The sequence below is a fragment of the Daphnia pulicaria genome, chromosome 6 (assembly GCF_021234035.1).
Source record: "Daphnia pulicaria isolate SC F1-1A chromosome 6, SC_F0-13Bv2, whole genome shotgun sequence".
Lineage (NCBI taxonomy): Eukaryota > Metazoa > Arthropoda > Branchiopoda > Diplostraca > Daphniidae > Daphnia > Daphnia pulicaria.
This window is the reverse complement of record NC_060918.1, coordinates 23,771,742-23,839,486: the sequence shown is the minus strand read 5'-3', so window position 1 is coordinate 23,839,486 and position 67,745 is coordinate 23,771,742. Positions and strand designations below refer to the sequence as shown.

General features: G+C 39.3%; 10 protein-coding genes and 1 long non-coding RNA gene across 13 annotated transcripts; 1 reads left to right on the top strand and 10 right to left on the bottom strand.

The window, feature by feature from the left end:
- Positions 1-14,225: 14,225 nt before the first annotated feature.
- Positions 14,226-28,240, bottom strand: LOC124342575 (mucin-2-like). Of its 2 annotated transcripts, none has more exons than XM_046795577.1 (11): positions 28,140-28,240; positions 27,040-27,416; positions 26,748-26,976; positions 26,197-26,677; positions 26,044-26,130; positions 23,249-23,403; positions 17,522-17,648; positions 17,284-17,448; positions 17,031-17,209; positions 14,570-16,968; positions 14,226-14,473 (listed from the first exon to the last, which is right to left on the bottom strand). In XM_046795577.1, exons 5-11 carry the CDS (start codon positions 26,095-26,097, stop codon positions 14,400-14,402), a joined length of 3,153 nt encoding a protein of 1,050 aa, XP_046651533.1. In that variant the 5' UTR covers positions 26,098-26,130; positions 26,197-26,677; positions 26,748-26,976; positions 27,040-27,416; positions 28,140-28,240; the 3' UTR covers positions 14,226-14,399. The 2 variants fall into 2 exon arrangements, with proteins under 2 accessions (XP_046651533.1, XP_046651532.1); XM_046795576.1 differs by having other exon boundaries at positions 26,201-26,677.
- Positions 28,241-33,018: 4,778 nt separating this feature from the next.
- LOC124342735 (lipase lipl-1-like) lies at positions 33,019-34,812 on the bottom strand. The gene is made up of 7 exons (XM_046795871.1): positions 34,606-34,812; positions 34,339-34,537; positions 34,143-34,260; positions 33,830-34,073; positions 33,593-33,751; positions 33,444-33,528; positions 33,019-33,348 (listed from the first exon to the last, which is right to left on the bottom strand). The coding sequence occupies exons 1-7, from the start codon at positions 34,714-34,716 to the stop codon at positions 33,053-33,055; spliced, it is 1,212 nt and encodes a 403-aa protein (XP_046651827.1). The 5' UTR covers positions 34,717-34,812; the 3' UTR covers positions 33,019-33,052.
- Positions 34,813-35,121: 309 nt separating this feature from the next.
- On the bottom strand, positions 35,122-37,717 carry LOC124342701 (lipase 3-like). The gene is made up of 8 exons (XM_046795819.1): positions 37,192-37,717; positions 36,577-36,781; positions 36,349-36,463; positions 36,000-36,255; positions 35,736-35,894; positions 35,586-35,670; positions 35,379-35,524; positions 35,122-35,280 (listed from the first exon to the last, which is right to left on the bottom strand). Exons 1-8 carry the CDS (start codon positions 37,471-37,473, stop codon positions 35,122-35,124), a joined length of 1,407 nt encoding a protein of 468 aa, XP_046651775.1. The 5' UTR covers positions 37,474-37,717.
- A 1,082-nt stretch (positions 37,718-38,799) lies between these two features.
- LOC124342221 (gastric triacylglycerol lipase-like) lies at positions 38,800-40,200 on the bottom strand. Its single transcript, XM_046795185.1, has 6 exons — positions 40,125-40,200; positions 39,887-40,044; positions 39,649-39,807; positions 39,482-39,566; positions 39,249-39,394; positions 38,800-39,122 (listed from the first exon to the last, which is right to left on the bottom strand). Exons 1-6 carry the CDS (start codon positions 40,198-40,200, stop codon positions 38,970-38,972), a joined length of 777 nt encoding a protein of 258 aa, XP_046651141.1. The 3' UTR covers positions 38,800-38,969.
- Positions 40,201-40,229: 29 nt separating this feature from the next.
- LOC124342845 (lipase lipl-3-like) lies at positions 40,230-41,392 on the bottom strand. Its single transcript, XM_046796032.1, has 4 exons — positions 40,951-41,392; positions 40,635-40,836; positions 40,472-40,498; positions 40,230-40,383 (listed from the first exon to the last, which is right to left on the bottom strand). Exons 1-4 carry the CDS (start codon positions 41,233-41,235, stop codon positions 40,265-40,267), a joined length of 633 nt encoding a protein of 210 aa, XP_046651988.1. The 5' UTR covers positions 41,236-41,392; the 3' UTR covers positions 40,230-40,264.
- Positions 41,393-42,301: 909 nt separating this feature from the next.
- On the bottom strand, positions 42,302-46,382 carry LOC124342713 (lipase 3-like). Its single transcript, XM_046795839.1, has 11 exons — positions 46,035-46,382; positions 44,358-44,565; positions 44,228-44,266; positions 44,083-44,158; positions 43,922-44,008; positions 43,681-43,837; positions 43,393-43,554; positions 43,195-43,279; positions 42,986-43,106; positions 42,863-42,890; positions 42,302-42,771 (listed from the first exon to the last, which is right to left on the bottom strand). The coding sequence occupies exons 1-11, from the start codon at positions 46,248-46,250 to the stop codon at positions 42,619-42,621; spliced, it is 1,332 nt and encodes a 443-aa protein (XP_046651795.1). The 5' UTR covers positions 46,251-46,382; the 3' UTR covers positions 42,302-42,618.
- Positions 46,383-46,825: 443 nt separating this feature from the next.
- Positions 46,826-49,970, bottom strand: LOC124342904 (gastric triacylglycerol lipase-like). Its single transcript, XM_046796119.1, has 11 exons — positions 49,382-49,970; positions 49,032-49,281; positions 48,668-48,872; positions 48,446-48,563; positions 48,274-48,359; positions 48,006-48,163; positions 47,758-47,919; positions 47,496-47,580; positions 47,278-47,408; positions 47,185-47,199; positions 46,826-47,117 (listed from the first exon to the last, which is right to left on the bottom strand). Exons 2-11 carry the CDS (start codon positions 49,269-49,271, stop codon positions 46,968-46,970), a joined length of 1,350 nt encoding a protein of 449 aa, XP_046652075.1. The 5' UTR covers positions 49,272-49,281; positions 49,382-49,970; the 3' UTR covers positions 46,826-46,967.
- A 102-nt stretch (positions 49,971-50,072) lies between these two features.
- Positions 50,073-53,113, bottom strand: LOC124342724 (lipase member K-like). Its single transcript, XM_046795853.1, has 10 exons — positions 52,600-53,113; positions 52,022-52,352; positions 51,640-51,844; positions 51,451-51,568; positions 51,290-51,375; positions 51,066-51,223; positions 50,820-50,981; positions 50,574-50,658; positions 50,373-50,503; positions 50,073-50,267 (listed from the first exon to the last, which is right to left on the bottom strand). Exons 2-10 carry the CDS (start codon positions 52,295-52,297, stop codon positions 50,211-50,213), a joined length of 1,278 nt encoding a protein of 425 aa, XP_046651809.1. The 5' UTR covers positions 52,298-52,352; positions 52,600-53,113; the 3' UTR covers positions 50,073-50,210.
- A 671-nt stretch (positions 53,114-53,784) lies between these two features.
- LOC124342737 (arrestin domain-containing protein 17-like) lies at positions 53,785-55,877 on the bottom strand. The gene is made up of 8 exons (XM_046795873.1): positions 55,729-55,877; positions 55,455-55,625; positions 55,223-55,352; positions 55,044-55,125; positions 54,790-54,972; positions 54,513-54,689; positions 54,236-54,446; positions 53,785-54,157 (listed from the first exon to the last, which is right to left on the bottom strand). Exons 1-8 carry the CDS (start codon positions 55,841-55,843, stop codon positions 54,039-54,041), a joined length of 1,188 nt encoding a protein of 395 aa, XP_046651829.1. The 5' UTR covers positions 55,844-55,877; the 3' UTR covers positions 53,785-54,038.
- A 2,481-nt stretch (positions 55,878-58,358) lies between these two features.
- Positions 58,359-59,353, bottom strand: LOC124342840. 2 transcript variants are annotated; one of them, XM_046796025.1, is made up of 4 exons: positions 59,157-59,353; positions 58,973-59,088; positions 58,654-58,895; positions 58,359-58,578 (listed from the first exon to the last, which is right to left on the bottom strand). In XM_046796025.1, the coding sequence occupies exons 1-4, from the start codon at positions 59,333-59,335 to the stop codon at positions 58,444-58,446; spliced, it is 672 nt and encodes a 223-aa protein (XP_046651981.1). In that variant the 5' UTR covers positions 59,336-59,353; the 3' UTR covers positions 58,359-58,443. The 2 variants fall into 2 exon arrangements, with proteins under 2 accessions (XP_046651981.1, XP_046651982.1); XM_046796026.1 differs by having other exon boundaries at positions 58,813-58,895.
- Positions 59,354-63,803: 4,450 nt separating this feature from the next.
- On the top strand, positions 63,804-64,190 carry LOC124343021. Its single transcript, XR_006919105.1, has 2 exons — positions 63,804-63,907; positions 64,087-64,190. It is a non-coding gene; the product is annotated as an uncharacterized LOC124343021 (long non-coding RNA).
- The last annotated feature ends 3,555 nt before the right edge of the window (positions 64,191-67,745 follow it).

Here is a 67,745-nt window from a genome sequence, read left to right as displayed (position 1 = left end):
GTTGTAGTTGTAGTTGTAGTCGGCTTCGGCGTCGTTGTCGTTGTAGTTGTAGTCGGCTTCGGCGTCGTTGTCGTTGTAGTTGTAGTCGGCTTCGGCGTCGTTGTAGTTGTGTCTGGTTCGTCTATTGGCGTCTCGATGGTGTTCGCACGCTGGATGATTGGAGGCAACGGTGGGAATGGGATCTCATAGGCCGAAAAATTTCTATGCCATTCCAGAATGACAGATGGTGTAAGACGGGGAGAAGCCGTTGAATTCACTAACATTGGGCTATGATACTCAAACTTCCACTTTTGACTTCGTGGCTTTTGGTCGTCGTTGCAAAGTCCTAATTGTAGTCGTCCTTTGTTATTCTCGATACATCGAAGTGAGTGTAATTCCATAAACTGTCCTGTCAATTCATTGATTCCCCATCTCATACTATTGTTGTTGCAGTCTATCAATGTTGCTACAGTTGTTACAGGTGTTGGTGTTGTTACATAGCTATGTTGCCGAGTAGCTATGTTGAGGCACATATTAGAGGTGAATTTTCTTATAGTATAGTCTGTGGCATACTCGAACATTTGGTTCTGCTTGGAAAATTCTGTTTCCTGTTTTGTACATTGTTCTAAGGTTACAATTCTCATATTTTCCGAATGAGTTAAGCAAGTTGAATTCTCTTTATTTTCCTTCCTTCTTGTCTTCTGTATGAAACTTCCCCAATTAAACAAGTCCTCTACTTCCGTATCACTTTCTGCTGGTCTACTCTGAAGTTCTTCTTGGACGAATTCCCATTCTTCTATTGTGATGTTTGGATATGCTCGTCGAAATGTTTCGTCCGTGTTTTTAAAATCGAATTTCCACATTTGTCTGATTGAGTGTGGTTCCATTTCACAAGGTAGAAGCTCTACTTTATCTTTTACTGCTGTGAGACAGCCTTTCGTCTCAGCTTCCATGAAATACATACGATATGCATCATAGATCCAAACCGAACTGGATGTCGAGCAGTCTTTGAAGAGTAAGTAGTCTGGTTTATTTACAGTAAGACAATAACGGGTTTTGTTGGAGACGAAACTGATGGACTGATCCGGTGAATGTTCGAATTGTTGTTGCGTGTTTGGCCAGATGCCTAATTCGTGCCATTTCGACGCGTTAAATGGTGGCACGCGTGGCATTAAGAATAGTGGATTGTTAACTGCTGACGTTGTCACCACATACCCTAGTAGAACAGGATAACTTCTAGATATCTTTAAGATATCTTCCTATCTTATTACTGTCTCGTTAAATAAAGAAATCTTAAAGATATCTAGAAGATATATGTAATTAGATATCTTCTCGAGATAGATGGTAACTATCTGTAAGATATCTCATAAAAGATATCTTTCTTCAGTTTGTGTGAACAGAAAAACAACTTGTAAAAGCAAATTTGTTTAAGTGAAACCAACGTAAGTTAGGCTTATTATCAAATGTAATTTCTTCAATTTTAAGTTATAAATATGCGAAAAACATGCATTGCGACTTGATTTTAAATACTAACAAAGGATGTGTTACATTCAGGCCAGTGACGTTCAGGCCAGCGACATTCAGGCCAGTCCCCGGCCACTGGCCTGAACGGGAGACATTCAGGCCAGTACCAGGGGACTTTCAGGCCAGTAAAGTATAGCCACCCTACTACCCTAATAACTCTAGTCTTAAATGAACAGGGTAGGCCTATGTAGAGACTCAAGACCGCTCAAGACTTTGAAAATGAAAATTTACCTACTGCCGCCACTGGCCTGAAAGGATTTGGACATTCAGGCCAGTGGCCGGGGACTTTCAGGCCACTGGCGTGAACGTCGCTGGCCTGAACGTCACTGGCCTGAATGTCCGGGACCCCACAAAATTATGTTTCAATAGATTCATTACATTTAGCAACTGGGAAAAATTGCTCGGAAAAATCCTTAGTCAGACTAATATTAGAAAACACGCTAAATATGTACGTAAATAAAAATTTTGCACTATAACTGTTAATGTGCATGACATTTTAAGAATGTATTTTAAAAAAGGTACCCTAATATCGTACATAACAACCCCACTTAAAAAGATTAAAAGTTAGATCACACCACAAACCGGAAGAAAAATTTGTATGCGTACGTTAAGAGATAATTACCTTACTTATGTGTGATATAAAAGCGCTTTCTCATCAATCAATAAAGTAACAAACTATTCTCTCAAAACTGAGAAAAAATATACATAATTAATGTGGCGTGCTGGTATCGCATTCGACTGCCACGCAGTTGATCCGGGTTCAAATCCCGGTAAAGACAAAGCTTCTATAAGTGAAATATCAGTATAAAAGTGTCTGAAATCAGTAAAAACTGCAAAAGAATGAAAGAAATACTGAGAAGGGAATATTAGGAAGGCATAAGTAAATAGTAAATACTTTATTAATTTGCTGTCTCGTACATGTCTTAAAGAAGATATCTTCAAGAGATGACATTTAACTACTGCAAAGATATCTATAAGATAGCTATCTAATAGATGTATTCCTGTCTGAAAGATATCTAAAAGATATCTTGTTCTACTAGGGTATTCTTTATTCTCGAATTTTTCATCGAATTCAGTCGGTGGAAAAATTGAAAGTGGGTTGATATGTCCCCAGGCGAGTGACAGTGAGTGATCGCCTGTTTCAGGTTCTGCTGTCTGTCGCTTAAATCGTGCTCGTTTTAGAAGCATTGGGGGAAAGTATTTCTCCACGTTATCTCCAAAAACCACATAGGTATCTGGAATGCCTGTGACTTTATAGGCGTTGTTAATATTTGTACAGATAAATGTTGGCTTTGGGTCGAACAAAATTTCTATCTGCTTTTCGGAATCCAATAATCTGCCTGTCCTTGTTAGGTTTAACGTCTTCTTGTCGGTTTCCACGGTGATAAGTGATAGTCGGCCCATACTGATGAATTGTGTTTTCGGCTTACAGTTGTTGGCGCTGTAGCCTTGGTTTGGCTTATGCCATACTAATGTGTTGTGATTGATGAATAGTTTCTCGGCTTCGAGAGACACATTATGCGCTCCAAATGGGGATAGTATGGGTCCATTTTTATTTTCCTGTCGTAATTCTATATCCTGAGCTAAACAATTCACTACGGAGTATTCCGTTATTGACATCCATTTTCCTTGTCCGTTGGGCTTCTGAATGTAACTATACGTTTTACCATTTACTACGTTTCTATTTCCTGCGCAGTTCAATTGTAGCTTCATGTCCCAACACTCTTTGGGATCTACTGATTTGGTGGTGTGGAAATGTTCTGTATCGTAAGATCCAATCCAAAAAGAACCTGTGATTCTTTTGGTTTCTATCCATTGTGAACATACTAGTCCTTGTAACTTTAAGACTGTGTCCATTGTAGTCACTATTTTATAGCTAACTGGTTTGCTCATAGATTTATAACCGTCCTCTTTAGCGTTATGAAGTTTAAAACAATATTCAGGGTCAGTTAGGTCAAGAAGTCCGCGAGTGACTGGTTTTGTGCAATCGCATATCGAAATTTTAATAGGGGTGCTCGGTGCGAAGATAATCAACAAGTAGTATATAGACAACATGATGTTTGATTCCATCTATATGGGAAAACACATACTTATTACTAACGTTATGTTTAATTTCTACGTCTTAAATTGTATCTATGATTTACTACAATAGGAGTCTGCACATTAGTGGTAGAGTTTGATGTGTTTGGAATTGTATCCGATTGGTGTTGCTGCTTTTTAGGTTTTCGGCCTCTATGTTTAGGAATATTTACTGCATTTTGTTTAAATAGACGCGGACGTCCTATTTTACGTTTAGGAATCACGTCTACATTGGTTCCTTTTCGGGGTCTGCCTCTGCGTTTAATGACCTTTGCTTTAGTCTCTGCGAAAACTATTTCATTAGGCCGTTCAGATACTAATTTTAATCGATTTACATGTACTATGAACTTAGTTACGGCTTCAGCCTCGTCTGTTATTTTAGTTATCTCGTAATTTAGATCCGAGACCTTTCTGGAGATTATAAACGGTCCTATCCATCTATTACTAAATTTTCCTGTGGTTGCGTGTGCTTTTAACAATACGTGGTCGTTTATTTTATACACGATTAATTTACTTCCTTGATCGTATAGTTGCTTTTGTTTTCCTTGTACCTTTCGAAGATTTTCCCTAGATAGCTCTAAAGCTGTATGCCATTGTCTTTCGTAATCGTCGTCGTCGTCGTCAAAAACTGGTATGTCTTGGTTTACTGAGATGTCATTAGGTATCACTGGATCGCGTTTAAAGAATAGATAAAAAGGACAGCTATTAATGGTTGTCTGTTGCGAAGTGTTATAAGCAAAAGTTACAAAATCGAGATATTGATCCCAAGATTCTGGTTTTTCGTTTACATAACAAGCAAGCATGTCACATAATGTCCTATTAAATCTTTCTACCAGACCATCGGTCTGTGGATGATAACTTGTTGTCTTTATTTGTTGGATTTTAAATAATAAACAGATGCTCGAAATTAGTTTCGAAAGAAAATTTGTTCCTCTATCCGTCAGTACTCTTTGCGGGGGACCGAATTTGGTATAAACCTTTTTCACTAGGTTTTCAGCTATAGTATGCGCTTTCTGATTTTTCATTGGAATCGTCATTACGTATCTACTCGCGTAATCGGACAGAACTAAAATGTACTTGTTTCCATTGCTACTTTCCGTGACCGGTCCTACTATGTCCATTGCTATTTGTTCCCAAACTCTTTCGACTGGGGGCAATGGCTTAAGTGGGGCTTTATTTGACCCGTAGGCTTTACGTTTTGCACATGTGATGCAATTGCCCACATATGACTTTACGTCGTTGCCTAGTCCGGGCCAATGGTATTGGCGTTTTATTCTTGCTAGGCTTTTTGCTATCCCTAAATGCCCTGCTAGCATGTGATCATGGTTCATTTTTTAAATATCTGGTATCTTCTCTTTGGGTACTACTATTTTCCCATCGAATGTTACTAACAGTCCTGAATTATCGAAATGGAAATCTTGTGTTGCTTTATTATTGCGCTGATTTAGTTCTAAAATTATTCCCTTGCAATAGTTATCATTATTTTGTGCTACTATCCAACTATTCTGCGTCACTTCTGGTTTCATTAATATTGCACCTAATGTGGGAAGTGGTTGTCTACTAAGCGCGTCTGCGTTTTGGTTCTCCTGGCCAGGTCGGTAAATAATATTCATATCGTATTCATTCATCTCGTACCTCCATCGGGCTAATCTTCCGTGGGGATCTTTTTTCTTCTTTAGTGCTTCTAACGGCTGATGATCTGTAAAAACTTTGAATGTTCTTCCATATAAGTATGGTCTAAAATGCTCAAGTGCGTGTACGATTGCTAAACATTCTTTCTCTGAAATGGGATAGTCTTGTTCTCTTTTGTCCAAATGTCTTGAGGTATATGCTATAACAACCTCATGTTCTCCATGTAATTCTGTCGGATCCGATTCGTTTGGGGGTATATTTTGTACCTGCGCTAACACTGCACCTATCCCATATCCTGAGGCATCCGCGTAGACTAGAAATTCCCGGGTAAAATCGGGATACCTTAGAAGGGGGTTACTGGTTAGGCATTCTTTGATACATTGAAAGGCGTCCCTCTCTTTCTCTCCCCATTCCCACTTTGAAGTTTTCTTCGTTAGTTCTGTCAAATTGTGTGCTTTTTCTGCGAATTTACGCACGAATTTCCTATAATAATTTACCAATCCCAAGAATGACATCAATTGTTTTACGTTGTTCGGTTCAGGGTAGTTCAGAATGGAAACGATTTTACCTACATCGGGGTGGAATCCCTTAGCTGTAATAATGTGTCCTAAATACTTAATTGTTGTTTTAAAGAAGTCACATTTACTTAGTTTCAACTTGAGTCCTTCTTTTGCTAGCAGGTCAAATACGGTCCTTAAGTGTCTGATGTGGTCATCTTCCGTTTTACTAAAAACGATGATGTCGTCCAGATAAACTAGTACAAACTCGTAAAGGGCATCCTGAAGAACGTTATTCATTTCACGCTGGAAAGTACCAGGTGCATTGCATAAGCCGAAAGGCATGCGATTGAACTCGTAGAGTCCATATTCGCATATAAATGCGGTTTTATATTTATGTTTTTCCTCAATTTCAATTTGCCAATAGCCACTTAGCAAATCCAGCGTTGAAAAGAATTTCGAGCCATGAAGGCTATCGATAATTAGTTGAATGTTCGGTATAGGATATCTGTCCTTGACGGTTACACTGTTTAATGGACGGTAATCAACACAAAATCTCATCTGACCTTCCTCTTTTTTCGCTACTAATAAAATAGGTGAAGCATAAGGGCTAGTACTGGGTCTGATTATCTTATTTCGCAACATATCTTCGATCTGTTTTTTAACTACCAGTCTCAATCGTTCAGGGGTACGACGCATTGGCATGACGTTAGGCAATTGTGTTGTCCGTATTGCATGTTTTACTGATTTTGCAGTTCCTAATTCATCGATGTTTTCGGTGAATAGGAAAAAATTGGTCATTAATAGGTTCTTCAAATTTTCGCGGCTACCTTCTGGTACATGTTCTAATTCGAATTGTGGAGGCCTAACCATACTGATAGAACATATAGGTAAAGGTGGTATTACTAAAGTTCGGAGTTCGTTTTCGTGTTTATAACTGATACTCCGATCGCTAGGACTAATAACAATTTCATGTGCTGCTAAAAAATCGTATCCTAGTATACATCCTTCGTCTAAGTCTGCAATGACAAAAAATTGATGAGTAAAAGGGTGTCGTCGTGCTAGTCTAACATTTAACTCGTATCGCCCTATTGGTTTAACTATTTCACCGGATACTGTTCTAAATAATTGCATGTGCGGATCAGAGACCTGTATCTCCTTTATATCGTTATATGGAATACGTATTAATAAGCGGTGTGCTAAGAAGCTAGCTGCGGCACCAGTGTCGATTAGTGCCTGTGTCTTTAAAGTATTAAACTGTACGGGAATTCTCATTAACTGAGCTATGCTAGAGATTATAGGTAAAGTATATACAGGGGTTGTGGTCAACAAGCCTATTGTCGCTGTTGTTGCGTCTCCGGTGGGTTCGTGCGGCATTCTCTAGCGTAATGTCCACGTTTACCACATGCATAACACTCGATTTCTCGTCTGGTCCTATTGTCACGTTGAGAGTTGTAGCTTCCTGTTGTACGTGGTCTTGTGCCCGTATAAGGAGCTTGGCGGTAATTAGGGTTATTGGATGTTCTATCTTGAAATTGTCTAGGACGAGGGTATGGGGTATTTTCGGGAAAACGCCTGCGAAATGAATCGTTATTTGTACGGTGGTAATGGTTCCTATCTGTTTGGTTACTACTAAAATTTTGTCGTGGCTGTGTTTGATCGTGACGGGAACGGGAATCAATAGTTTGCTGATACCTATTTCCAACTGGACTACGTGAACGGTAATAAGTGTTGTCCCTACCTCGCTCTCGGGAGTAATTATTGTCCTGACTGGGTCGATGATGAAGGGGTTGTTGAAAACGTATACGGCTCTCTGAATTCGAACGTCTTCGATCACCGGAAGGTGACCGGTGTCTGTTATAGGCTTCGGTAATGGCCACTGTAGGCAGGACAACTGCTGGTGTTTCCTGTTGGGGGGTGGGATCGATATTTAGTTCTGCTAATTGCTTTTCAAGTTTCGAAAGTTTATTTTTTTGTCTCTGGAGCTCTATGTCTTGCTCGCCTTCGTGGGCCGAAATACCTGCAATTGTTGCTTTTAGACTTTTGTCCTCATTCTGCTCCATTCTATTTACTATAGTCTCTGCTGCATAAACTATTTCGCAAACATCTTCGTATGAGCTATTCACATCAATTCTGGTCCATACTACCTGCACTATTTTTGGTAACAAACCTTTCAGCAATATTTTTTGTTTTGCTTCTCCTCTAATTTTCCTAAGGGATCTAGCCAGAACTATGGCTTCAGGGGGTGCAATTGTCTCATCAAGAACGATTTCTTTTCCATGAATAATGTCATACAAATGATTAAGTCTCGAGACATATGTCTGGGTACTTTGATCAGTCGTTTGTTTCAGTTCATTTAGTTGTTTCTTAAGGTTCTCGATCTCTGTTTCTGTTAAAAATCTGTTAATGAGAGCTTTCTCCCACGCATCGTAATCTTCCTTATCTGCGGCGTGATCTATGTATTCGCTGTGCCAATCCGCGGCATCACCTCTTAATCTGTCTGAAAAATATTTAATTTTATCTTTGGCGCTCCAGCCTGCACTTTGCGCTACTCTTTCGGCGTCTTTCAACCAATTATTTATTAGTTGATCTCCTCTTTTCCCTTTGTATACGGGAATCGATTTTCTTTCATCTTGTGAGTACAGTTCACGGAGGTGACTCTTAGTCAACGGTACATTGTTTGGATCGGGGGAAGGTGCTCTCGGGCCCTGCTGTTGGTTTAAAGGGTTTTGTATAGGAGCGGTCGGCGGTGTTGGAGGAGTTGGAGGAGTCGGAGTCATGTTTGGGGGTTGAGTGATTTGTGCTGTCTGTAGCGCTAACTGTTGTTGTAACGTAGCTATATCTAAGTTTAGTCCTTTGTTTGTTTGCCTTAAAGAATCTACTGATAACTCTTTTGTGGCAACGTCTTGTTGTAATTTTGTTAATTGGCTAGTTAATTGTACGTTTTGGTCGCTTAGATCTGTCAAGTTAGTTAAGTTATCGTTGATAGTCTTTTTTAACTCCGCGTTCAATTGCAAATTCTTGTTTTTTTAGTTCTAATAGTTCGCTGTCAACTGTTTTATACGAGGTCTCTAGTGAGTCGTGTTTAATACTTAACGCGTTGTATCCGTCAACGAGTTGTTTTATTTTCTCTTTTGAATCGTTTTCTAGCTGGTTTAAAGTATCGTTAAGATTCTGAATATACTCGTCCCTCTTTGATAAACTGTCTTCCGCTTTTCCTAAATCCCTTTTTACTGCTTCGTACTCGTTAAAAAATGATTTATTTTCTCCACTTGCTTGATGGGCGTCTACCTTACTATTTAGTTCTGTTATCCGAGCTCCTTGTTTAAGATTGGAAAGTTGTAGATTTTCTACTTCTGCTGTTAACCTAGTATTATCGACAAGACAATCTGTTAACTTCTTAGAAAAATCTCGTCTTACGTTGTCGACTTCTTTCTCAGTCCTTTCTTTTTCGTTCGCTACCTGTAACTCAAGGCTCTTTGCATAGTTTTCCAGATATATTTGTTTAAACAATAACTCACGTTTAAATAACTTAAAAGCTTTGGTTCTAAAATCAACTTCTTTGCTGTGCGCAGTTTTAATTTCTTGTACTATTGGATCGAAAGTTAAAGGATCGGCTTTTAGCTGGGTAAGGTAAGTTGTAAGGTTGTCTACTACTCTATCTCTCGCATCTCCAGTAATATACTGAGAACCACCTAATTCTTTCTTATAAAGTTCGTACGTATATTGTTTTAGCGAATTATAGACTTTACTTGATATTTCTTTCTTCTTCGCGAGTGTATCGCTTCTTGTTACACGTCTGGTGGAAGAACTATCTGCGACGTCTTGAGAAAGTTTAATTAAGTTATTCCACTCTAACAAAAATTTCTCTCTAATCTGCAAAACATTGTGTGGAAGTGAATTGGTATACTGATCTTCGTTTAAATCGATCTCCCCTATCAGGGACTCGTTTAACACAGAAAAAGATGTATCGCTAGAAGGTACAGTGGGAGTCGTCATTCACTTACTCTTTCTGGTGTAATCTGCTTCTTCCCTCGGCGGTTGTGAAGTATGTGAAGTGTGTGAAGTATGTGAAGTTAAACTGAATGTTCGTAACCAAAAAAAACTGGCACGTTCACCAATTTGTGATGATACACAATAAAAGAAGAGAGACTTGTGGCTATGTTTATTGTTACCTGGGGCTTACAGCTGCCGGTACGACTCTGCCGGGAACAGGCAGAGGTCGGGCTTATATATTGGGGGAGACAATCGAAGAGAGAAAGCACAGGAAGGAAGGTGTCTTAGAAGGAAGTACTAGACAATCACAGGATGTCTAGTACTACTAGACAATCACAGGATGTCCGGGATATTGTACAGGTTGTCTTAGACCATAACATCCGGTAAAGGAGGATAAAGAGTGGGAGAGGTGAATCGTCACATCCAATACACTATTTCAAGTCTTTAAAATCAATGAATCTATTAAGACACTCATGAAGGAAAAGAAATAGAAATAAGAGTTGATAGAAAATCTTCCGGGAAGTGAAAACACAACTTCAATGAATTTGAAATGACGATTCTGATTGTTTTACAAGGTTAAACAAATTTCCTGTTACACGATATGTTAATTCGATGTCCATTACACTATTTAAAGTCTTTAAAATCAATGAATCTATTCAGACATGCATGAAGGAAAAGAAATAGAAATAAGGGTTGATAGAAAATCTTCCAGGAACTGAAAATCACTACTTCAATGAATTTGAAATGACGATATAAATTGTTTTACAAGTTTAAACAAATTTCTTGTTACATGATATGTTAATTCGATGTCCAATACACTATTTAAAGTCTTTAAAATCAATGAATCTATAAAGACACTCATGAAGGAAAAGAATTAGAAATAAGAAATGATAGAAAATCTTCCAGGAAGTGAAAGTACAACTTCAATGAATTTGAAATGACGATTCTGATTGTTTTACAAGTTTAAACAAATTTCCTGTTACACGATATGTTAATTCGATGTCCATTACACTATTTAAAGTCTTTAAAATCAATGAATCTATTCAGACATGCATGAAGAAAAAGAAATAGAAATAAGGGTTGATAGAAAATCTTCCAGGAACTGAAAATCACTACTTCAATGAATTTGAAATGACGATATAAATTGTTTTACAAGTTTAAACAAATTTCTTGTTACACGATATGTTAATTCGATGTCCATTACACTATTTAAAGTCTTTAAAATCAATGAATCTATTCAGACATGCATGAAGGAAAAGAAATAGAAATAAGGGTTGATAGAAAATCTTCCAGGAACTGAAAATCACTACTTCAATGAATTTGAAATGACGATTCTGATTGTTTTACAAATTTCAAGGGTTTCCCTGTTACAGGATATGTTAATCGATGTCCAATACACTATTTCAAGTCTTTAAAATCAATGAATCTATTAAGACACTCATGAAGGAAAAGAAATAGAAATAAGAGTTGATAGAAAATCTTCCGGGAAGTGAAAACACAACTTCAATGAATTTGAAATGACGATTCTGATTGTTTTACAAGGTTAAACAAATTACCTGTTACACGATATGTTAATTCGATGTCCATTACACTATTTAAAGTCTTTAAAAATTTGTACTTTTTTCAACAAACTTGCACTTTCGCCAGCAGAGGGCGCCCAATTTCGCCAAATTTTGAAGTGGAAAACTTTGAGGTATAGGGAAGGGTTCTCTGAGTAGGTTTGATTGTAAATTATTCTTTATATTCGCATAGAGTGAAAAATTCTGCATCTTTTGGCACAAAGAAAAAGATTTTAGCTTGATTTTTAGTATTTTTTGTAAATTTTGGAAAACGCCGTATTTAACACGGCGCATATGGGGGGAAAACGGGTGTACCTAATAAACTGAACGATACCGTAGCGCCGTGGGGGTTAATCCTACGACAACTTCATGTGTAGAAAAAATGTAGATCATCATTAGATCTACTCAGGGCCAAAAGGAAAAAAATCTAGCCCAAGCGGTTCAAGAGTTATTGCATTTTTCTAGGACACGTAGTGCCATAAGAATGCATTGAAAATAGGGGGGTGTACCTAATAGTTTGGTGGGTACTGTATATGATAGGAAAGGTCTCCACCTAGATTTGGAAATATATCAGGCTAGATGTTTGGGACGTTTTTTTGGTATTTCTTCAATACCAAGGCAACCTATCACATATAATGAATTTTCTCTTATAATTATAGTGAAATAGAGTATTCTACACTACCATTACATGTGATAGGAAAGGTCTCTACCACGATTTGGAAATATTTCAGGCTGGATGTTTGGGACGTTTTTTTTTTATTTCTTCAACACCAATGCAACCTGTCACATGTAATGAATTTTCTTTTTTAATTATTTAAAAACTGAGTATTCTACACTGATTCAACACGAAAAATACCATTACATGTAATAGGAAAGGTCTCCACCACGATTTGGAAATATATCAGGCTAGAACTTTGGGACTTTTTTTTGTTTTTTCTTCAACACCAATGCAACCTGTCTCATATAATGAGTTTTCTCTTATAATTATTTTATAATAGAGTATTCTACACTGATTCTACATGAAAAATACCATTACATGAGATAGGAAAGGTCTTTACCACGATTTTGAAATATTTCAGGCTAGCTGTTTTGTACGTTTTTTTTTTTTATTTCTTCATCACCAATGCAACCTGTCACATGTAATGAGTTTTCTCTTATTTTTAGAATATTATTACCTTTATAAATGATAGAAAAGGTATCCAGCATACTGTGCTGTGCTGTGCTGTGCCTGGAAGAATTTCTTCTTCTTTCTATTTCATAAACATTATACATGTTTTTATGAATTCATTGATTCAATTAACTTTAAATGGGGTATTGGACATTGATTTACATATCCTGTAAGAATAAATCGATTTGAATAAGCGAAACAATAAATATATCAAATTCAAATTTATTGAAGTGGTGTTCCCAGCTCGCCAAAGCAGTAATTTTGATTTTTCTTCGACGCAAATGCAAGATACAACTTATAAGGAGTTATCTTAGTTTTATTGTAGAATAGCATATTTCACCCTTATACAGTATGATAATTACCTTTATAAATGATAGAAAAGATATCCAGCATGCTGTGCTGTGCTGTGTATTTTCCTAAAACTGTTTCTTCATGAATTGCTCTATGAATTTATTGATTCAATAGACTTGAAATGGTGTATTAGACATCGATTAACATATCCTGTAAGAAAGAAATGTTTTGTTCGTGAAACCATCAATATAGCTCCTTCAAACTCATTTGAAGTAGTGTTTCACAGTTCCTTGAAGAGTTTCCATGATCCCTCTTTTCTAAAACTATTCCTTCATCATTTGTATTATGAATTCATTAATTCAATGAACTTGAAATGGTGTATTAGACATCGATTAAAATATTCTGTAAGAACGAAATGTTTTGTATTCGTGAAACAATCAATATAGCATCTTCAACTCATTGAAGTAGTGTTTCACAGTTCCTGGAAGAGTTACCATGAACCCTCTTTTCTAAAACTATGCCTTCATCATTTGTATTATGAATTCATTGATTCAATGGACTTGAAATGGTGTATTAGACATCGATTAACATATCCTATAAGAAAGAAATGTTTTCTATTCGTGAAACAATCAATATTGCATCTTCAACTCATTGAAGAAGTGTTTCACAGTTCCTGGAAGAGTAACCATGAACCCTCTTTTCTAAAACTATGCCTTCATCATTTGTATTATGAATTCATTGATTCAATGGACTTGAAATGGTGTATTAGACATCGATTAGCATATCCTGTAAGCATTTGAAATTTTTCTGCCATCATTTTTGTGATTTCAAGACTTTAAGGTCACACCAAAGTCAATACTCAATACCAAAATGAAAACTAAGTCTCAAAAGATTTAAGGGACTGGCCTCTATTACCTAGGTCTCAAATATTCAAAAACCAAAATAAATTTCAAAAGTTAAGAGCATTTGAAGTTTTTTCTGCCATCATTTTTGTGATATCAAGACTTTACGGTCACACCAAAGGCTAAGTACTCAACACTTAAATAAAAACTAAGTCTCAAAAGATTCAGGAGACTGTCCTCTATTACCTAGGTCTCAAGTATTCAAACACCAAAATAAATTTCAAAAGTTATGAGGATTTGAAGGCATTTTGATTGCATTTGATCGGTATTGATTCCGCTACCGATATATTAACAACCCTGGAGACAACTAAACTGATTTCTCCTGAGTTTTAACTGACACTTACTGAGAGACCCCTGACAAAAAATGCAGTCATTTTCGTCGGCATTGAGATGAGTCAAGCACGTGTGTCTCAGCCAGGGTTGGACAGAGCGCGCTCAATTTCCGCTCCGATCACCCGATCGATCAGCGATCACTGAGCGGTGATTTGATCGAATGAACAACCCAAAAAGGGGATCGTGATCGGATCGATGCGAATTATCATCCCGATCAAGCTTCTTTTTACACTGAGACTCTCAGTGTAAAAATCACGATTGTGGATTTATTTCCGAAAAATATCGCATCGTTTATTCAGAAATTCGCCTTATACACGAAAAAGTTTTTGGCTGACTGCCTTAGCCTATTAATGAACAATAAAAAATTTTGCAGATCCACAGAAAAACAGTGGTGGAAACGAATTTCAATCCAATTTTATCAAGAAAATTAAAACAAAAATCAAATGTTGCTTGCTGTCTTCAACGAAGTTTTTATCTTGTTGCCTCTTGGTCTTGGTGCTGGCTGGTACAACCCTAATATTGAAAAATAAGATCAGCGTCTTAAATTCACGGCATAAAGTAATTAGTGGTAATTAGTACTACAATTATATTTCAAACGCGTGAACTTACAGGAATGGAAGGCGTGATATCTAGGATCGGCTCCTTCCCAACCGGGCTTTCCAGGATCGTCGACGACGGAAGCGGCTGTTGATGGCTTCCGTGTAGTGGTACTGACAGGAGCGGATGTAACAGTCTGTGTAGTAGTTCTGACTGTGGTGGTGGTGACGGTAGTGGCAGGGCAGCGAGGATCGCTTGAACCTGGAACACATATGGGAGGAGAAGTAGGACATCTTGGATCTGAGGATTCTGGAGTACAAGTGAATGGTGGTTGTGTTGTTGTTGCTGTCGTTGGGCAGCGAGGATCGTTTGTTCCAGGAATACATCTCGCGGGTGGCTGAGTTGTTGCCGCTGTTGTTGGACAACGTGGATCATTCGATCCGGGAATGCAAACAAATGGACGCTGCGTTGTGGTTGTGGAAGTCGTGGATGGCGGTGGTGGGCAACGCTGATCCTTGGTTCCCGGTTTACATACCAGAGGCGGTTGCGTTGTTGCGACTGTTGTTGTTGGGCAGCGCGGATCCTTTAAATCGGGGGTACAAATAAAAGGACGCTGTGTTGTAGTAGTCGGGCAACGAGGATCAGTCGACCCGGGTATGCAAACTAATGGTGGTTGTGTGGTGGTGGTGGTGGTAGTAGTTGTTGCTACTGTTGATGGCGGTGTAGACGGTGTCAGTGGACACAGTGGAGATCCCGGTGTACAAGTTGGAGGTGGTTGAGGACAGCGAGGATCTTTGGATCCAGGCACGCAAATCTGAGGCGCTTGCGTTGTTGGGATTGTTGTTGGACAGCGGGGATCATTCGATTCAGGAGTACAAATCAAAGGTCGCTGAGTTGTGGATGTAGTTGTGATGGGTGTTGTTGGTGGAACTGGTGGGGCTGGTGTTGTCTTTGGGCAGCGTGGATCGGTCGAACCGGGAGTGCAAACTGGAGGTGGCTGTGTTGTTGTGGCAGTGGTTGTAGTTGGACATCTTGGGTCGGTTGATCCAACCACACAGATTGGAGGAGAAGGCGTTGTTGTTGTCCTTTCAGTCGGGCATCTGGGATCGTTTGACCCAGGAAGGCAGACAGGCGGTGATGGCGTTGTAATTTTGGGCGGAGCTGTAGGACACCTGGGGTCGGTAGAACCTGGGAAGCAAACTGGAGGAACCGGAGTTGTTGTAGTGCTGGTTGTTGGAGCAACTGTTGTTGTAGTTGGACACCTTGGATCATTTGATCCAGGATAACATACAGGGGGCGGCTGCGGTGTGGTGGGGCATCTAGGATCTTTGGATTCTGGTCGACAGACCAATGGTGCTGGTGTGGTGATTATAAGTGGACACCTAGGATCGTTCGTTCCAGGAGAGCAATCAGGCAGTGACGGCGTAGTAGTTATTGTTGCGGGGGTGATGCATTTGGGATTCTTTGATCCGGGATAACAGGGAGGAACCGTTGTCGCTTCCGTTGTAGTCGGTAGAACTGGAGTTGCTGTCGTCGGGCATCCCGGGAGATTCGATCCAGGAACACACGGTGGGCGTCCTGTCGTAGTTCTGAGTGGGATTTCAGGTGGGCATTGCGGATTATTAGAACCTGGGACGCAGACGGGAGGTGGACATTGCGGATTGTAAGAGCCTGGGACGCAGGTTGTTGGAGGCTCAGTGATGATTGGCGAACTAGTCGTCGTTGGACATCCAGGCTGATTAGATCCTGGAAAGCAAGTCGGTGGAGTTGGGACAGTTGGAGCTGTTGAGCATCCCGGTGAAGTCGATCCTGGGAAACAACCAGGTGTCGTGAAGGGTGGAGGTGGCAGAGAAGGCAGAGTCGTTACAACAATAGGCCGGCTGGTCGTTGTTGGACATCTGGGATCGTTGGAGCCTGGGAAACAAACAACTGGCGTGACAGGCGGAGCAAGCGTTGTTGATGGCGGAGGTGGAGGGGGACAACCAGGATAATCCGCACCAGGAAAGCAAGGTCTTTGGGTTAACTGTGGCGGACATCTGGGATCTTCGGGTCTCAAGTTGCAGTTGGGGATGCTGACAGGTGATCTGGTCGTTGTTGGGCACCTGTAATCAAACGGATTCGAAAGGCAATCCAGCGGAGTAGTCGCTTCAACCGAGGGCTCTGTTGGTCGCCTTGGCGTCGTCGTCTCTGCGATAGGGGCAATTGTCGTCGTTTGAACGGCCAGGGCGACCGTAGTAGTCGGGCGAGTCGTGACGACGGTGGGCGGTTTGGTCACGACGCTAATCTGCGACTCTTCTTCAACGCAGTTGCGCTGATTGCATGACCCCTCGCAGATGTCAAGGTTACAGGTAAAGTAAACTTCACTTTTCGTTGGGAAGCGGAAGGCCGTGATGTTGGAATAAGTAACAAGCGTTGCATTGCTGTCGCCCACTTGGTCCGTTCGCCGCCAGAAATGCATCAATTTGGGCTTCCTGAATCGATTTAGTTCACATTTAGTCAATTCTAACTGTTAGTTCATCTGATTTATACATACTTGGCGCATCCATCTGTCGATGTGAGTTGCAACTTTAAAGTGGATTCCACGTCAATGCTACTGTCGTCGTAAGCCCAGCAGTCACGAACGGCCATATCGTACAAGCCGTAAAGATCTCTCAGGTAAATGATGAGACTCAGTTCCTCTCCAATTTTCAAGTTACCGTCAATCGGTTTCGTCTGAAATTGCGCAATTTAAAAAAAAATGAAATTTTCGCAGTTCATTTTTTGTAGTTAAGTAATTTCACACTTACGGCGGGATAAACGCCTTTCATAACGTCCATCCAGCAATCCACTTCTCCACTCTTTCCGCTGCTTTGGACATCGAGCATTTCGACAGTCAACGGGCTCCAGGTAACGTATTTGGTGATCCTTTCCGACAGCCGACAACTGATCTTTCGTGATACGTCCCATATTTCCTGATAAATGTGATCTTGTATTAGCGCTAACCCATTTTAATGAAACATAAAATCAAATATTATGGATGTATACCTGAACGATGGGATCCGATTGAAAAATGAGGATGTTGGACTGAGTGCCGTCCACAGCAATTGTCCCGCAACCTTGGGCAGGAACGACGAACGAATACTTTGAGCGGTTGCTACCTAATGCCACGTACCTACGATCGATTGGAGTTGTAACAAAGAAAGAATGGAGATACTTGGTAGTTTTGAAGAAAATTCGAGCCGATTTTTCTCGAGTGCGAAGGAAATGGAAGACGAGGAATCCGTCGTGAAAAAAAAGGTAAATAAATATTTAAATATTTTCGTGTCGGAAATTTTTATGATGAGAGCCCAGGCTTTAGAATAACACGTCGAAAGGAGCGCCGTTGCTTTAAACACATGCATAGATTACCTTCGAAGGTCTGAAACTTCTCTTCTTTATTATTCGTCTATATTTTTTTAGATTTTTCTGAGGACATGATAGAGTCGGCCGAAAGTCTCATTGTCATCGTGATTTCTCAACAGAAGAAGCGTGACTGTGTCGTCTTCTTTTTTTTATTACTACGGCCAAAAAGAGAGAAAAGGATCCATCTACTCGATAAAATGAAAGCCCTTTCTAGCATACTACATGTCCTTGGACAAGGTGCATCCTTCTTTCCCTTTTAATGTAAACATTTTCAACTCTCAATCTATGCTATTTAAATTATTATTAATTTTTTTCAGAAGTTCTAACATCGCGTGATATCAATTCCAGGTTTCTACAGTGACTTTGTGTTGTTGTTATTACTGTTTAGACAAACTACGTACGGAAAATGACATGAAGACATGTCGTGTGAGAAAGTTTTGAAAATCAAAGTGAACAGAACTAGAGGTGGAAGCAGTTCGTGCTGGAGAAAAGCTCACCTATACCAACCTACCTGTTTCATTTCACATTCGAACACGCTTCATTTTCTTTTCCCTGTCGGATATGTTGGACATTATATGTCGCGCACCAAGAAAAGACAACACAACTTGTTTGGGACTCGAAAATTGACAACGATAAAAAAGAAAAAGTCTGAAATGTCGGCAAAAAGGATGTGAAAAGGACTTGGATTATATTAGTATTTTATCGGGGGATTATTCACTAGGTCAAATTTAAAAAAGTTTCCTTGACTTTCTTTTCTGGTCATTCTTTTGTTTGATTGAGAAAGGGTATAGAGTTAATGTGGGGGAAAGTAAGGGAATATTTTGAAAAGATTTGTTTTAAAAAAAAAAAGGTTTACACAGTTCAGGGTTTGGCCGGTGGAATAAAGTTCTTGCACTTTCACATAATATGTTAATGAATGAAAATTTCACGAGATAAGGAACTAGAGAAATGTTGTTGGATTTTTGTGTATACCCTTTGTTGCTCTCGGGGTATTTGAAGAAGCCAGGTGGTTAGATAGGTAGCAATCTTTTTAGTAAGCACAAGCTAAAGCTAAGCCCCAATAATGTCACAAACAAAAAATAGAACAAATAATTATTCTTTATTTCCGACGTGAATTTTTTTTTCCATTTAAGGATCATCATATTCCAGATTCATTTTGCACTGGTGGATTGAGTATCCTTCAAACGGATGACCGGATTACGGGCGTAGCCATTACTCAGGGATCGACTGTTGGACGGTAAGGCGGAAGAATCGAATGAATCGGAGGATCCGTTGGCGGAAGTGACGTTACAGTTGCGGGTGGTTTTGTTGTAATGAAAGGGTAAAATTCCGCGGTGTAATTTGTTGGATTGTTGCACATTTGGAGACAGAGTTCGACTTCGCAAGAAAGTGAAAGTTTCGCACTGTCGGCGATCCTAAACGCCGTCATTGATGCGTGCACGATATTGTCGGTGCGTCGGAAATTTTTCAGCAATTTCGGGCGGAGCGTCCATCCGTTGCTGTCCGTCAGTTGGACTCGATTGGTCAGCCCGTCGGATGCGAAACAGTTCTTGACAAACATGTCGGCGTAGTCTTGAGAGATGTAAAAGAGTAGCGTCACAGGATCTCCGATTTTAATCCGAGTGTCTTGACTGACGGGTGGACCGTCAATTCCAGTGCCAATGACAACTTGCGTTCGGATCTCTTCATTCTTGCCATCGACAACACTCAGCGGAGGCTGAAAAGCCACTGACTGAGTGTCTGACTTGAATAAGCACTGAATTTGTCGGCTGTTCTCCCAGGCTTCTTGATGGCTGTCTTCAATCTGGAATACCAGAACGTTGTGGAAACTGAAATTCAGCTTGCCCGCCACCGATTCAGTCCCGCAACCGTCACCCGGCACCATAAAGACGAACGTGCTTGAGCCGCTACCTTTATGGACGAATCTTTTTTTTTTGGGTAGCATCCATTGGGCCACGAAAGAAAATGCGGAAAGAAAAATGATCAAATCAAAAACCAAAAGCAATTAAGTTCACATTAAAAGGCACACAAAGTTTGGAGTGTGGAAAGCGAAGCGTTAAAAACACGCGATGAAAACGGTCACAATCGACAGCGAAATAAGACAAATAGTTTTTGCGTAGAAATTCCATATTCATTATATAGTCTGTTTTTCGGTTGATATATTGTAATAAATCTCTCACCTGCATTGACTACAGTTACACTTAAAAATATATGTTGTAAAGTCATTAACGTTGTATACGAGTATGTAACAAAAGCATATACACAACGCGAGGAATGCTTCATTTTGCAATAAAATTCTGGACTGCCCATTTTCCTCATCGATTTTTCGCTGAAATAAAATTTTCTTGGGAGTTTTTAAAAATATTGTCCGGCACGCTCTTCTTCTTTGCGAAATTTCTTTTTTTTTAACATTTTTTTTGTTTTTTTCCTTATTTGGGTTTGTTGTCGTTTGAATGAAATGGCTCGCATTTTCTTGGGTATCGCGTTTTTTTTTTTTTTTGAATAATCTTTCTTTTCTTTTGAGCACGTGACCTGACGTACTACCCGTCGTTATGCAATACTTGCCACATGAATACTTTCTAAAAAATTCGCGCCAGATTCCAAAGGAAGATGATAAAAAGGAGCCAGAGGTGGTAGTGATTCAGCTGTTTTTTTTTTTGGTTAGTTGAATGGGGTGGCTTGTTTGGTAATGTCATAATTAGGTGGTCAAAATTGTTGGAAAGAACTTGTTCACAGGCGCGACGCCAACTTGTTCAATCGCTTACTGGCAGTGCTGTATTTAACGGCGAGGAAAACGATGATTGTGATGAGGCCCAGTAATGACGTAATGATGAGTACGGCGCTGGCCGCCAGGGAGAAAGTCGTCACGCAAAAGGTTCTCGTATCTTCGGCGGGCGACAGGGTTCTGCCGCTGAACTCTTGATATTCATCGGGTTGCCGGAAGTATTCGAAGGAAGTTGAAACGGGTTCAACGGCCAAAGCTGCCGGCAAGACTCTGACTGAACGCGTGAGTCTGACTTGGGCAATTTCCATTCGACCGGCGGCCATTTCCGTGCTGCCGTCGACGGAGCGTTTGTTCTTGTTCTGAAGGACTTTACGATCACGTCGGCCATCTCCGCGCTGGAAATGGAACATGTGAAAGGCGTGAGTGGACGGGTCGCCCTTCCAGCTATCGGCGGAGCCTTTTCCTTTTTGGGATTCGCTCGTGGCCACTTTCTCTGTCGAAGCGCGGGACTTGGTTGGGGCGGGAGTCGGGCCAGTGGTCGGACGAGTCGTCTTGGCGGTAGCAGAAGTGACGGGCGAGTCGTTGGATCCTCCTGGAACGAAAATGCATTCCGGATCAAGAGATCCTGGCGGGCAGAGAGTAACTGGATACTGGGAATCCTTGGGAGGTCGATCCAGGCAATCGGGATTGTCAGATCCTTGATAGCAATTCACCGTCTTGGCGGCTGGAGTTGTGACCGGCGGAATCTTGGCTGGCGGAGCAGTGGCTGGCGGAGCAGTGGCTGGCGGAGCAGTGGCTGGCGGGGCAGTCGCTGGTGGAGCAGTTGCCGGCGGAATCCTGGCAGGCGGAAGTGGGGGAGATGTCGGGCAGCGGGCATCGTTCGATCCTGGTTGGCAAACGTAAGGCGTGACTGGTGGAGGAGGTGGCGGCTCCAGAGTCGTTGTAGGAGGCGTGATGTTTGGCGGCAATGTGACTTTCGGTTGAGCTGGAACAAAGCACCGCGGATCATTGCTGCCGAATTCGCATTCCGGTTCGCTAGCAGCTGGAACGGGATTGTAGACCTGCTTGTAAGGCGGCAGCGGAGGCAGGTAATCCAACGATGGCGGTAGATAGTCGAGCGTAGGTAGCAGGACTTCATTTTGGACAGGTGGTGGTGGCTGTGTCGGGGCCGGTGTAGTGACAGGCGCCAGTGTTCGGATGACTGTCGGAGAAGTTGGCGGAGGTGGTGGCGGGGGAGTAGTAGTGTAAGTCGGCGTCGTCGTGACACGAACGGTCGTGACTGGAGCTGTCACTGGAGCAAATGTCGGCGCTGGAGTCCGTGGGGGAGCAAGAGTCGGGAACAAAACGACAACCGGTTGAATGGTTGTGGGTTTGACGGTGGTCGTGTCCGCCTCTGGTAAGAGTACGCCATCAGAAGGATCATTTTCTTCCGGTTGGCAAGGATTGGGCTCGCAAGCTCCTTTGCAGATTTCCACGTTGCAGCTCGTGAAGACTTGCATATTGTCCGGGAAGGAAAAGGCCGAAACGGCCGACCATTTGACTAAGCTTCCGGCGTAGGGTCCAGTAGTGGCACGATCTTTGGCGAACGGGCCCAGCAGTTTGGCTTTCATCACGCAGCCTTGAGCGTCCGTCAGTTGGACGCGGAAGGCCGTCGGATCGACCAGCTCCGGGGTGGAGTGAGCGTAACAATCGCGAACTTGCAGGTCCATTTCAGCCGATGGATCGTTGATTCCGACGACCAGTGAAAGTTGTTCACCGATGCGAACGGCCGAATCAATCGATTTCGACGTCGGCCATTTCCCCTTCTGCAAATCCATCCAGACTTCAACGGCGTCGTCTTTGGCGTCGGTGAATTTGGCCTCGACGGCCTCCAACATGTCGATCGTCAGCGGGCGGACGCTGACCGTCTTGGTCACGCGATCAGTCCAGCGGCAGTTGAGTTTCTGGGCCGAGTCCCAAATCTCTTGGACGACGGCGTCGTTCTGAATGACGATGACGTTGGAAGCGATTTTCATGCCGCCGTCGGCGTCGTTGTTTGTGCCGCAGCCCTGCATCGGCACCACAAAGCTGAAGCGTGCCACATTGCTGTTGGCTCCCACGTACCTGATTTTTTGGTTGTGTTATTTTGAGGGGGGGGGGGGGGCGGACGGTGGGGGGGTGAATTCAAGGGGGCCCAGGTGTAAGAGAGAGACGGAAGAGAGAGGAAGGTGTGTGTGGGGAGAAGGAAAGAGGCGGAAAACGGGAAAAGGAAAGGAATGTTTGATTGAGATTTAAAAGCTCGAAGCTCAGTGGTTTTTAAATAGTATCAAACTAACAACGGATGGATTTATATTGCGATTATTTGATTTCTTTCTTTCTTTTTTTTGTTCTCGAAAACAGTCAATGGCGTCACGATAGAAAACAAAATAGATAGTGACAGGCAAGATAAGAAGGTCGAACACTACGGTTCACTGTTTCGTTGGTTTTTTAAGATCAAAAGCGTTTTTAAAAAAGACAATTTAAATCATTTTCCTTTGGCCGGTTTCAAAAAGTGAACGCAAAATGAACGGGCAAGCGCCTCTATAGGCTTTAAAAACTAATGAAATCAACCGACAAAGGAAACACACAAATGTGCTAATGAAAAAAACAAAATAATCATTTCCTACCTGCAAGCCGGATCGGAGAAATGTCCTTTGCTGAAAATGATGCCATCAAAGGGTAGATCAAACTCGACTTCGACGCTCATGCCACTTTTGGCGCACTGCACCTCCATTTTGCTGATTTGGGGCATGTTCATCATCAGGGGAACGCTCCGCACTCCCTGAAATAATTGGTTAAGCAATCTCAAATATAGTTTTATACATTTACTAGTTTTATGACATTGGCAACGGTTAAGTGGCATCGACAATAAGGTTCAGTGACCCACAAAATTAAACAAACACACGAGACTTTCACGCAAACGAGTGCCAAAATTGCGCGCACCTTCCTGTGCTTCTGCGAGTCCAAACCAACAAAAATGGCGATAGGGAAAACCCGACGGGAGCAGACGCTTAACAACAATTTCATAAAGAAAAAAAGAGAAAGGTTTTCTTTTCTCTTTTTCACTATGTATACACATATATATTTGGTTGCCAAAAAAAAGAGCGAACTATACTGCCGGGGAAAAAGTGGCGATCTGTCGAGGTGAAATTATACGCGTCTGCCTTCTCCTCCTCCTATTATAATCGGCCGTATCAATTGAGCCCAAATGGCTCGACGCCAACTCGGTGTCACCGTCCTACATTGAATTGGCGCAACCCTCCGCATTCACGCAGCGTGACGTCCGAAAAATCTTCCGCCGATTTCGCAAATGTACCGCCGGGTTCACTGGCAGCAGCAGCTGTGCAGATGACCCACATAGGGAACCATTAAAAAAATAAAATAAAGAGGATGCGTGGGTGCATCATCTCTTCTATGCCGAGCGTTGAAATCACCCAACAAAGAGTCAACCATTTACGGTCGAGACTGTGCATGTGGATGTTCGCCCCAATGTCTATAGTGTATATACGAGGGAAAGTTGTTCTGCCGACCATCCAACAAGTTGCCGAGATCTTCGTTTTTTATTCTTTGGTTGCAGGTGTGCCAAGAATCGTGACTTGTCACTTGTTAGCATTCATTTCTTTCTTTCTCTCTTCCAAGTCGGTCTCGTTAGACACTAAGCTAAAAAAAAAATACCACCGGGAAAGATAGTTGACTTATTCAACCTCCATTTTCTGCAATGCCAATCAATTGTAGACAACTCGTTTTTCTTCCTGTCTGACTGGCTAGCCGAGAGAAGAGAAAGAAAAAGGAACCCCAAACTGTATATTATATGCAACAGACTGAAGAAACTTGAAAGATAAGAAAGCATTTTTTCATAGGTAACGTAACCACTTTCACTGTGCGTGCTTAATATTCTCCCTTTCTCTACTTTTCTTTTGGGCCTTTTTCTTCCTGTGTGAGCGAGAAGAATGAGGAGGAGAAAGACCAACACGACGGCCTCGAGCTTGGTGGAAAGGGAAATGAAGGGACCTGCTATTATTATAAGGCCGTGTATAATCGGCCAAACAGGTGGTGGTGTGTGTTTCTTTATCCCAAAACGAATCATCCAACACAAAGTGAGAATGGGCTCTAATCGGCTCGTTTTCGGTTTTAATAATGGCTGGGATATGAAATTGGGTTCTGACTTCTCTACATACATACGACGTGTGTGTGTGTTTGATTAGTACCGTCTTTTGTTTTCTGATTTCCCAGGCTCGGCTCTTTTATAAACGAGTTTTTTGTTTCTTTCGAGAATCAAAATAACAAACACGATAGAAACAAAAATCTTTTTGCCAAACAGGAAGATGAAAATTCAAGAAAGTGAACCCATTCGTGTAAAAAACTCTCTTTTCTCTTTCTCTCCTTGCGTGAAAACTGAACGCAAGCAAATAATCAACGGACAAAGATCTTACAACCATTTGATGAGTTTCTTGTTTTTCCCGTTTTTTAACCAAATGACGAACGTGGCATGCGCCAAAGTGTTGGCGCGTTCGCCGACCATTATATACAGAAGACGAGATGAAGCAAGCGCAAGTTAGTTACTAGGTCAACAAGAGAAATTACCAAGCAACAAACAACTCTGGATGCAGCTGCACTTCTCTGCTGTGCGTCGAGATAGACCTCCGTAACGTTGAATCACGCCGTGACCCCGCCACTTTCACGCCCTGAACTCTCTCTTTCTTTTTTATTTCTTTCTTTTTTTATCACAACTTTATCTCTGCACAGTCCCCAGCGTAGCGTCCCGTTTTCTTCTTCGGATGCTCCATTCACTTCTACTCCTTCCGCGCCCATATCTATTTTTATAAATTTACCCAATGGCTTGCTGGCGGTCCAAGTGTCACGGGGAAAAAAAGAAGTTGAACACAAAACGAACGCAATCTCTACATACAATAGGTTACAACATTTCCTAGCGCTTCGCGGCTTCTCTCTACCACCTGCGCGTTTTCTCCCATCATTATTTATTACGTACCGTTTCTATCCAGCGTTTCTGTAATTCCTATTCTTTCTTTCCTTCTTGGCATCGCGACAAGAAAAATAAGAAAAAATCTCTTCTCGTGTCTGTTTGTAATAGCGCCGCGCTTAGAGATTCACGCGCCGTCCTATTTGCAAAGCAGAAGAAAGCGTTTCCCGCAACAACTTTAGCGGGCCGGCCGCTTTGATGTCTTTTATCTTTTTGGCCAATCGCGAAACTCTTTTAACATGCCTTCCCATTTCACCAAAATCGAGTGATAGCATCGGGAGAAAGTTGCGTCTGTTTGATCTTGCCGGATAACGAGACTTTTGACAACGAAATTTTCATTTATAACTCTACGCTTTTTTAACGACATGGAATCAATCAGTCCTAAAAACGAGAGAGAGGAGAAACTAAATATAATTCAAAGTAAATACGTGCTGGACTTACCCCGGCGATAAAGACGATTGCACAGCATAGGGTCACTAGAAAGTGGTTCGACATCTTCAATCTCTGTGGAGATCCTTGCGTGATCCCCTGGGCGAATGTAAACATTAAATTAGAGCAAATGAATCGTTTTTTGAAGTAAAAGAAAAAAGCAACCTACGTTTTGAGGTGTGATGAACCACGGGAGCGTTTAAAGCCAGAAAAATTAAAAACCCAAGCTCAGTGGCAGTGTGTTGTTGCAGAGTTGCTGGTATAGGACTGGGGGTAGGGCAAGACGAGAAGCACAAGCTCAATCGAGAGTCAAGGTTTGATAGTGACCACGGCTGAAGACCCAAAGCCGACTCGGTTATATAGTCGGAGACCCCAAGGTGGGTGACGGGGTGGGGAGAAGCAGCAGCTTCTCAGACGGGGAACACAACAGACGCACGTTGCCCAAGGAGTTTGGTGTGTGTTATTCTACAAGAGAAGAGGGCGGAGTTTTCTTCGCAGCAGCAGCATCGAACCAGGAGCTCTAGCCAAAAAAAAAGTCGTCCCACTCTCGATGGGGGTCGAAAGAAGGGAAAGCCCGTTCTCTACTCGGCAGAGCCATGTAACTATAATCCAGACGGGGTACCTATACTACTCCGTCTCTCCCCACCTATATAGGATATTATATTACACGCACCGTGAAAAGATTGAAAGGAAAAATGGAGAAAGCTTTTTTTTACCTTATTTTTTTTCGTCTCTCTCCGAATTCACAACGATGACATTAATTTCATTTTGACTGGCGTTGTTGACGCGGCGTGCACCGACGAAAAGAAGAAATGTGATCGATTGGTTTATAGCTGTCGGTCGTCAACGCGACCATCAACATCATCTGACTTGCTAATTCGGTGAAAATATGATGACGAGATGGGAAGAAGAATGAAACAAGCATTTCCTTGACTGTGCTATCCCCTGAAAAGAAAAAGAATTCGAATAATGATGGCAACAACATACAATGCGTAGAGTTATACACACTGCAGTTGTTATTATCATTCGTTACAGCTGGATTTTGTTTCTCTTTTCAAAAATGCGTATACATATAGTTTGCTGATGCCGAGCACCCGCATTCCGCACCAGTAGATCCTGTCACTAGTGCTATATCACAGTAGTTGATCATCGTGTGTGTCAGGTTCCGTCTTTCTTTCGGACAGTCTCGTTTTCACTGGTGATGCCAAAAGAGACGACAAAAGCGGTCGAGAAAGCAAGAGTCAGCAGCGAAAGAAACGCGTAGGCAAAGCAAAAATGTAGTTGGAGTCACTTTCTAAGTCCCCCGTTCTCCTCTCCGAAGTTTCTAATCATTTCAGGAAGAAGATGATGATGATGGAAGTAATCGACCGGTCAAACCAGCAATTCTACAAACAAAAATAGATGGTATAAGTAAATCAATATCTTGACCTGCTGTTCAACTGGCCCCACCCAATTTAACCGAAAACAAGACGGGACAAGTTTTGTTTGTCGTGTTTATTAGCGTACGACAGTGGCCGCCGTCAACCGCCGATTACAATCGGGATTTTTCCTACGAGAGAGGTTCGGCAGGTCCCTCTTTTACATGTAAAATGTTCTTGTTGCACTTGTTGCTTTTAGAGACAAAAGTTAAAACAGTTTTTAATTGGAAATTCTTTCAACAATCCAGATTGTGAAACACAGGTTTCTCGGCAAGTCATTCCATTGCTGGCCCACCAGGAAAATCAGAATATTTGAAATGGTGAATGCGAGAATATGTTTGCAAAGTAAACTGTTGACTAGAATGATCACTACTGAAGCACGAAACAGCTTAATAATGAACTTGTGGATGGAAAGTGAAAAATTTAGGTTGCCCGATATTCTGTAATATAGCCATGATTGTTTTCACATAAACCTGTATGATTTTCCTGCAGGAACAACACTGGATTGATTTTCCCACAAATAGTCTTATGTTTGTTGCACAATTGATGAAGTATTCTAGTGCAAACAGAAAATTTCGTGTCGACCACGTTTTCGCAAGATCGGCACGATTGCTTCCCAGATAGATTGTAAACATCAAAATACCTCAAAATGACACTGTTTAATCATTTCAAATTGTATTTTTAATTTACCTTCAGGGTTCAGCTGAATTTAGAATGTCATCTCCGTTTTTTAAATCTTCAACTGCTTGAAATCAACTTTGTCTCATTTTTGCAACTTGCAATTTCGAAAGCAGACGACACTTTCTTTCTTTAATTAGAAATCGATTGAAAACTAAACAATTAAAAATCGACCCCATTCATACCTAATTATTACACGTTACTCTATAAATAGCTTTCTCCGCGAACGTCATTTGAATTTATTTGAACCGTTCAACATTATTTTGATTTTCCCTTTTTCTATGAGAGAACGAATTGTGCTAGCAACCGATTCATCAGCCCATTTCCGCGTCCCGCCTATTTCCTCTTAATAGCCTTCTTGTCTGCCAAATCACGACACACAAAAGTTGTAAAAAATAAAAAATACGAAACAAACATCAACACAAAAGCAAATTGAGCTAAGCAGGTCAACAGTGTCATGCGCCTTCCATCCGGTGATATATCACTTATGGCCCTGCTGTTGGGCCGTTGATGCTGCGCGTTTCATTCGGTTACATATACTCATTTCGAGTATATGTATAAGCGCTCGAAAGAGAAAACCTGCTGCTCACCGCCACTCACGATTCTTTGCTGTATATTGTCGTTCAGCGTGTAGCCGACATTCGTGCGATGGCTGGAAACGTCAAGTGCGTACAGTCAAAACTCTCAAGTATATGCACATAATATAAATATACCGTCGCTCTATCGTATAAAGTCCGTATAGAGGAGGGAAGGATAGATGATGGGAGTCGAGGGAAAAGCTCTTGAAGCTCTGCCATCGTGAATCCAACCTTTTACGTCTAGCACATAGCGAGGGCAACCCCGGCCCAATAAATGAAACGAATGAAGGAAGAGAGCATGACGTGACAACTTGATGATTAAACACAAATGTCTGGAGGGGATATACAGTATACACTATAGAGTATAGACGAGCTGAAAAGTTGAGATGATGTAGCTGTTAATGATTTCCTTCCCAGGTGCGCACAGGTTTACCGCGTCCTTGAAGGCCTCTGGGCCGAGATAGCTTTCATTTTCATCTGATGTGTGTCTTATATCTATTTTATATTTCACTCTGTTCATCACATCTAGCTTAAAGAGCCACAGTCCTCCTTTCTCCTGATTACATGTAAGAAGAGTCGCGATAAACACATCTGCCAACATCCAGCCTGCCAGCCAGCCCGCGTGACACATTTTGACCAGAAAGTCTGTTTGCTGTTGAATGTTTCCAACGCTGTATAGTTTCCCGTTTGGCGAACTCTGTCGATATCGGACGAATAAGTTGAAAGAGAACATGAGCACCGATGCTGCGGCATCAGCCGTTATTTTCTATCATTTGGAGAAAAGAAAACGCTGATTCAATCTGAATGGCTCTCGAGCCTTTTACGTATACATATACGAAAAGCTGTATACAGCTGGAGAATGCCAGCAAAACAACTTGTGTCTATACGTCTATATAGTTGCCAACGCGAAAGACGGAATACTTGGACGTTGGTGCCAACACGCACGACACGACACTTTCCATTTCTTTCTCTTTTTCTTTTCACCCATTTTTTACAAAAAAATCTCGGATAGCCTCTTTAGACGTGCAACGTCGGATAGAGAATCAAAAGACTTGATTGCTTCACAACGTCATCAAACGAATAAAGAAAAAGCTGTAAAAAAATTATGTGATTTTTTATTCGATAAGGCACCGGAAACCAAATGATGAACACATCCATAATAACTCTCTCTTTTGGAGCTCTTAGGTCGGATAGTAATTATCCATTGTTCAATATATATTATCAAGGAAAAAATGAAATAAAAAAGCTGAGATGTAGAGTTGCGAGCGCTCATTCATTTCTTATGCATCGCCAATTTTAGCGGGTGCCTGCCTGCCTTCCTCTTTCACCTTGGTGAGTGATGAGCCGGTGCGAGCTTTTCCTTTATATAATTTTCAATTATTCCTTTCTTCAACACATTTTTCTTTTTATGGTTTCATTCTTTTATTCGACTAAATACATAAATTTCAAATAAATTCGTGGTTAACCACGAAAAAAAGATTTAAAAAAATGTATTTATAGTTTCAACAACCTGCCGCGAGCATATCGAACCGGTGTTATTTGTCGGTCATCGTGACGGGGCTACTCGGCCGCCACCCCTCGCATGATCTAGATACCAACAACTGCTACACACGCACGCTTCGAGGAATTGTTTGACTCGCATTTTTTCAAATTATATTCTGGCGCTATGAACACAATAAAACCTGATGGATATGCAGTTATAGGGCCTAGATTCATTTTGGCGCATCTCCTAAATTTGTTGCAGTTTGCCAGATTCGATGAGCTTTCCAAGACAACCAGCAGATGACATAATCCACAATATTTCATCTCCATCATGATGGGCCCACCCAAAATGCATAAGGTGAAAAACAAATTAATGAATTTTGTTATTGTAATAATTTGATTAAATTGCCAAAAGGGAAGGTTCTGGGAGTGGTATCTGACCAGAGGACACGCTCTTACTTCATTGCGCTGCATACTGGGCCGTAATTGTGCCATCTAGTGCTACCGAGTGAACGGCAACCGTCGATGACCCTCAGGGGCTAATCGTACGAACTTAAGGACACAACTTCAGAGCGTGTGACAGCCAGTCAAGGAATACCAGGGTTATATGGGGTAACGATCTTTATAGATAGACGTCCTTTATAGCAACAGGACGCCTAATAGATCGGGGAGGTGAGTTTAGAAGTAAATTGACACGTAGAGATTAGTAGTTGTGTGAGTATTAGTTATTGAGTGAGTATGAGTAGTTAGTAGTTGAGTTAGCAGTTAGATTGTTAGTAGTATTGAGCAGACAGTTGATGAGGAGCATTATACAATTTGGAGGGACAGAGAATCGAACACGGGACAATTTGGTGGGATACAGTGTGCTCTAACCATTGCGCTAAGGTTGCACATCTCGATGTGAATTAAATCGAATCAGAATAGGCCTACAGACGCCTTGGGGTTCTTGATCTACCTGACTTTTCGCAGACTGAATATAATGTTTCTGTGGCCTAATAGATAAGGCGTCGGCCTCCAAAGTCAGAGCCTGTGGGTTCAAGTCCCGAAGTATACTCCAGTAAACGTGCTGTATAGTGCTTACGATGGAAATTCTTATTACTGTAAAATCCCGGAGAAAACTGATCGTTTCCATTAATGGACAGCTCAATTTTTATGAGAAATGCCAAATTATTTTAAAGTATCCCTGCTATTATGGGATCCCACGGGTTCCCGAATTTTGTTGCGATAGAGTCTCCTCTGCGGTCCGCTTTCAAAGCGTTTAATTTTATTAGATTGTTAAATGACGCAGAATATCTATAATAGTCGGCACCGTGATTTTCAATAGGAGGGAATTCACGTGAAAAGAATCTCCAACGGGGCCCTTGCGATGTCAAATATACAAAAGGAAATAATAGCGCGCTGTATTTTCATCTCGCTAATATGGAGGGCGCGAGATTTAAAAAAAAAAAAAAAACATTTCACCGGTGCGGTTACGCAATGCGCGCTGTATGCAAATATGGCCGACAACCAACCATTCATGCCGTTTTTTTTAGCCAAAACGCATAAACTTGATACACGCTCGAGCTGATTTGAATTCAACAATGTAATATGGCCTGAAATAGAAACGGCGTGTGCCGATGGGGGAAAGTTGCAAACACACAGCACCGATGCTGAGAGCTGATGATCCCGTTGATATGTACATCACGTGGACGTACTCTTATCTCTACCAAGAGTTGAAGTATATATGCTGTATATGCAGGTATATTTAAATGAATAAGGGGCTATATTACGCATGGGATGATGTCATCATCTATAGTCGAGAACAAGTCGAGATTCACGGTCTCGGCATTTTTCGTATATTGCACATTGAACCGCATTGAACCCAAAAGGAGAAAACCAGCTATAGTTTCTCCCGAAATATCGATATGGATTCCCCCCAACGATGTAACAATTCGTTTCTCTCTCTGCGCAGTCCTTTTCCTTTTCTTTTTGTGCATCTTCTGTGCTGATTGCAGCATACGATGGGTCGTAAATTCGAGAAAAACCTTACTGTGGCTGCTGCGCAATCGAAGCGCCGTGAAGTTTACGATCTGTCTGTCTGCCCGCGGTTAATAGACGAACGCTGCATAGCGCTGAGAGTTTTGCCCTGATGCTGGTGAGCGTCTATAATAGACGCGTACGGACCTTTCTTTTCTTGAATTTCCAAACAGCAAGAGAAAGTATATATTTCTACATATATAACCGGCCACTCCCGCGTGATTCACGCGCACCAGCTCCTTCTGGCGGCGTGAAAAATAGACTCGCCTATCAGCAAGTTTTTCTTTTCACATTTCTTTGATTTGGTATTGTGAACCGGCACGAGACTTTTGGCACGCTGACTATACACTTATATATACGTCTCATCTTGGTGTCATATTATAATAAGCCGAGAAGAATTGAATATAACTGCTGGCTAAATTCTATTGTCTGCCATAGATTTATCTTTCGCGGTGAGGATAATAATTTATATAGCCCCGCGTTGATAAGATCAGGTGCTTTTATGATTCCATCTGTTTGCTGATAGCTCAGGGACTCTCTGTGTCGCACGTGTATAGAATTATTGATTACAATCGCAGTGCAAGTCAATCGCAATGTGTTACTCAATGAGTCAATGTCTCTGCTAATATTTGAAAATGCTGAAACTCTATTGAGCCTTTTACAATCAATCGTCGCATCAATTTGAATAATCCGATTTTTTAAAAACAAATTTCTCTGCTACATTGGAGGTGGGAATTTCATTAGCAGCCGGGCCAATTATACAAATGAAAAGTAATTGAATAAAAGTTTATAATTATACAAGCGAGCGATTTTCAAAAAAATCCACAGGTCAATTTAATCGCCACATCCTTAGACTTGGGGTTTGATGGGCAGATTGGCAAGAATGACGTCATTGACAAGGCCCTTGACGTGGATAGCCCAGAGGAAGTCGAGGTGATTAAAGTGGGCAATGTGGACGCTCTCCTTGACATTGGGGAACTGAGATTCGGCCCAGGCAACGTCCACCGGATCGGCCAGCCAATCGTTGTCCCCCCAAAATGTGATCATGGGCGCCGTCACTTTGCCGGCGTTGTAAAGCGGCGGAGTCTCCTGCCCGTAGCTATTAAGGTTTTCCAGCCTTCCAAAGTCGTAATGCGCGTAATAAGCTATATATAACATCATTTTCAATTGACAGCAAATATTAATTAGCGGATAATAAACGAAATCAAACCGAAATAAGTAGACGACAGTCAAATTTTACCATAGTTGTACTCTTGAGCGTAATGAAGCATGTTTTGAACGCTTGTACCAGCCGGTGAGTGGGACACAATTAGTGGAATCAACTCCTGGTGAATAATTAAACCAATAAGTATATACTATTATAAACAATAATGATGTGAGAGATTATACCGGATCAAGTTCTGCCACATCGGGACCGCATATCAGGAAGAGAATACTTTCACAGACGAGTGCACTGGTGGTATTGGCTTGGCATTCTTCTTGGCCCATCAGGTCAAAGAAATCGCTGCTGGGCAGGAATTCGTCAATGCCCAATAAATTGGCAATCACCTTATGTATTTTAAAATCAATAATTATTAGATCTTTTTTGCAAGCGAAATCGATTATAATTCATAGACGATTTTTCACCTCTAGGTTATCGGCGTATGGAGCAATGAGTCGCAGGGGACTTCTCATGTGGGCGACAGTGGTTATGGGAGCCAGAGCGAACATCAGGTTGACTTTCTCGTTCAAGTCGGGATTGGTTTCCATGGCGATGTAAAACGTGAGCGTCCCTTGCGAGTGACCCACGTAGCTCAACGAAGGTTGATTGGTGTAGGATAAAATGTAGCGCAGATTGGCTGGGACGTCATACTTGCCAATTTGATCAAACCTTGATGATGTTATATTAAACGGTATAAATATAAAATCATTATTAGGAAAATTCTTGTGAATGATTTACGAAAAATCCCAAAATGAAGGATCGTCATCCGGACTGAGCGTTGTATGATTCCGGCCGTAAGTGTTACCCCGGACGGCGCCTAGCCATACATCGTATCCAGCATCCGCCAAAAGATAGCCTTCAAAAATTCAAAATTGGAATTTTTACCTTAATTCTTCTTTATTGCATAACCAAAAAATCAACTAAGGAATTTTACCGAGAGCACTTTCAGTCGATCCAATTATCCAGTCGGCCGAGGACGATAGTAAACCATGCTGTAGGAATACGACCGGCTTGTTGGGTGCAGGGCCGGAATTTTTCCCGTACGGTATGCGCTGGGCTTCAAGTAAATAGCCGTCAGTCGTTTCGATGTAATGCAGCTCGACCGGATAACCACGGTTGACAATGATTTGAGCCTATTATACATCATCAATGAACTTAGGGGTCACAATATTAAACAGATGATTGTTCAAAACGTATATACCGTTGTCATGTAAATCTCTTCGTCACCACGACCCGAATGTCCTCCATTGTCGAATAAAGGGGACGCATTGGCCAAACCTACCAGGACCAAAATGATGGCAAGCGCACGCATCTTGGCTTTCCAACTGTCTATAAAACTTCCAATCGCGTTTTATAGCAAGTCATATATATAACTCACACTTATGTATACCATTGTTAGTACACTGAGGCTATGTCACGCGTTTATATAGTTATCAGCATATCAAGCGCATCAGTGAATCAAATGGGAATAGAGTTAGAAAGTCTATGGCTCGTTCCTCTGCACAAGCTTTAACCAGATACGCATAATCAGAACGAAAAAAAATAAACATTCTAAGCCAAAAGTAAATATACTGTTCAGAAGCGTCAATCAATTGTATCTCTCTCGAGGTTTGCGTCATCGCACGTGACGCAAAACAACAACAACAAATGAAACAGTTTTGTTTTTGTTTAGTTGCGCAACGCATTGAAAATGAAAAATAAAATAAGCGCCACTTGGCTATGCTGATGCTGGTGGCGGTAAAATGCTAATGATGCGGCTGTTGAGAAGCCGGTTGTTATCCTTGGCCCAGAGGAAATCGAAATGATTGTAATGCGTGTCGTCAACCTTAATCAACTCTTTCAGATTTGGCAACTGACGCGATAGCCAGGCAACGTCCTAATAATAATATAAAAAGTATTATATTAATAGGACTTTGTCGGACCAAATTAGATTGACATCTGGTATTTAATTTCAACTGATATAAATTATAATACCTCACTGGTCGACAAATAATCACTTGAGCCATAAAAGAGATAGACGGGCGTCGTGACTTTACTTAGATCGTATGAAGGAGGTCTGAGCGATCCGTAATGTCGCAAATTTCCGAAATATCCGTAGTTGTAAGCGCTAAATGTTTCGCCTTTAAAGATGATATAGTAGCTATAGTAAATTCTCAAATCAATTTATTATTTAAACTATACCTGAATTGTGATTCATGGCGAAATGGGCTCCGGTGCGGACGGATGTGCCTGCTGGTAGGTGGCCATCGATCACAGGCAAAAGATTCTGATTGAAAAAGTTTGAATTTCAAATAGACCGCAATCAAAAATTGTTTGACGGTTGACTTATACCAGATCGAAATGTCCGTTATCGTGTCCAACGATGAGGAATAGAATGTTGCGGCAGATTGCGGCGCGCAAGTAATTTTGAACGCAGTAGCTTCGCCTCATTTTGTTGAGCCTCATGTCGTTGAACATGAAATTTCGCACCCGTAAAATGCGAAAGACAAACTGCCGATGCACTTGGACAATTTTGCAAAATTTCATTTGAATGTCAGGGAATGAATTGGATGACCGTGTATAATAATATAAATATAAAAGCCAACTCTATCAAACCTCAATGTATTTAATAAGGGGAGCGATGGCTCGAACGACTGGACTAGCAATGTGGGCCAAAGAAACAGCTGGGCCCAGGGCTATCATCACTTGGATTTTGGAATTGAAATGCGGATCGGCGATGGCTGCCACGAAGAACATGGAAGCTCCCATGGAATAGCCTATATAGCTCAATTTCCCATCTGATGCAATTCCATTTTGGGCCAGAACGAAATCAACGACGGCGGGAATGTCGTATTTTCCCATTTCGTCCCACCTTTTTGAGTTTAACAAGGGATATTATATAATAGCCTCATTTTTATAATAGTCAGTTAAATGATTGCTGGTATAAAATAATTATGTAACTGACGAGAAATTCCAAAATGCCTCTTCGGACGGATCGAGGTATTGATGCTTCCGGGAGTAAGTATTTCCGCGGGCGTTTGAAATCCAGACATCAAATCCCGAATCCGCCAATTGAAATGCTGCAGGGCATTTGATTGATTTAAAAAAAAAATTATTGTAATATGCTTTTTTTAGGGTTTTTGTTTGATAAGATATATCATTGAAAATCATTGAAAATATAGTAACTGTATACCCAAGTTTCGATCGGTTGGGCTGATGAGCCAGTCGGCGGAACTGCCACCAAATCCATGCTGGAGAAGAACGGGTTTGCCGTAAGGTGGACCTGAGTTGATGATTCCTTTTCCGCGAGGAATGCGATGAAGTTCTAGGATGTAGCCGTCTTTGGTAACCACTGAATAGGTTTCAGCAGGGTAACCTCTACCAGTTATAATTTCAATCTATGCAATATTAATAACGGGTGGATTTCTCACTCAAAACAATCATATCTAAACACCGCCCATTCAATGACAATTATATGCAACTCAGTCAATCAATATAATAGCGCAATCATTAAAATTAAAACACACTTGGAATAAGTTATCGCTTCAATAAAAGCCTGATAAAAAAATAATTATTTTTAAAATATAGACGTAAGAAAGAGAAAGCGGAGACAATATAAATTTACGATATGAATTTTCTAAACAGCCACAGCCATGATAATTTAAAAACCGTGTTACTATTTTCGATACAACATTAAATGTATAGCTGTGTGAGATTCCAGCAGATATCCTGTCTTTTCATATACTTTCGCATGAAGTATTTAAAATACAAGTTGTTATATACTTTTATAATATTATTTGAAATTTACCGATGTCATTCTGGCTTCAGGATTATCCGGCAGCGGTGTTTTATCTTTTTTCTGCGCCTTGGCCGAAAACGGCGTCATCACTTCGTCAAACAGCGGTACTACGTTGGCAACTCTTTGTGATAGTAACTGTCTGGCCAGCCACGGATAATCGAGCTTATCGTGCTGGAACTGACGATGACTAGGCCGAGGATGATTAGTTCTAATCAAATCTAGAGACCAGCACAGTTGAACTTTGGCTATGATTAACGTCAAACACACAAGAGCAGAGATGCGGCCACTCATCACTTCCAAGTTTTTGGGTCAATATCGAATTTCTGCCCAATAAAATTAAGCACCGCGCGATTAATACGTTTCAAGACAGCGCTTGCTGCTGCTGTACACCTTTGGGTTTTTGTATATTCCTCGGCGCTAGCTGCCAAAGACGTTCCAGCATGCCGATGCTTTGCGAACGCCGAGTCCGAACTGATGGCATATTGAAATGAGTTTCCACGTTGTTCCTCTAACATATTTTTGTATACTGTATATAATTTAGTCATCCCCCCCCCCACCCCACTTGCAGCTGTCTTATTTGCTGCTGCAGCAGTCGTGTGTTATATGGTCAAAATTCGGCTACACGACTCGGTTAGGGAAAACCCAGCACTACTGCTGCCCTGCTGGTTATCGTGAACTTCAAATCAGACGCGATATATTCAATTGAAAGCAGACCGTATTATGTAACTCATATTTCTGTGGCAGCCGATCTAGGACTTGATTGGCTTTTTATACATATTTGCAATCAGGTCAGGGTGGACCCGTTATATACCTCATCTCTTTTCTACGGAGACAATTTGGACAGCCTTCGGGAACGATTCAACTCAAATAGTATCAAAATGTGAAAAACTGATGCCATCGCTATCTATTAATTAAAAATAAAGGAAATTAAATTAATTGCATTATAAAGCAAAATCTAGGAAGGTAAATTAAAATAACGCCTTCAAGCTTGAATTGGTCGAACTTCAAATGAATATATACCCTAGCGCGTGTATAATATCAATGTTCATTCATACAGAAATTTCAATACAAATTATTGTGATTAGCTCGCTCATTAATTCGTAGCTGCTGGTTATGATATTACATAGCAGGTATAATATAGCTATAGCTTCCTTGTTATAGTTTCCTTACCTTGCCGAAAGCGGCCGAAAGTCATTTGGACTGAGCGACTAACGGTTTCAACAATTCATTTTCTATCAGGCCTCAGGTATTATTCCATTGTTCCACATTTTCAGGCGAATGTAGTCCACATCATCTTCTGTCTGGAGCCGTACGATTGATACTGAAACACTCTAATACTTACACCTTTATATATTTGATCGCTTATGGTTGTAATAAATAATGGCAATGATTGATTAATCATGAAAACGGATAAATGGTAGGACAGGTGCTATAAATGTTAAAATACTGACACAATAACATTTTCTTTCCCAACAAGTATATAGTTGCAGTGATGGCATTACGGCGTATTATATAATACGCGTTGCCCAAATCTAACATATACATAGTTTACGCCATCTAGTTCACGTTTTGAAATCAAATAGTCAAATATGCGACTAATAAGTTATATAATACAGCACAATTTCGCGATCCATTATTGTATATACCTTATTTATTATGATCAAGCAAAGACATAAATAGAATTGGGTTTTTTGAATGGCAGAATTGACGGTGAGCATTCAAGAGATACAATCGGGAAACGTTATATAACTATATACTATAATGTCATTTGTACTAAATATCCATCGTCAATTTGGGGATGGTAGGAATGATATCAGTTGATTGTTAAGAAGCACATTATTGTTCTTACTGATCAAAAAGCTGGCATGATTGTAATATTTGTCATCGACTTTGACGAGTTCTTTGACATTGGGCAATTTGGACGCTAGCCATTCGATGTCCTGCAACATAATTATGCCAAGAATAATGCGTGACAGCTCGTTAGCTCATTAATAGACCGAACCAAAAATAAACTATTCCTCGCTATTCCTCGCGCATGCAAATGAATGTGGCGAAATTGGTCTTACCTTGGGCGTTACTAGACGATCGTTTTCCCCATAAAATAAGTAGACCGGTACTTTAACTTTACCCAAGTCGTAGGGCGGTGGTCTGAATTTCTTGTAGCGAAGATAGTTGCCAACAGGTCCGAAATCATACGGAATGAATGTGGGACCTGAATCAAATCAGAAATGATGGCGTCAACAATTGTTTTAAAATTAATACTTCTACGTATATATATAGCCTGAGCAGCATAATATACCGGAGTTAAAATTCATGGCGAACTGGGCGACAGTACGAACTGAAGTCCCTGCTGGGGTGTTCCCATCTAAAACCCTCAGAATTTCCTAAAACAAATTCAAAAATAATATGCACACTTTATAGCCATAATACCATCAATTTCGGATGCTATTTTTTAATATCTCATACCACATCTATGTTTGTCGTGTCGTCTCCAAGCAGTAAAAAGAGAACATTTCGGCACAGTCCAGCCCATCCGACATTTTTCAAGCAAAACTTTCTTTGGAAATAGTTAACTTTCGACTCTTGCGAAAGGAAAGCTCGAGTCTTTAAAAGCCTGAGCAAAAACTACACAGAGGAGAGAATAGAAAATTTAACGCTAATAAAGATAGAGTTAAAAAAATCTAAATATGTAGTAAATGCCAACCTCTATGGGCTTGATAAAGGGAGCCAGACGAAAAATAGGGCTGGTCATGTGGGCCAGCGACGTCGCTGGAGCTAAGGCAACCATCGTTTCGATTTTCGATTGAAGTTCCGGGTATGTGGCCATTGCGACGAAAAACATGCTGCACCCCATAGAATGTCCTTCGGATCAACAAATGATCATTATGATTATAATATGACGAAACAATGAACTATTGCAGATTTGCTGTGCTATTATTTACCGATGTAAACTAATTTTTTGCGTTCCGTTTTGAAGAGGATAAAGTTCAGCACAGCCGGAATGTCAAATTTGCCCATTTCGTCCCAGCTAATACAATACCATATTTTGCATAAACTCAATATTTTTATTTCAAATGAATTATTAAAAAATATAGGGGGAATTTAATACTGACGAGAAATCCCAGTAAGACTTTTGGGTGTGAGTCAGGGTCTTATGCTTGCGTGAGTAAACGTTGCCGCGAGCATTGCCGAGCCATACATCTAAAATTCACATATCGAGTCGGTTATTCGACTGGTATTTTATTGGCTTTTTGCAAATATAAGTCCTTATTAATAATAATTATATTACCGTAACCAAGATCTGCTAGGATGAATGCTGTAAATCAAAGAGCGTACATAGATTCAATCTCTGGCCATCTTCATATTGGACACAAATGGTCACTTTAACTATACACACATATTAAAAACAAAAAAAAAGAAGAACTATCTTCAGCTAGTTGTCAGAGTTTTACCCAAAGATTGATCGGAGGGAGTAATTAGCCAATCAGCTGAGGAGCAGAGAAGTCCGTGTTGTAGCCAGACAGGTTTGCCAGTGCCCAAATCGGACGTCTGACCTTTACGCCCAGGGATTCGATGCAATTCCAAAATGTATCCGTCTGACGTCGTGACTGAGTACGAAGCTACTGGATAGCCGCGGTTAATGATTATTTGCACCTATACATATAGACAGTTAGAAGGAGCACTTAATAGGTCACAAGGTCATCACATAACTATATAGCCTGAATGACACATAGAATATAAGAAACGATAGGGAGTGTTCGAATATACCGCGTTCATAGCTCTTTCGTCATTGCTCGGCAAAGCTGTCAAATTGATGAATTTGTCGTCGGTTTCCAGCTGCTTTTTCGATAAGTGAGCTCTCGGTGAAAACTGCCACATTTGACTCAACACTTGGCTGACGGACTGGCTGATCTTGCGACGAAAAATGCTTCGGCCATCATCACTGTTTTGTCGCTCGTGATTTAAAACTGTTGAGCATTGACTTAACTGACTCACCAAATACAGACACAACATGAAGATGAGAAAAGGAATGAGCGATGGTAAGCGTACCATTACAACTCTATGTGTCTCCTGTTGTATATAACTGGGCTGCACAGTATAGGCCTAAATGTTCAAACCAAATGAAAACTTGCGCAAAATTGCTGTTTGTCCGACTTTTCGAATGGCTGGAAAGAAGTGTGTTGAAGTGGTCCGTTTCGGCGCCAGACATTTGTGAACTGACGCTTCTTTCGAATGTGCAAGTCGCTTTTTAAAAAGTCGAAATAACCAGCACACGATGCTGCTGTGTAGGAGAGCAACCTGTTCAAGCCACGCTCCACCCGCTCCAACAACATGTTTATCAGCCATCAGACTCCAAAGAGAAGTCTATACAAGAGGTGAAATGCCCAAAGGCCAATAAGGTGAGATGAGAGGGGTTTTTATTTTCCCGACACTATATCCCGCCAATATAATACCCGTATAGAAATTGCAAATATATGCAGACCGTCTGAACTTTGAAGCTGGCCAGAATTTATATTTCTTTTTTTCTGTCTGTGTATATCTGATTTCAAACTCAACAGTCTGAAGAGAAGAAAACCGTTTTAGAATTGTTTTTCGCATACTACTACATAGCCAGCAGCTTTTTTTTGTTTTGATTTTTTATCTTTTTTGTTTGGCTGTGATACAAATTCTGCGGCTGGGCGAGTTCAACAGCCATTCCCTATACATTCCGCCTGTTTTGGCAAGCAGCAGATGCCAAAGAATCAACGTGAGTTTGTATTATTATCTAAAGGGAATTTTCATTTTTCTGTTATCTATTTTAAGATGAAAATATGCCGTTTGGCGAAGCACAAGCGTTGTATACAAAAAACTGGTCTGAACCCTTATAGGTATGTGTAATGTGACGTCACGGAATAGTATAAATTTAAAATGCAAATCGCTGTGGAATGAAGCCCCCTTTAATCGACTGGTCAAACGTGTTTGACGCGGTGCTGCGACCGCAATGGCGCGCGTGAAACTTATACACAAAACACAATGGTCCTTTTAACGTTGGCAACCTTGATCGAAGCTCAAGTTCTTTTTGGCTTCTTAGTTTGTACAGTCTCACCTTATAGTCAGAACCTTTTGCAAAGTAGAGGTCCATAAAGATGAAACAGTTCGCCGTTTATACCTTGCGAGAGGGACAAATAAAATGTGTCATATATAGTTGCTAAATAACGGGAAATAATAAGAATGCGCACAGTATGGCGTCCGTGTTTCTTATTAAATCATTTCGAGTGTTTTTATAAATATGGCAAGTATATAGCTATAATAATGCGCATCAAAAATATTTATCTCTTGAATGGTCGATTGACTGTGTCAACATAATAGAATGCGCCACGGAGTAATCAATAAATATGAGACTTTATATGTACAAGAATAATGTGCTCAGCAAAGTTCGTTTCGAATAGATGACAATCACAATGCCGATGGCAGACGGGATATGATTGGATCGTAAAGGACTCGATTGTTGTCCGTTGCCCACAAGAAGTCGAAATGATTGTACAGTTCGTGGTCCACTTTAATCGATTCTTTCACGTTCCCCAGTTTCCCAGCCAGCCAGGCAACATCCTGCGTTCGAAAGGCAAATGAAAAAATAAATGCCAAATATAAGTATTTAATTATAAGTTGATGAAATGATTGCGTAATGACGAATACATACCCCCGGACCAACTAAAAGATCATTGTCACTGGAATACAAAAATATTTTCAGTTATACTATAGATGTGATGAATGATGATGGAATAAATGTTATTAAAAAATAAAACGAATAACTATATAATACCCGTAAAAGATGTAGACGGGGCACGTCACTTTATTTAGTTCGTAGGGCGGCGGGGTGAGCCGCCCATTATAGCGCTGCAAATTTCGCAACCAACCGTAACTGTAGGGTATGAAAGTCTCGCCTTAATAGGTCAAACAAAGAAAAGGTGTTTTACATACTTGACGATATATTTATTTCTATTGTTAATAATAATATGAATTTTGTCATACCTGAGTTATAGTTTTGGGCAAATTGCGCTGCCGTGCGAACTGAAGTGCCCGCAGGTACGTGGCCATCCATGACGGGCCAGAGATCCTATAGATAGACGGGGAAATAAACCATTTATTCCTATGAATTCGACTGGACTCTGAAAGTAACTAGTTGATGAATAGAATCGGTGGTGTCATCATCATCCAGATATTTATTACCGGGGAAATGTTTCGCAAATCATCGTCGACCAGAGCGAAAACCATGTTTCGGCAAAATAAACTTTTGTGTCGATCCTGTTCACGGCAAAAAGCTGCTTGAAGCCTGTGCATCAAATCATCCCGAGTCAAAAAAGCCCGCGTTCGCAATAGCCTCAGGACGATCTGCCGTAAGAAAAACAAAAACGGAAGGACAAATTTTAAAATACAATAATATACAAAGCTGCTCCTGTCGGCAGGTAATACACAAAAACTAATGACTATACGTATATACTATAATATTAGACAAACTTGAAGTGGCGTGGCGAATGGCGCAAAGTAGCGGATTGGACTCTTCATTTGGGCCAAAGCTGTGGCCGGAGCCAGTGCCATCATGACTTCGATTCGATCGTTCAACTCTGGCCGATTGATCATGGCAACGAAAAACATGGCGCAACCCATAGAGTGGCTAATATATCACAACGACAAAGAAAATGAAATTGACGGAATAAGCACAACTGGATGTATGAAATGTTATATGCCAAAGTTATACCCAATGTAGCTTAGTTTAGCTCTTCCGGTCTTTGTCAAAATGTAGTTCACCACGGACGGAATGTCGAACGTTCCCATTTGATCCCATCTGTTGTGCCGAAAAGAATTTTGTCCGTTAACCAAATCTAAATAGTATAAACTCAAAATAAAAAAATTGCATACGAAAATTTCCAATATGCTTCACTTGATGGGCTAATATTTGCATGTTTGCGTGAATAGATATTCCCACGCGCGTTGCCTATTAAAAACAGGACAGCATATAATAACATGTTATTGGAAAATACCCATATAGTTATCAAATTTGTACCTAACCAAACGTCATATCCCAAATCGGCCAGGCGAAAAGCTGTGCTCATTGCCAATATTGATATTTAAATAATAACAATAATAATAATAGGATAATATTATGCATTGTTTGAAAGGGAGCGACGACTTACCTAGCGATCGATCAGACGGACTGATGAGCCAGTCAGCGTCGCTGGTTGAAAAGCCATGTTGTAAGAAGACTGGCTTACCAAGAGGTGTGCTCGAGTCTGTCGACTGACCTTTGCCGTGCGGTATCCTATGCACTTCAAGGATATAACCGTCATCGGTAACTACCGTGTGCACTTCCACTGGATACCCTCGACTAGAAATGATTTCCACCTGATCAACGACATACACACACCGAGTCTTGAGTTATTATTAGCATCCTACATATAAACTCTCACTTGGGAATAGGGTTGGTGCATGAATAAGGGATTCGTTTGAAAAAAATACCATTAGAATCAGTTTTTCACGCTGATTCTCATGGTATTTTTTTATATTTTTAAAATAATAATTCCCCCCCCCCCGTAAACTCACTTCGAAGTTGAGATTAGCTCCCCCCATTTTAAAACGGACCCCACGCCATTTTTGGTGGGCGGTCCTGAAAATCTGATGAAGTTTGCCCTTTTCCCCCCCCTTTTCACCCTTTTTCGTGCTGCCTATACCACCTCTTTTGCCCTTAGGGCCGAAAGGCGAAAGACGAAAAGGGTGAAAAGGGGGGTAAAAGGGCAAACTTCATCAGATTTTAAGGACCGCCCACCAAAAATGGCGTGGGGTCCGTTTTAAAATGGGGGGAGCTAATCTCAACTTTGAAGTAAGATTACGGGAGGAAATTATTATTTTAAAAATATAAAAAAAATACCATGAGAATCAGCGTGAAAAACTGATTCTAATGGTATTTTTTTCAAACGAATCCCTTATTCATGCACCAACCCTATTTGGTAATTTTAAATGCGGAATTTTCTATCCGGGACTTTCCCTGCTAGACCATATGCTGTTAGCCTAGTTTCTGCTGTAAGGTACGGTTGTAATAATAATGAGCGAATTTGTTATTTCGCCACCGCAAACAACCCTTTATTATATACACGCTAACTGTATACCCACTTCAATTGTTTGAACAGGGAAATGGATGGTTTTACATTCTTTTTCTTTTTTTTTCTTCTTCTCTCAATACAGATTTACCGTTGTTCAATTCTATTTTTTTTTTCGTGTGTTGGGTATAGCCTATACCTGCTGCTTTCCAAAAGCACGTGGAAGACAAACCGACTGACCGCTTTTACCTTGGCTTTTACTTATGACCGATATTCTAATGTGTGTCTTGCTGCTCTTGATTTCCATCTGTGTGGGCCATACATACAAGATTCTATACCATAGCCATAGCATATGCCAAACGATGTGAATAGGCTGTGACAAGACACAAGCAAGAGCGCCAGTGACTGTGCATTTCCCGAACGCGCCTCAATAGCTAGAAAAACTGCCAAATCATCGTGCCAAGTAGCCTCACGCTATAGTCCGGAAGCACATTCCTATTCGCGCACTATTGGGGCTAATACTTCGCCTACTTTCGTGAGTTTGCCTATAGAATCATCTGAAAGACAGAAATATGAAGATGACGCGCTACACTTTGTGGACATTTCATCGGCAATTAAATTCAACTAGTTCCGCGTCCATTTAATAACCAGCAGTTAACATAAAATTCACCAAATTAATAGACTAAAACGACCTTTTAGCGAAAATTCAAAATTTCAAACGCATCGCATTTTAGAAACTCAATCAAAAATAAAATAAAATAAAAACGGAATATTCACGGAAGTCATGGAAATTTCGGGATTGGCGTCCTGCTTTTGAGAGATCCTCCTCTTGGTTTTGATCCACAGATGTGTCCATTTGATGATGGAGCGCCACTTGATTTTGCCCAGTAGCGCGGCAGTTGTCGATTTGCTCTCACTGCTGCTGTGGGTCACGAGCACAACTAAAAAGACAAGAAGCTGGACGACGAGATCTGTCCGAAGCCACGGCACCATCACTCTCAAAATGTACAATGAAATATATAGGGAAAAACAAACACAAAAATGAATCAACCAATTTTTGAACCGCGCGCGGTATTATACAAGAAAGCAACTGGCGTTCTGGAAGAGTGGTGTAAGAAGACTGCTGCGCCAGTCGACTGCTGGCTGAATGCACCTTCAGCCTTCGGGTATATCTTCACCCCGTGCGCGCTGTGTTAGACTTCACTAGGTATATGGAAACTCTATAGCGCAGGTTGTCGTAGTATTTAGAAGAAGCGAGATAAAATAGACCAGAGCTATGCTGCTTCCATGAGACCTAGTAACCTCGAAAACCATCGGGAAACGGTCTGCCTCGATGTCCGCATCTGATGGTATCGCCTATACCTGTGACGTTCCCGGAAGCCACTTAGCACCCAAGGACGTAATCAGCGAAGTGTGAAAAACCCGCGGGGAACTGTATAGTAAAGTTTAAAAGCCCAAATAACAAATTCTAGTGAAATAGCAAATAGGCTATATAGACAAAAAAGGGAAAGTTATAATGTCGATGAGATTAAAATGAGTTTTAATATATATAGCTACTCATCTTTTATTTTATCGGACACTGAGTGATACAGGAATGCTTATTGCAACGTGCCTGAGTCGTTGCGTATACTGGAAGCGTATTTTTCTGCTATTATGTGGTCTATCGATATTCGAAAATAAATTAGAAAACCACAGTCCACACATGGAGGACTACGACGACGGAAGCAGTGGAATAAATTGATCGTAAACAAGTCGTTTAGCGTCCGGTGAAAAAAGATGGTTCACGTGGTTCCATAGTGGATCGTCTACTTTATTAGAAGCCTTCAGATTTCCCAATTTGGAAGCCAACCAAGCAACATCCTATTTTTAAAAATGGGTGTGTGACAAACGAAAATGAAAAATAAAAAAGAATCTATTTCAAACATACCCCTGGGGCAACAACCTGTAGAAAAAAAATTTAATTATTGGTTATAGACTTAATTAAAATAATAATAATAAACAAATATATTATTCAGTATACTTTATCATTTTGACCCCAGAAAAGGTAGACGGGGCAGGTGACTTTACTCAAATCATAAGCAGGAGGGGTAGACTGCCCGTAGCGCTTTTGGTTTTCCGCTGAGCCGAAATCAAATCGTTGGAAAGTCTGTCCTGTATTAATTCCAAAGTTCCTTTCAATCGTTTGCATATGCACTGATTAACCATAATACATAGAATAATTTCTAATAGAATTTATACCGGCGTTGAAATTCTGAGCAAAGTGAGCGGCTGTTCTAAATGAACTTCCCGCCGGATTGTGGCCATCATATACAGGTAAAAGATTCTGTTAAAACCATATACGATATACATCGTTTAATTGAAATGAGCAACGCCATTAAAAATAAAAATGATTTTGTGCAACATTTTTCGTTTGACATTCCAATTAAGCGCAATTAAGAAAAGAGCGGTCAGTTATTATGAAACTATATTAATAAATGCATAAACAAGACTCATCACTTACCACATCCATACCACGGTAGTCATCACCAGTAATTGCAACTGTGGGGTTTTGACAAATGGAATTCCTCAGGAAAAGATTGGGACCGCAGAAAGCCTTGCGGAAATTGTGCCTTGGCGAATCGACAGGTTCGTACGCTCTGATTCTAAGAGTCTGGTAGATAAACTGAACCCGAAAATCACGCAGCAGGTTAATTTAATAAAACGTTATATTTACTACTTGATTTGATCATATACATGTTTATATAATACCATAAACTGATTGACGAACGGGGCTTGAAAACGAATGTTAGTCTGTGACTGCGCAACAGCTGCCGCAGGTGCCAGAGCAATCATCACATCAATCTTGGCGTTCAACTCGGGGCGCAAAGACATGCCAACGAAAAACATTGCGCATCCCATTGAGTGGCCTAAATTATTATAACGAAAAGCTAGATCAATTGCCGGGAAAATATATACGTGCCAATTGCGTAATAATAAAATTCAATGTGAAGGCAGCTTATTTAATATAATTGCTCACCAACGTAACTCATCGTACTGCGCCCCGTCTTGGCCAGCACGTAATTGATCACTGCAGGAATGTCGTAGTTGCCCATTTCGTCGAATCTATCTTTGCAAAAATTGTTGAAATAAATTTGTCGTCTCAGTTGCGCACCAATCAACTGCTGGTAGGCCTATTATATAATACTTACGAAAAATTCCAATAAGCTTCCTCTGCAGGGTCGAGACTGACATGCTTGCGTGAATAAGTATTGCCTCGGGCGTTCCCAAGCCACACGTCGTACCTGCCGCTGTCGGCCAAGATGTAGGCTGCATCATCAGTTTTATAGTTGATTATTTGTAGAACAGAAAAAGAAAATGACATTAACAACGATATGATGGCGCAGTGTGGATGGAATCCAAGTGAAAATTACCGAGAGATTGACTGTTGGGAGTGATGAGCCACACACTGTCAGTGTTGAGAAATCCGTGTTGAATAAAGACGACTGGTTTTTTAATATCGGGATTGGGGACTTCACTTTTACCGTGCGGAATGCGATGCACTTCGAGAATGTAACCATCATCGGTAGTCACTTGGTGAACTTCAACGGGATATCCTCGACTGGCAATGATTTGAACCTGAATTTTATATACACGGAACGGAATAATAAGGATATGAAATATTATAATTTCCGGTTGGCATCTCTTACTCCGTACCGGTTTATAAGACGATACAAAGTTATGCTCAATAAAATAGTTATTTTGAATCAACGCACCGTGCAAGCTTTATTATCTTACCGTTGTCATTTTTGCTTCACTGAGATCTCGTCCTTCGTTTTGATAAAGTTGATCGCCAATGGCAGAAATAAGTTCAGTCTCGTTCCAGTGCTGACCTATATCAATTTTTTCAAGCTGCGTTCCATTCATTAAAAACAATCTGTATTGACTAGGCAGTACTGATGATGATGGCGCTGTCCAAGTCAACGGCAAGCAAAAGCAGCAAGCAATATAATAATACATTCTTGTCGTACAATTCATATTTTATGGGCTTGAAAAGACAATGAACAAAATATGAGGTAGGATGAAAAAAAAGTGCTTTTAGAATAAATTATTGAAACATATATTAGAGTGAATTTCACGAATGTTACCGTCCTTATGTAGAATTTGATGAAATCAGTTTTTTATTAGCTTAAAAAATTTTAACTGTTGCTTGTCGACAAGACGAATAAAATGTCCGATTGTGCGCAAGGTGCAAGATGAACTGAACTGGATATACTGGGTAAGCAGACAAGCACTGTATACATGAGTATGTGCTAGAAACATACAAAAGGAATACCCGTTTTTTTGGCACCATAACATTTAGGACGTTAGAAGAAGAGTAACAAAAAATTAAAATCACTTTAGGGTCCAGGTTTCCTTCATTTTACCATCACTTTAGGCCTATTCTGCAAAGATAAAGGTTGACCTTGTTTCGACCAATAAACCTTAAAAAAAAACGGTTTTTTTTTGCAAAATACCAAAATCTGCAAGAACCGTTGCAATATCTTATTGACCTAGCCCATAAATTTGTTGGTGAGTTTGAAAATATATCACTGAAATAGTAATTCCCGATTGATATAGGCTACAATTTAATGTGATGGGTGGTTCATTGAAAAATATTCAGGTAAAAAAGATCATAATAATAATATTTTATAATGACAATCGGACGAATATTGGGTATATGTCTGGTAATACAAATGTTTTAACGTGAATTCAAAGCTCTATTTTAGTTGAAATTTTTAAGCTTGCTTTTGGAAGGAGGGGAATGAACTTATCATAAACTAGTCGTTTGGCGTCCGGTGAAAATAAGTGATCTACGTGGTTCCACGATTGATCTTCGACCTGAATAGAAGCCTTCAAATTTCCCAATTTGGAAGCCAACCAGGCAACATCCTAATACCAAAACGAGAAAGAGACAAGCAATTAGTCAATCTGCAATCAATCAGTGGACGTGGAGGGAGAGGAGAAATGGCTATATACCCTCGGATCAACAACCTGGGAAATAAAATTGAACGTAAATTAATTTAATTATTATTCTGCGCTTCATAGTTTCTATCAAATGAATATTTCAATAGAATATAAATTTTGTGTGCAATATACTTTATCGCTTTGTCCCCAGAAAAGGAAAACGGGACATGTGACTTGACTCAGATCGTAAGCGGGAGGTGTAGCTTGTCCGTAACGCAGCTGATTTTCCGTTGGACCAAAATCATACCGCTGGAAAGTCTGACCTGCAATTGAATTTCAACAATTTCTTACAACAAATTTCGTTTTGAATCGGTCGGGATAAATATGAAATACCCGCGTTGAAATTCTGAGCAAAATGAGCGGCTGTTCTAACTGAAGTTCCCGCCGGATTGTGACCGTCAATGACAGGTAGAAGATTCTATATTTTAATTATACCAATTGTCCAATTAGTTCAATTGAAATAGCAAATATTGAGAAGATTAATATAAGCTCACGTCATATGTAAATAATAATATATAAGCGCTATATTCCAATGGCATTAGAATTCTATAAAAAATTAAACATACCGCATAAACTTACCACATCTATATCCCGGTATTCGTCACTAGTTGTAGCAAATATAGGGTTTTGACAGAGGGAGTAACGCAAGAAAAGACTAGGCCCGCAAAATCTTTTTCTAAAATTGTTCCGTGTCGAATCCACTGGCTCGTATATTCGCACTCCAAGAATTCGGAAGAGATTCTGATCAACTCCCGCAGCATTCAAAATCGCAGAATGAGTTCATTTGCAAAAAATTCTGGCGATTATTTCATTATAGTGACGTACAACTAACAGGTTCACGAACGGAGCTTGGAAACGAAGGCCAGTCTGGGACTCTGCAACAGATGACGCTGGTGCTAGACCGATCATCACATCAATCTTGGCGTTCAACTCGGGGCGCAAAGACATGCCAATGAAAAACATTGCGCATCCCATCGAGTGGCCTGAAACGAAAAGAAATAACGTGTAAGGAATAAGATTATTATTTAAAATACCAAGATATTGCGTACCAATATAACTCATCGTATTGCGCCCCGTCTTGGCCAGCACGTAATTGATCACTGCAGGAATGTCGTATTTGCCCATTTCGTCGAATCTTTTCTTGGCAAGTTATTTGCTCAAATATATTTTTGCACTCGTTGCTGTCTAGGAAAATTAAATGTTGACTTACGAAAAGTTCCAATAATCTTCTTCGGAAGGGTCAAGATAGACGTGCTTGCGTGAATAGGTATTGCCTCGAGCGTTCCCAAGCCACACGTCATACACGCCGGTGTCAGCCAATATGTAAGCTGCAATTTGTTGGACAGATCAAAACAGACATAATTATACGAGTATAAAAAATTTGACCATTTTGTATTACCGAGGCCTTGGTTGTTAGGAGTGATGATCCACACATTGTCGGTGTTGAGAAATCCGTGTTGAATAAAGACGACCTGCTTTTCAACATCACGCTTGGACACCTGACCTTTACCATATGGAATACGATGCAGTTCCAGAATGTAACCGTCTTCAGTGATTACTTCGTGGATTTCAACAGGGTAGCCTCGACTGGCAATGATTTCGACCTGTAGACAATTTTTGATGGGCATCAAGATAGGAAAATTTCATTACTTTGCACTCCTAATTAAGTTGAAAAAATTAGTTATCATCTGTGTTATTCGTCGCAATATACCCATCAAAGAATGATTACAATAACTTTTTTAAAATATGGAATCATATTCTCTCATTGATATATATCCTACCGTTGTTATTTTCGCTTCATCGATACTTTCCTCCTCGTTTTCGTCAAATTGCTTGCCGTAAGCGGTGACAGGTGTGTCTTGTGTCCACTTCCACCGCCACTTCGATAGCCAGCGATGTCCGCTGGTGTTGTGCGGAACGTCTTTTGCTGACTGGGCTACGTCATTATGAAAAATCGAGGTGAATGGAGATGAGAACGTTGCGGTTGCGAAGGCCAGCAAGCAATGACAAGCAACGAAATAATACAGCAATGTAGCGGTAGCCACAGCACAGTTCATAGCCGCGGAGTGGATTGCCGTTTTGCCGATACAACTCGAAAAAGGACCTGCAAAACTTATTGAACACGTGAAAATCATTTTGATTGCAGAGATTTTTAGCATTTAGCACGACAAATCTATTAATAATTAAGTATCACACTTGGTAATGAGTTTTTCTATCCTTTTTTTTAAGTAGAAAAACTAATTTTAGTTTCCCGGATTTAAGTTGCTGCTGATGAATGATGTTCTTTTCTATATAAATGGCCACTTTAATTTGTAACGCGTTTCGTAAAGCCTCGTAAAGCCTTCAGGATACTACCTACCGTTTCCACGTATAAGACTTCCGACTGTTCTTTTTAAATCAGCTCAGAGTTGTTTGCGGTCTGATGAAGTCTGAAGAAAGGACCGCAATTTAGTTTTTCTTCTTCCGGATGGTTCACCAAAGCGGTGCAAAGTCGTTCATAACCTCGCACAGCAATTCAATATTTTTAATGACGAATCGTGAACTATACGTGAACTTGAGTATACCATAAACTGGAAACTAAAAATAAACATACACACAAAAAAAAAAAAAAGCCTTAGGCTATGTAGGATAGCAACGTGAATAACGACGAAATTTAGCTCCTTGCAAAATTTGGTTGTGGGTCACTTAAATGGCATACTTGCCGGTTTAAATTTGAACAGAATTGGATGGGCAGCACAAATGCTGAAAGGCCATTTAGTCTTTCTGCTGGGAATTAAATTCGTTGTTCATAACAAAAATGAGGATCATCCGGCAGCGGTAAAGGTGTACACTGAAATGCAGAGTGTACGAAGCACCGTTCCGTATATATTCACTACAGAAGTGTTACGTGGCCCACAGCAGTGAATGCCATAGAACCGCCATCAGCTCGATCCAAAAAAAAAAAAGGCGATGAAACTACATACGGCCGTTATATACAACATATAACGGAACGCAATATATCTCTATTTTACTGTACCGCAGATTGAACATTGAAACAACTGGATCTCGGGGAACTCAAAAGGAATTGACCTTTATGAAAAACCACGTAACGTGTGATAAAACACTAATATTGTAATACAGTATATACGAGCTACGTAGGTGGTTTGGGAACTGGAGGTTTCGTGATACTCACCAGTGTGAATAGGTAGCCTACATGCGTAGTTTCACAACACTGCAAGGTTAATTTCACTCATGATGGAATTATAAGATCTTTACATAGACACTATATGCAGGTGTTTCTGTATTCAAACTGCGCTTTTGCCCTGATGATGCAGCATCAGCTGCAGCACTTCAGTGGACCTGAAGATGCCAACATGGAAGTTTTACTATATTCTACTGCCTTGAAACTTCGTGCCAAATTTATCCTTGTACGCCTCGCTCTACGCCTCGCTCTACATTACAGACCCATGCAGCGGCGCATATTTTGCAATTTTTCATCAAATTTACTATAAGCTATTTCCTTATCAGCTTATCAGGTCAGGCCTGTACTTCAGCACACGACGTTCCGTCTTTTTAATTTTTATTGGATAACCTATAGCCTACATAAGATGTATTCATGTAATTACAAATATTCTTTTTTACGTGTAGTTCGCAATTATTAGATGTCTAACAAATGAATTCATTATTTCTACTACCTATTATTTAAAAATAATAGTTAATACAAATATAACTTCCAAAAAGATTGTGCTGTGATTAACTACAAGATTAATTCAGACGAATTCAGATTATTAGCGCATCAGGATTACAATTTAATACCAACTATCCGTAAGTCAAATAACGAGGCTTATAGGAATCTCCGACTCCATAGACGACATGTTCAGAATCGTCGGTTTCTCTTAAGTTTCCACCAAACATGCATTCTTCATAACTCGGAGGTGCTATATTTAAAAGAGGAAACAGTCGAATTAATAATCAGTTAGACAACTTGTATAAAATAAAACAATGCTTATATTTACGAAGATCTGGATAGTCGTTTGAAATCGGGGAAGCTATTTCACGTCCCGATGGATTCGTTATGCTCGTAGAATTCTCGGTCTGGGTTTGCGAGTTTGGGTGTGCGATTCTCTGCTGAAAATTAGCGAATGAGCTGCGTAGAGGAACATTACCGATGAGAAGGTTGTGGAAAATCTTCAGGTTGAAGGAAAATGCACCAGGATCTACAGCAAACTGCCCGCAACTGATTAACAACGCAGTTCAAATGTTTCTCCCCCCAAAACAAATTAAGAGACTCACCATGATGCTGTAGGACACGTCAATAATTTTGCAAAACTGAAGATTTGAAGAGACGATAGGAGGAACAATGATGGCATAATTTTCCCATGCCTGAAAATCTTTGAATTTTCCTCTTATTGATTCGTTAATAACGCGTTCATGGAATTCGGTTGCACGCGTTGCGTGATAACTAGTTTTCTAAAAATCACGTAAAAAATTTGTTTTTAACATATACGTAAAATAGGTCACGTAAAAGACCCGATTTTTTAGTCTGGTGACAATTTTCGTTGCCTCTTACCTCTATGATCTGAACTTTTGTGCCACGCATAGCCTTTCTGCTCAAGTTTTCAACTTCGGCGTTGAAGATGATTGATTCTCCCGGTACATAACCGCAACGATCCAGCCAAAATTTAGCAGTTATCGGGTTGGATTTGCAACAAAGAATTCCCAGAGTCTTATAACCGGACGCTTGCACTGGTACCTTGTCAATAAATTATCGAAAAAAGCTCAAATAGTGCAATAATCAACAAATTATTTGATGTAAGTAATTACGCTAGATTCAGGAATCTGATTAAGGTCCATTATGGAATTCACAGTTATAGGAATCTTGCATTCGTGATTCCACTTTCTACGTCTGTAATTTATGGCGTCATCAAATAATACCATAATATTGCAAAAACAGCTTTAAACCATCTAAAAAAATTATTTATGTGGAAAATGTGAATAAATACCGTTCATAAACAGCTCGAATGGTGTAACGGACGTTGCCATGAACTCCTTCAAATGAGGACGGAATTTGATGCGGCAGTATCAATGAAAATGGAAATTGATGTTTCCCTTTACCCAACGTACGATCACTTCCTATTATTTTTTTTTCAGTCACATTAATTATAAAAACGGTTCTTGTCTGTTATTTGTCATATTAGGCTTTATAGAGGGGATTTCTATACGTTAAAATTTTACCTCCAGCGTTGATGGTGATCCGTTGACGGAAGTAATTTTCGCTGGATTGGTAGTGGGTCGTAATATTTTTAACTTCGTTGTGTGAACGTCCATTTCGATAAATCGTATTCATTTGTTGCTCTGTCCTGGTAAATGAAACTTGAGCTGATCCACGGCAATCGACGTAAATACCTAATAAAAATGTATAAGAGAGGCAAATTACATAAGACTCAAGATGATGCAATACAATGTTTGTGACTTAATGTTTAACATTCTATAGTCGACTTTATTATACCATTCACATGTTTGGGTTTGTCGTTCCATACATGAACACTTCCTGTAATTTCTTGACCAGGAAAAAACACGCAGTTATCTTTATCTAAAGTGACGTAAAACTTGGCCAACACCATAGCTACAGTAAATCAGTACCTTCTCGAACTATAAAAATAGTTAAACTAACTCCGCCAACCAGTTCGATAAGCTCTTATTATTACTCTTCTCCGATAGTGTTATCTTATCTTAACAATGAGTCCACTACTCAGAGGCCGGATTTGAGGGTTTTGTGGTTTTCATTTTTCGGGGAAACGGTGACTGAGGCATCGCAGCCAGTCCCCGATTGAACCGTTTTGTTTAGAATTTTGCAAAAAACCGAATGGTGAAATCCGCAATTTTTTAGCTAGCATAGTTTTTAAGTAATTTAGGGAAAACTAATGGGGAGTTTTTCGGATTTTTCACATCAGTAGGGCTATCCAGGCGAACCAGACCGTTAAAAAAAACTACCAAAGGTATTGCCCCCCCCCCTCTACAGACATATCACACCGTTTTGTTATCTGAGGTAGAGATATCGATGATTGAAAATCTATAAAATTTTACACCATTTTCTGAAGATTTTTGACATCAGCCCACTTCATTTTGCCTCGCCATCTAGCGGCGATCGTATCGGTATTGGAAATACACCATTTCAAGTCCATTGAATCAATAATTCATAATACAAGTGCCAGGGTTGGGAACGACAGTAAAAAAAAAAGTATGTTTGTTACAGAGATAAGGAGATGACAAACTCAATGAGAGAGCCAGCAGACGACGCCGCCCCGTTTATTCAACCGTTCAGAACCCACCCTAAAACTATCTCCTTAAGTCCTTACCACACTTCCGCTTCACCAGTGCTACGCTAGCGCTCCTACCGACCGGAGCCCGTAACATGCAGTTGTAGAATCCTTGAAGTTGTGATTTTCAGTTCCTGGAAGTATTTCTTTGAACCCTTATTTCTATTTCTTTTTCTACATGCATGTCTTAATAGATTCATTGATTTTAAAGACTTGAAATAGTGTATTGGACAACGATTTTCGTGATACCCCCATTTCGACAAATTTTTCAGGCATTTCATTCGGCGTTGCCGATTGCCGTATATGTGCTTTTCGCCCCCTTTCCTGTCCACTCCTTCGCTTTTTCCCTGTTTCCTATGTATCAAGGCCTTGTATATCGATACAGATGGGACTTGATACATAGGAAACAATGGAAAAAGCGAAGGAGTGGGGGCGAAGTCACATATACGGCAATCGGCAACGCCAAATGAAATGCCTGAAAAATTTGTCGAAATGGGGGTATCACGAAAATCGTGATATCTCAAACATCTCAAAGAATTATAAAAAATCCTTTTGGATTCTAAAAGAGGGATGAAAGGGCTACATTTTGTATCAATTAGTTTTTTTTTACAAGCCGAATATACGGCTAAAAGCGATGTAGTCGAACGGGGAGACTTTGGGTTTTCGTGATATTTCACGATTTTCAACCGTGATTATCTCGTGAACGGAAAAAGATAAAAATCCGGACTTAATTCCGTTGGAATCGCCTTGCGATTCTGAACAGAATAGACCTAGTCCGGATTTTTAAAGTCCTTTTCCGGATTACGATCCGAAAAGTACCTCCACCAAAAAGACGGTATTTCAGTCCGGTTGAGTGGGAGATCGCTTGTTAAAATTCATTGAAGTTGTTATTTTCAGTTCCTGGAAGTATTTCTTTCAATCTTTATTTCTATTTCTTTTCCTTCATGAATGTCTTAATAGATTCATTGATTTTAAAGACTTGAAATAGTATATTGGACATCGATTACCATATCCTGTAACAAGAAAACCCTTGACATTTGTAAAACAATCAGAATCGTCATTTCAAATTCATTGAAGTTGTGATTTTCAGTTCCTGGAAGATTTTCTATCAACCATAATTTCTATTTCTTTTCCTTCATGCATTTCTTAATAGATTCATTGATTTTAAAGACTTGAAATAGTGTATTGGACATCGATTAACATATCCTGCAACAAGAGGGTCGCCGGTATCTGGAAAAATTAGCGCGGATCATCAGCAGCTTTTCATTTTCTTCATTATTCGTGGACACCAACTAAAAACGTAAGTTGAAATGACGATAGAATATTTTGTTTCGTAGAAATTCGTCATAGTAAGATTTTCATAGTGTGCCACGGTCGAAATCCGCGTTACCCAAACAAAAATTCAACTTTAAAACCTTCAGACGAGGTTCCATAATACGTAGAGAGGCAAATATTCCATTACCCCATAAGATTCCCAACCCTACTAACACAGCGACCCTTACAAAAAAAAACAGCTAGTTTCCAGCTTGTCTTAGCTTGACAATTTGGACCGCCAAGCTTGCAATTAGCTGATAAAGTTTAGGCTAAAAATGGACGATATTATCCTTCCATTTATCAACTGATTTTTAGTTGTTGAGGGTCAGCTTAAAATAAGCTTAATTATTTTAGCTTTTTTCAAGCTTAGTTAATTCAACCAATAACTAGGTGATAAAATTTAGCTTGGAATAAACCGATTTTAGTTAACTTGTTTTTGTCAGTTAACTTGAGGCGGGGGTGGGGCAAATAAAACAAAATAAACATGTTAAAATTTTGAGTTGAATTCGACTTTGTATTTCAAAACACGACACATAATGTTAGGCATAATCACGCGCTCTAACGAACAGACATAAACATTACTCACACAACTAAGAGTAGACAAGCAGGCCGACAGACAGGCCTGTAGGGCTGTAGAATTTTTCAAAATGTGTCCCAAATCCAGAACATGCTCCTTCATTTCTGTAGAAATGTTTTTGAATTTTACTGTGTAGTTCCGTGTTTTCCTTATTAAAAAAAAAAAGAATTAGTCTTACAATTATTGAATGCGTGACAAAAAGTAAAATAGTATTAGCCTATACTTTGTCCAATTCTGCATAAGTTCTTTTCTTTGAAGGTTGAGGTTGTGACTGTGATATATCAGTTATAACACCATCATCACCACAATTCTCGTCTTCATCATCAAGGGTATAACCAGCAGGTCTTGGAACCATTGTTGGATAACAAAGGGAACGCTTTACCTTTGAAGAAAGCCTTGTTTTAGTCTGATCAATATTTTCCATGATAGCTCTGTCTCTTTCCAATGCAATTTTGGAAACATCATCTAAACATAACGGAATAAAAACAAATGAAAGTTTGGAATAAATGAGAGTAAAATGTAAATGTAGATATTTATCGTACCACAGTGAAGGAGAATGAAGCCAGTCTTCATTATCAATTTACTTCCATCACAATTCTCTGGAATTGAATAATCGGTGAAATCATAAGGGGTTTTATTATCATCCTCACTAGTCCATCTATGAAAAATTTTATCGTTAGAATAAACAGATACAAGTTTAATACAAAACAAGAACTATAGAATAACCTGAATACGATGACCTTTTTACTATGGATCCATGAATCCAACAAAGAGATGCAGTAGATCAAATCCATGTTATCTAGACTAAGTTTAGGCTTGAAGAAACTGCACATTGTAGTGATGATAAGGCTCTCATCAGTACACTTAATAAGAATGACTGGGGAATTGACTGTTGACTTTGCCATTCCATCATACAAAAATGAAAATTCCTATCAGAGTGTAAAATAATCAAAGCTAATATACAATGCTTGCATTAACATAGCTATAAAATGGTTTCAGAAAACCATTGCCTCTCCAAAAAAAGGCTATAGGCTGTGCAATATATGATATAACAATTTAAAAAAGTCAAAACTTACTTTTTATCTGCAACTGCAAGATAGAAAACGAGAGCACATTCAGAGTGACGATCTGAACATTTCAGTGCAGACGAGATTATTTACGCGGGAAATAATAAGCCACTGCAGCTCTTTTTTTTACAATGTTGCCGGGTAATATTTTTCGTCTGTAATATCGTCTGTAATATACACAATATCCCAACACGCATACAATTTGAAAGAATGATCTAAAACAAAAAATAATTTGTATCATTTTGCCATGATTTGGTTGGTACAAAAATAGGTTCTTACATTGTTCCTCCTAGTAATTTGGTATTGGTGGTGACAGCCATGGCATAAACCCAAACAATAACAAACACTTCTGCAAATTCTGGCCCACCATCGTGATCAGTACTATCACTTCTTCCCTGTAGCAATCTGCATACAAGTGATTATTCAGTGCTCAATTGCATCATGAGAGATTGATTGGCTTACGTTAAATCTGATTACAACTTACTACAATGCCATAAATGTGCACAAAATAAATGGTCCCCACAAGTCCCCTGCATAGGAAGTTACATTTATTTACTGTAGTTAAAATCTATTTGGACAGACTCACATTCTGTTAATAAAGAAGTTTGTTGACGAGGGTAAAGTAAATGAAAGAACTTGTTCCTACAGCCTTGAGATCACGTACCTGATAAGAATTGAATGTTATCATACAGTATAATTTCTAATAAGGTAAATTAACTTTACTATTGTCAGGCGGATTGGTTCATCTAAAGTATTGAATTCGGGCTTTCCTTCACCATTTGTAGGTTTAGAAATGGAAGGGATGCTGTCCATTTTCCCGCTGACATAGACCAAGTAATCTTCATTCTGAACGTTACATGGTTAAGACTCATTGAGCTAAATTAACTTTTTTACACAAATTGCTTACCGATGGTGAAGAAAACGGTGGAAGAGCGTTAAATTCCTCCATTTCACTTGCCACGTCTATAGATTTTCAATGCAACGTATAGGCTCTTGTCGCTGTCAAAATATTCAGCTGATTGACTAACGTAGCAGACGACTCTCTTATAAAGCGACTCAAGGGCTAGATCGAGTATGGCCCCACGTCACCAAAATGTTTAGTTGTGTTTGCTCATTTGAAAACAGCAGAAAAGTTTTATCCACTTTATTATATAGTATTTTTAAATTCAAGTGTCTTAATTTTTTTTAAATGAGGGATTAGAGAAATTTCTCTAAGGAAGGCTCATCATAATCAGCAGCGGGAACTTCAACCGAGGTCTGGCGGGTTCAATTTTTTTCAAAACGGAGACCTGTAAATAAGCTGTAATGTGATAGCTTAGATATAGCTTTAAAAAGACAGGTCGAATAAAGCTAGGGGTTCTAAGCATAGCTTTAGCTTGAAGCAAGCTATTCGGAGGTAGGCTAAAACAGTTTACCTTATCCAGCATATAAATACTAGCTTAGATATAGCTTAAAAAAGACAGGTCGAATCAAGCTAGGAGTTCTAAGCATAGCTTTAGCTTGAAGTAAGCTATGCGGAGGCAGGCTAAAATAGTTTACCTTATGTTCAGGTATTTTGAAGGAGAGCTGCGCAAGCATGAAGAAATTCACATAATTACCAGCTAGCGGCAAGCTAGAAATCACTAAGTTGAGCCAAATCAGCTTGCCGCTAGCTTCAAGGTCGAGCGCTTAGCTGATTTTTTCGTAAGGGGATGTACCATGGATATGACCGCAGCGTACTCCCAAGGATAAGGGAGATACAAACAGCATATCCATGGAATGCTTCATGGTGATCCTTATTTCCCCTTCCCCGCACGTACCATTTGTATGTCCCTTGAATATACCGGTTTGTGTATACACAGTATCCTTAAATAACATCCATCTTTGGATATGATTTCTGTCAGAAATTAAAAGATAAAAGTCTACCCCGAGACTTGAACTACTGACTTTCAATTCCGTAGCTCACCTCTCTAACCATTTGACCAACTGTTCATACATTTGAGGAACAAATGTTTGTGGGTATTGGAAATAGAGATATTCTTTAGCTTTTTCGTCCACTGTGTACCTTATATGGTTATACTGTGATGCACATTCTGTGTATGTACCAAATGGTATCACAACAAAATCATACCCCCGGGTATATTACTTTGACGTACAATCAGTATATTAATGAATATACGCTGGTGGATCTACGATGAATATTCTTTATTTCATCCCATCCTAGATCCGAATAAATTTATATCTACGCTATACTACCGCCCCCCAATTGTGACCTGGATGTATTCATCCCATATTAACCTACATCTTACATAAATTGGATGGGCCGTGTTAGTAGGGAAAGTTATTCATGTTTGAAAATCTACTTTCATCATTTTTTGTTGACATTTTCTTGTTACGATTTCAAGATTTTCATAGTATCCCACAGTCGAAAACTGCGTTACCTTAACGAAAATTCAACTATAAATCCTCCAAGGGAGTGTCCATAATACGTAGAGGGGCAAATATTCCATTACCCCATAGGATTTCAAAAGTTATTCATGTTTGAAAATCTACTTTCATCATTTTTTTTTCATTTTCGTGTAACGATTTCAAGATTTTCATAGAGTACCACGGTCGAAATCCGAAATCCGGAGTTCCCATAATAAGGAAAAGGGAAAATATTCCATTACCCCATAGGATTTCAAAGTTATTCATGTTTGAAAATCTACTTTCACCATTTTTTTGACATTTTCGTGTTATGACTTCAAGATTTTCATAGTGTTTTAGCGTTGTTTGCATTCGCGTTGAAGAAAAACCAAAAACACTGCTAAAAAAATATCCCTCAAAAATTTTTCAAATCGTGCTGGATACCTTCCCTATCATTTATAAAGATAATTATGGTTCTAAATCGGTGTGTAATACCTTATTCTACAATAAAACCACGAGATTATTCTTTATAAATCGTGGGTTGCATTGGCGTTGAAAAAAACAAAAAAAAAAAACTGCTCAAAAGTTACCCCTAAAAAATTTTCAAATCGTGCTGGATACCTTTCCTTTCACTTATAAAGCTAATTATCGTTCTAAATCGGCGTGTAATACCTTATTCTACAATAAAACCATAAGATTTCTCTTTATAAATAATATTTTGCATTGGCATTGAAGAAAAACACAAAAAACTGCTCAAAAGTTAACCCTCAAAAATTTTCAAATCGTGCTTTTGGGGGAGGAGCATGTGTTGACACATTATCCGTGACAGACACAGGCTCCTCCCTCAAAAGCTTGTTCTTTTATTATATATGGATGTTTTATGAAGTTGGAAATAATTATATACATGATTTTGTAAATTTAATAAAAAGAGATTTCTGTTCAAAACACAATTTTTTTTGTGAAGGTTTGACAGATCTATTTAACTATTGTTTGTTTTCCTTATTTTTTAGCGGATTAGCTACTTAATGTAATTCGCACATACAGTCAATCAAGACAAGGCAGGTTCGTCTTGATTAGCTTTGCATAGAGATTTCCTGGGCAAGGAAGAAGAGAGAAGAGTAAGTAGTGAGAATAACCATATATTGTACATTATGGACTAAACTGATAAAATACGCATTTATAATGACCAAAAATTTGCTTATCTAAGGGGAACAGTTGCGCCAGTGGTGTGAGCCTTGTGCCTTGCGCCAAGTGCTAGAGTGCCGTGAGCCAGCTGTTCAATGCCCGGGGTAAGACTTTTTATTTTTTATATTTAAGGAAGTTTTGTGAAGTTGGAAATAATTATATACATGATTTTTTAAATTTAATAAAAAGAGATTTCTGTTCTAAACACAATTTTTTTGTGTGAAGGTTTAACAGATCTATTTCACTATTGTTTGTTTTCTTTATTTTTTAGCGGATTAGCTACTTAACGTTATTCGCACATACAGTCAATCAAGACAAGGCAGGTCCATCTTGATTAGCTTTGCATAGAGATTTCCTGGGCAAGGAAGAAGAGAGAAGAGTGCGTAGTGAGAATAACCATATATTGTACATTATGGACTAAACTGATAAAATCCATATATAATAAAACAGCAAGCTTTTTTGGGGAAAGGCTTATTCATGTGTCAACAATGTGTCAACACAGGCTCCTCCCCCATAATGGAACATGCCCAAACATGCCCAACACCAGATGTCTTCGCCGTGATGACGAAATCTTCAAGTAAGGTACTGGGCAGATTTCCCACGAAAAAAATCTATTACGGGCAGATGATTAAGCTACAGAAAAGCGAATATCAAAACAGTCCGACTTGACGCTAGACCAAAGTTCCCCGGATTTGACTGGGGCTCAGGTTACTGTTACTCGTACGCATTTATAATGACCAAAACTTCGCTTATCTAAGGGGAACAGTTGCGCCAGTGGCATGAGCCTTGTGCCTTGCGCCAAGTGCTAGAGTGCCGTGAGCCAGCTGTTCAATACCCGGGGTAAGACTTTATTTTTTTTATATTTAAGGAAGTTTTATGAAGTTGGAAATAATTATATACATGATTTTGTATATTTAATAAAAAAGAGATTTCTGTTCTAAACACAATTTTTTTTCTGTGCGAGTTTTAACAGATTAATTTAAGTGATTTAACTATTGTCTGTTTTCCTCATTATTTAGCGGATTATTTGCTGTAATTTGCACATACAGTCAATCAAGACAGGGCAAGTCCATCTTGATTGACTACGCATAGGGAGAATACCTTGGCAAGGAAGAAGAGTGCGTAGTGAGAATAACCATATTTTGTACATTTAGACTAAACTGATAAAATATGCATATATAAGCCAAAAAATTCGCTTATCTAGGAGGAACAGTTGGCCGAGTGGTTGGAGAAATGCGCCTTGTGCCTTGTGCTACGGTGCCGTACGCCATTTGTTCAATACCCGGGTAAACCTTTTTATTTTTTTTTTATTTTTAAGGAAATTTTATGAAGTTGGAAAATATTATAAAAATAATTTTGTTTTTTTAATTAAAACATTTTTTTCTAAACGCATTTTTTTTTTTCTGTGCGAGTTTTAACAGATCCATTTAAGTTATTTAACTATTGTTTGTTTTCCTCATTATTTAGCGGATTACTTGCTGAAATTCGCACACACAGTCAATCAAGACAGGGCAAGTCCATCTTGATTGACTACGCATAGGGAGAATACCTTGGCAAGGAAGAAGAGTGCGTAGTGAGAATAACCATATTTTGTACATTAAGACTAAACTGATAAAATACGCATATATAATTCCAAAAAATTCGCTTATCTAGGAAGAACAGTTGGCCGAGTGGTTAGAGCCTTGCCGAGGGTTGATAGAAAATCTTCCAGGAACTGAAAATCAATACTTTGATTGAAGGGTTGATACATTGAATTTGAAATGACGATTCTGATTGTTTTACAAATTTCAAGGGTTTCCCTGTTACAGGATATGTTAATCGATGTCCAATACACTATTTCAAGTCTTTAAAATCAATGAATCTATTAAGACACTCATGAAGGAAGAGAAATAGAAATTAGAGTTGATAGAAAATCTTCCAGGAAGTGAAAACACAACTTCAATGAATTTGAAATGACGATATAAATTGTTTTACAAGTTTAAACAAATTTCTTGTTACACGATATGTTAATTCGATGTCCAATACGCTATTTAAAGTCTTTAAAATCAATGAACCTATTAAGACACTCATGAAGGGAAAGAAATAGAAATAAGAGTTGATAGAAAATCTTCCAGGAAGTGAAAACACAACTTCAATGAATTTGAAATGACGATATAAATTGTTTTACAAGTTTAAACAAATTTCTTGTTACACGATATGTTAATTCGATGTCCAATACGCTATTTAAAGTCTTTAAAATCAATGAATCTATTAAGACACTCATGAAGGAAAAGAAATAGAAATAAGGGTTGATAGAAAATCTTCCAGGAAGTGAAAACACAACTTCAATGAATTTGAAATGACGATATAAATTGTTTTACAAGTTTAAACAAATTTCTTGTTACACGATATATTAATCGATGTCCAATACACTATTTCAAGTCTTTAAAATCAATGAATCTATTAAGATACTCATGAAGGAAAAGAAATAGAAATAAGGGTTGATAGAAAATCTTCCAGGAAGTGAAAACACAACTTCAATGAATTTGAAATGACGATATAAATTGTTTTACAAGTTTAAACAAATTTCTTGTTACACGATATGTTAATTCGATGTCCAATACGCTATTTAAAGTCTTTAAAATCAATGAATCTATTCAGACACTCATGAAGGAAAAGAAATAGAAATAAGAGTTGATAGAAAATCTTCCAGGAAGTGAAAACACAACTTCAATGAATTTGAAATGACGATATAAATTGTTTTACAAGTTTAAACAAATTTCTTGTTACACGACATGTTAATCAATGTCCAATACACTATTTCAAGTCTTTAAAATCAATGAATCTATTAAGACACTCATGAAGGAAAAGAAATAGAAATAAGGGTTGATAGAAAATCTTCCAGGAAGTGAAAACACAACTTCAATGAATTTGAAATGACGATATAAATTGTTTTACAAGTTTAAACAAATTTCTTGTTACACGATATGTTAATCGATGTCCAATACACTATTTCAAGTCTTTAAAATCAATGAATCTATTAAGACACTCATGAAGGAAAAGAAATAGAAATAAGAGTTGTTAGAAAATCTTCCAGGAAGTGAAAACACAACTTCAATGAATTTGAAATGACGATATAAATTGTTTTACAAGTTTAAACAAATTTCTTGTTACACGATATGTTAATTCGATGTCCAATAAGCTATTTAAAGTCTTTAAAATCAATGAACCTATTAAGACACTCATGAAGGAAAAGAAATAGAAATAAGAGTTGATAGAAAATCTTCCAGGAAGTGAAAATCACTACTTCAATGAATTTGAAATAACGATATAAATTGTTTTACAAGTTTAAACAAATTTCTTGTTACACGATATGTTAATTCGATGTCCAATACGCTTTTTAAAGTCTTTAAAATCAATGAATCTATTCAGACACTCATGAAGGAAAAGAAATAGAAATAAGGGTTGATAGAAAATCTTCCAGGAACTTAAAATCACTACTTCAATGAATTTGAAATGACGATTCTGATTGTTTTACAAATTTCAAGGGTTTTCCTGTTACAGGATATGTTAATCGATGTCCAATACACTATTTCAAGTATTTAAAATCAATGAATCTATTAAGACACTCTTGAAGGAAAAGAAATAGAAATAAGAGTTGATAGAAAATCTTCCAGGAAGTGAAAACACAACTTCAATGAATTTGAAATGACGATATAAATTGTTTTACAAGTTTAAACAAATTTCTTGTTACACGATATGTTAATCGATGTCCAATACACTATTTCAAGTCTTTAAAATCAATGAATCTATTAAGACACTCATGAAGGAAAAGAAATAGAAATAAGAGTTGTTAGAAAATCTTCCAGGAAGTGAAAACACAACTTCAATGAATTTGAAATGACGATATAAATTGTTTTACAAGTTGAAACAAATTTCTTGTTACACGATTTGTTAATCGATGTCCAATACACTATTTCAAGTCTTTAAAATCAATGAATCTATTAAGACACTGATGAAGGTAAAGAAAAAGAAATAAGAGTTGATAGAAAATCTTCCAGGAAGTGAAAACACAACTTCAATGAATTTGAAATGACGATATAAATTGTTTTACAAGTTTAAACAAATTTCTTGTTACACTATATGTTAATTCGATGTCCAATACGCTATTTAAAGTCTTTAAAATCAATGAATCTATTCAGACACTCATGAAGGAAAAGAAATAGAAATAAGAGTTGATAGAAAATCTTCCAGGAAGTGAAAACACAACTTCAATGAATTTGAAATGACGATATAAATTGTTTTACAAGTTTAAACAAATTTCTTGTTACACGATATGTTAATTCGATGTCCAATACGCTTTTTAAAGTCTTTAAAATCAATGAATCTATTCAGACACTCATGAAGGAAAAGAAATAGAAATAAGGGTTGATAGAAAATCTTCCAGGAACTTAAAATCACTACTTCAATGAATTTGAAATGACGATTCTGATTGTTTTACAAATTTCAAGGGTTTCCCTGTTACAGGATATGTTAATCGATGTCCAATACACTATTTCAAGTATTTAAAATCAATGAATCTATTAAGACACTCTTGAAGGAAAAGAAATAGAAATAAGAGTTGATAGAAAATCTTCCAGGAAGTGAAAACACAACTTCAATGAATTTGAAATGACGATATAAATTGTTTTACAAGTTT

Coding starts and splice junctions, on each gene's coding strand:
- LOC124342735 (XM_046795871.1), bottom strand. CDS start 34,716: ATGCGTGCGCTTGCCATCATTTTGGTCCTGGTAGGTTTGGCCAATGCG. Junction 34,074..34,142: donor CCTTCATTTTGGGATTTTTC/GTAAATCATTCA, acceptor AACATCATCAAG/GTTTGATCAAATTGGCAAGT. Junction 33,349..33,443: donor CGCTCAAGAGTACAACTATG/GTAAAATTTGAC, acceptor TGTTATATATAG/CTTATTACGCGCATTACGAC.
- LOC124342575 (XM_046795577.1), bottom strand. CDS start 26,097: ATGTCGAACCACTTTCTAGTGACCCTATGCTGTGCAATCGTCTTTATC. Junction 23,404..26,043: donor CAATCGTCTTTATCGCCGGG/GTAAGTCCAGCA, acceptor CAATTATTTCAG/GGAGTGCGGAGCGTTCCCCT. Junction 16,969..17,030: donor TCGACAGATGGATGCGCCAA/GTATGTATAAAT, acceptor AAATCGATTCAG/GAAGCCCAAATTGATGCATT.
- LOC124342713 (XM_046795839.1), bottom strand. CDS start 46,250: ATGGTGCCGTGGCTTCGGACAGATCTCGTCGTCCAGCTTCTTGTCTTT. Junction 44,267..44,357: donor TCCGTCTGATCGATCGCTAG/GTAAGTCGTCGC, acceptor CAATGAGCACAG/CTTTTCGCCTGGCCGATTTG. Junction 44,159..44,227: donor GGGATATGACGTTTGGTTAG/GTACAAATTTGA, acceptor TGTTTTTAATAG/GCAACGCGCGTGGGAATATC.
- LOC124342221 (XM_046795185.1), bottom strand. CDS start 40,200: ATGGGCAAATTTGACATTCCGGCTGTGCTGAACTTTATCCTCTTCAAA. Junction 39,567..39,648: donor ACACGACAAACATAGATGTG/GTATGAGATATT, acceptor AATTTGTTTTAG/GAAATTCTGAGGGTTTTAGA. Junction 39,395..39,481: donor CGCCATGAATTTTAACTCCG/GTATATTATGCT, acceptor GATTTGATTCAG/GTCCCACATTCATTCCGTAT.
- LOC124342840 (XM_046796025.1), bottom strand. CDS start 59,335: ATGGCAAAGTCAACAGTCAATTCCCCAGTCATTCTTATTAAGTGTACT. Junction 58,896..58,972: donor CTTCATTCTCCTTCACTGTG/GTACGATAAATA, acceptor CGTTATGTTTAG/ATGATGTTTCCAAAATTGCA. Junction 58,579..58,653: donor CTTATGCAGAATTGGACAAA/GTATAGGCTAAT, acceptor TTTTTTAATAAG/GAAAACACGGAACTACACAG.
- LOC124342724 (XM_046795853.1), bottom strand. CDS start 52,297: ATGAACTGTGCTGTGGCTACCGCTACATTGCTGTATTATTTCGTTGCT. Junction 51,569..51,639: donor TCCTAACAACCAAGGCCTCG/GTAATACAAAAT, acceptor AACAAATTGCAG/CTTACATATTGGCTGACACC. Junction 50,504..50,573: donor TGCTCAGAATTTCAACGCGG/GTATTTCATATT, acceptor ATTCAATTGCAG/GTCAGACTTTCCAGCGGTAT.
- LOC124342904 (XM_046796119.1), bottom strand. CDS start 49,271: ATGAATTGTACGACAAGAATGTATTATTATATTGCTTGCTGCTTTTGC. Junction 48,564..48,667: donor TCCCAACAGTCAATCTCTCG/GTAATTTTCACT, acceptor CTGATGATGCAG/CCTACATCTTGGCCGACAGC. Junction 47,409..47,495: donor TGCTCAGAATTTCAACGCCG/GTATAAATTCTA, acceptor GAATTAATACAG/GACAGACTTTCCAACGATTT.
- LOC124342845 (XM_046796032.1), bottom strand. CDS start 41,235: ATGGTACGCTTACCATCGCTCATTCCTTTTCTCATCTTCATGTTGTGT. Junction 40,837..40,950: donor ACGAAAGAGCTATGAACGCG/GTATATTCGAAC, acceptor CTATATGTATAG/GTGCAAATAATCATTAACCG. Junction 40,384..40,471: donor CCTAGCAGATCTTGGTTACG/GTAATATAATTA, acceptor TGTGAATTTTAG/ATGTATGGCTCGGCAATGCT.
- LOC124342701 (XM_046795819.1), bottom strand. CDS start 37,473: ATGAGTGGCCGCATCTCTGCTCTTGTGTGTTTGACGTTAATCATAGCC. Junction 36,256..36,348: donor GAGGCATTTTGGAATTTCTC/GTCAGTTACATA, acceptor AAACTCAAAAAG/GTGGGACGAAATGGGAAAAT. Junction 35,281..35,378: donor ATTATTTGTCGACCAGTGAG/GTATTATAATTT, acceptor TATTATTATTAG/GACGTTGCCTGGCTATCGCG.
- LOC124342737 (XM_046795873.1), bottom strand. CDS start 55,843: ATGGTGTTGGCCAAGTTTTACGTCACTTTAGATAAAGATAACTGCGTG. Junction 54,690..54,789: donor CAAAAGTTCAGATCATAGAG/GTAAGAGGCAAC, acceptor CGTGATTTTTAG/AAAACTAGTTATCACGCAAC. Junction 54,447..54,512: donor ACGTGTCCTACAGCATCATG/GTGAGTCTCTTA, acceptor AGTTGCGGGCAG/TTTGCTGTAGATCCTGGTGC.